Source organism: Mustela nivalis, assembly GCF_964662115.1.
Source record: "Mustela nivalis genome assembly, chromosome: 13".
NCBI classification, from domain to species: Eukaryota; Metazoa; Chordata; class Mammalia; order Carnivora; family Mustelidae; genus Mustela; species Mustela nivalis.
This window is the reverse complement of record NC_139032.1, coordinates 5,932,192-5,991,066: the sequence shown is the minus strand read 5'-3', so window position 1 is coordinate 5,991,066 and position 58,875 is coordinate 5,932,192. Positions and strand designations below refer to the sequence as shown.

Here is a 58,875-nt window from a genome sequence, read left to right as displayed (position 1 = left end):
ATCACACTGCTATCTCTCTGGTTCTCTCTTTGGAGATATTGGTGATTACACTGTCCAGATAATCCAGGATCATTTCCCTATCTTAAGGTCAGCTGATTAGCCATTTAATTCTATCTGTAATGTTAATTCCCCTTTGCGTGGAAGCTAACATATTCAAAGGTTCCAGGAATTAGGACAAGGATATCTTTGGGAGGCTATTATTCTGCCTTCCAAGGACCTCTTTAGAGAGCAATTTGTTAATGTCTATCAAAATGTTTCATTTGACTCAGCAATTCCAATGCTAGGAATGGGTGTGTGGATATACTTTCACATATACAGAAGAATACAGGCTACAGCATTATTTGTAGTTAAAAAAGATCTGGAGGCAGGGGGGTGGGGGTGCCTGGGCGGTGCCGTGGGTTAAGTGACTGACTCTTGGTTTCAGCTCAGGTAGTGATCTCAGCATCCGGCTCCCTGCCCAGAACCGAGTTTGCTCAAGACTGTCTCTCCCTCTCCCTCTGCCTCTCCCTTCCCAAATTAAATAAATCTAAAAAAAAAATAAAAAAGATACTAGGGGCACCTGACTGACTCAGTCAGTACAACATGCAACTCTTGATTTCAGGGTTGTAAGTTCAAGCCCCACGTTGCAGAGTTTACTTTAAAAAACAAACAAATAAAAACTAAAAAAAAAAAAAAAATTAATGACCTTAATGGTCATTAAGTAGGGTGATATTTAATCAATTATGTTTAAGCCTTAAGAGGGAACACTATGTAGCATGGAAAAAGAGTAAAGCAGAGCTGTACATCCTAGCAATAAATACTCTCTAAAATACAGGACTAAGGGGGGCAAAAAGCATTGAACAACAACAAAAAATGTGTTAAGTATGCTTCCATTTGGAAGAGACAGGGAATACATGTGCATACATGCTTAGAATATTCCTAAAAGGATACAATGGAAACTGTTAGTAGTAGATGCCTTGGGGAGGGGCCCTAGAATAGAGAAGAAATTTCCTTTTCGTTGAATATCCTTAGGTACTTTTTGAGTATTTCTAGCAAGTACTTCCATTATCTAGTCCAAACAGGAAAACAAATTAAAACAAGTAGAATAGGGGTGCCTGGGTGGCTCAGTGGGTTAAGCCACTGCCTTCGGCTTGGGTCATGATCTCAGGGTCCTGGGATCAAGCCCCACATGGGGCTCTCTGCTCAGCGGGGAGCCTGCTTCCTTCTCTCTCTGTCTGCCTGCCTCTCTGCCTACTTGTGATCTCTCTCTGTCAAATAAATGAATAAAATCTTCAAATAAATAAATAAAATATTCTGTTAAAAAAACAAAAAACAAAAACAAGCAGAATACATAAAACAACAAAAAGGCCCAATCTGGCTAACAAGGGAGGGCCGGGAACGGAATTCTGGAGCTTTAGGGGCGGCATCCTATATACTGCATGCCTTGAAAAAGTTTGCTTTTCTCCTTGCAGTGCAGTGGGTCTTGTCCCGTGACCCTGGGCATCTCAGGGGTCCTAAAGTCCCTGAAATAATGGGCAACATTTCCTGCATGTGTATACAGGCTTTTTTCTGGGAAGAGAGGCTGTCGTTTTCACCAGAGGCTGGAAGGGATGGAGTTAGTCAAACCAGGTTTTAGATCCACTGTCTTGTCCTCTATCCTGACATTAGTTCCTCTCTAGAGGACAAAGAAGGGCCACGTGGGTGATCTGACAACGCAGCAGGTAAAGAAAGAGGGGCTATTCTCTGCAGCCCTTAAATGCCCACTTATAAGAGCAAACTGTCTCTCCCAGGGAAGCTGTATTCAATAATAAGTGAAAAAGACCTCCAGGTCCTGTTCTGGACTCAGACTCCTTTTTAGGCCTACAATCTTCTGAGATAGTGAATTATTCATTAGCACATGTGAACAATACCAGCAGATTAAGTTTCCAAAGTGAGCTGTTCATTAACATTTGTGAGAAATGCCTGAAAAGGAAAGATTAAAAAAAAAAAAAATCCAAGTACAGGAAACAATCCGGATTATTTCAGCAACCATGCATTTTCAGCTCACTGATTTTTTTTTTTCAATTATTTATTTGAGAGAGCAAGTAAGTGAGCAGGAGCAATGGGAGGGGCAGAAGGAGAGTGAGAAGCAGACTCCCTGCTGAGCAGGGACCCCCCACCCCCCTAGTCAGGTCTCTGTCCCAGGACCCCTCTCTCATCACCTGAGCCAAAGGCAAATAAATGCCCAACCAACGGAGCTACCCAGCTCTGATTTTTTTTTTTAAGATTTTATTTATTTATTTATTTATTTATTTGACAGGCAGAGATCACAAGGAGGCAGAGAGGCAGGCAGAGAGAGAGAGAGAGAGAAGCAGGCTCCCTGCTGAGCAGAGACCCCCGATGCGGGACTCGATCCCAGGAACCTGAGATCATGACCTGAACCGAAGGCAGCAGCTTAACCCACTGAGCCACCCAGGCGCCCCCTGGTTTTTTTTTTTTTTTTAAAGCACAGACCCAGGGACCCCTGGGTGGCTCAGCTGGTTAGTTGCCTGACTCAGTTTCAGCTCAGATTGTGATCTGGGGGTTGTGGGATCAAGCCCCGCATGGAGCCCTGTGTTGGGCTCTTCGCTAGGCACAGAGTCTGCTTGTCCCTCTCTCTACTTCACCCCTCAATCACTCTCTCTTCTCTCAAATACTTTTTTTTTAAAAAAAGCACAAGCCCCCTCTCTCTCTCTGCCTGCCTCTCTGCCTACTTGTGATCTCTCTCTCTCTGTCAAATAAATAAAATCTTTTAAAAAAAAGGGGGGGGTGCCTGGGTGGCTCAGTGGGTTAAAGCCTCTGCCTTCAGCTCAGGCGATGATTCCAGGGTCTTGGGATCGAGCCCTGTGTTGGGCTCTCTGCTCTGTGGGGAGCCTGCTTCCTCCCTTCTCTCTCTCTGCCTGGCTCTCTGCCTACTTGTGATCTCTCTCTCTCTGTCAAATAAATAAAATCTTAAAATAATAATAATAAATAAATAAAATAAAATAAAAAAGCACAAGCCTAGCCTTGAGACCCAAGAAATAATTGTTTTATATCTGCCTTCTCCTAAATCTTTCTCTGAAATGTTCTTTTAACAGTTTGGTTTTCTCACAGTTTGATATACAAAAAAATTCACCTTTCTCACTCTCACTATGAAAGTATAAAAAAGCTCAGTAAACAATGCTGGACTCTTTCCTTGATTCTCATAAACTGCATAAAAATGAAGTTTAGCGGTGCCTGAGTGGCTCAGTTGGTTAAAGCCCCTGCCTTCAGCACAGGTCATGATCCCAGAGTTGTGGGATCAAGTCTCACATCGGGCTCTCTGCTCCGCAGGGAGCCTGCTTCCTCCTCTCTCTCTGCCTGACTCTCTGCCTATTTGTGATCTCTGTCAAATAAATAAATAAAATCTTTTTTAAAAAATGAAGTTTATATTTTTAAAAACTTAATGAACCCACTGATTAATCTTAACATGACTAAAGGTGGCATCCTATATCCCTATGTGATTCACAGAAAGGACCTATGAAACACTTATGCCAAAAAGGTGAGGTTGACTCTAATGAAGCCACTTGAGCTGCAATAACAAGACAGCTGCATATAGCTATTTACATTTAAAATTAACTAAGATTAGGGGCGCCTGGGTGGCTCAGTGGGTTGAGCCTCTGCCTTCGGCAGGTCATGATCTCAGAGTCCTGCGATCAAGCCCCGCATCGGGCTCTCTGCTCGGTGGGGAGCCTGCTTCCCCACCCCCTCTGCCTGCCTCTCTGCCTACTGTGATCTCTGTCAAATTATAAATAAAATCTTTAAAAAAAATTAACTAAGACTAAATAAAATTGGAAATTCAGTTCCTCACTCACACCAGTCACATTTAAAGTGTTTAATAGCCACATGTGGCTAGTGGCTACAATACTGGCTAGGCAGGTAGAGTATTTCCAACTTCACAGAATTTTCTATTGACCAGTGTTGCTCTAGGGCTAACTCCACTTAAAGGAAAGGTGGAGGAGAGAGAAACATATCCGTGACACCACAAGGAAGGAAACGGACATACTGGAATGTGGGACATTCTATAGAACAACTGATGCAGGTAGTCTGCAACAAGTCAATGTTGTTAAAGGGGGAAAAAAAAAAGAAGGGAAGGATCAGGGGAAATATTAAATAATACTTCAGAAATCGAACAACCGGATGTAATATGCAGCCATTACTGGGACCTTGATTCAAACAAACCAACTTAAAGAGAATATTTGAGATTATTGGGAAATTTGACTGTGATAAGGGAATCAGTTAATTTTGATAGGTATGATAATGTCCTTACGTTTATGCAAGGTAAATATTAACACTGTTTAAACATGTTTACGTATTAAAGTATGTAGTAGTAAAATGATCTAAGGCCTAAGATTTTGTTTTCAAATACTACAGCAAATTAATAAAAAGAATGGATAAGGCAAATGTAGCAAAATCTTCATCATTATGATCTGGGGGATGGATTTATGGTGTTTATTATAATTCTATACTTTCGTGTATAAAATAGTCATAACAATTTTAAAATGTTTAACATATACTCAACTAAGAAAACCAATCCTTTTTTTTTTTAATATAATTTTTTATTTTTTATAAACATATATTTTTATCCCCAGGGGTACAGGTCTGTGAATCACCAGGTTTACACACTTCACAGCACTCACCAAAACACATACCCTCCCCAAGAAAACCAATCCTTACATCCAAAGTATCCTTATGTGAACCTCCTCCTGTCCTACAATAGTCCAACAAGAGGACTCTTACTGGTATCACTATGAAATGCCCTTCAGTAGAATTCTTATAGACACTTTAAGAGAACACATGGTGGATCTACTTACTTCAAATGCAGATTAAGAAAATTATTGGGATACATAACACTTTCCAAGTGATTCAGAGGGAGAGCCACTTAAGGAAGAAAGAAGCGGTGTATTAGACGAGTGGCCTCTACGTGCATATCCAACACAGGAGCTGGCCAGCTGAGTATTTCTGTAAGTGTACATACTTCTCCAGAGTTTTCCCCAAGTATGAGGAAAGCATCCAAGGAAGGAATTAAATTGCAACTGAACAGCTTTTAACAATCTTGGAGTCATGTGGGATCTGGACTCACACATGGGATCTATTTCACAAACTTTATTAGAGTTTATGAGTCAGACTCATATGTTACTCTGGCTTCCACTTTGATTCACTGGCTTTTGTAGGCTCAATACCTACTTAATACTACACAGACCCTTCCACAAGGACTACCCTTGGGCATTCTGGACTACATAGTCCATATCCTTTTGTTTTAAAGTAATTTCTACTCAGAAAAAACTAATTTGCTCCTTTGAGTGTCAGCTGACTAGTCCCATGACCATGGGAGCAGTAAGATAATTATGACCCAAAGTAGTTTCCAAGGAATTATATTTATGATTCAATATAAGAAAGTGTAAGAGTCTGATTGAGTTCCAAGACTTGTAAAAAGTATCCACTGAACTCGAGTGAAGGATTTAGGCCCCAAAGTCAGCAATGGCTAAGATGATGTCATTATATCCACCCTTTATTCTCCTACCAAAATATACCTCTTTCCATTCCTTTTTCACCTTTTTCTTTTTAAGATTGTTGTCCGAGGTTTATTGAAGATATTACAGCACAGCAGAAAGATTTGAATGGCTCCACGTGGCGTTTTGAAATTCATCCCAAGTGCAGCCTGAGTGACCTGCAGGTTGGACGGGCTGCCAAAGTCCAAGAGTTTCAACATTTCCTTAGTGTCAAGATCTCCTGATCCAGGGCTGAGATCTTGGGTGTGTAATTATCCCTCCTTTCTCTCTCCTCCTCCTGCAGCTTGATGGAGATTCCTGACCCAGGGCCCCCCCCTGAATCTGCTTCATCAGGTGTGTGATAGAGCCTGTGATCCTGCTGAGCTCCTTGCACACGCTCATGCTGGTGTGGAAGTCATGGCCCAGGTGAGTGTAGTACTTCTCCGTGATGACCCGGGCTACCTTCTTCATGGTTTTGGTACAAATGCAGCCCAGGCTGGCCAGGATAGTCTTCTATCTTTACATTATTACCACACGTTTCCTTTTATCCTTGTTTCCACTCATTCATTCATTCCTTATTCATCAATTCAGTACATATTTATTGAACACCTACTGTGTGCTAGATACTGTTTTAGACAATCAAGGTACAAGGGTGAACAAAAAGACAGTCTATGCCATTGTGGGCTTTCCATCCTAGGAGGGGAAGATAATAAGTGGACATAAGATAGTTACAGTATGATAAATACTAGAGAGGAATCCAGTTTTGGGGTTGAGAAAGAAATTTATAGGTTGGAGAAGGAATAAGAACCTAATTTAGACCCAGTGGACAGAGAAGCTTAAGGGGATGACATCTGATCTACAATCTAACAAGAAAAGCATGACCACTAGCAGGACTTTTACAGTACTAGACAGATGATATCCCAGTGAAGGGAGCAACAGAATGCAGAAGGCCAGGAGTCAGGGAGGAAATTCATTTGTTTGAGAAACTGAAAGGAGGCAAGTGAACATACTAAGAGAGACCTGGGCAGGGGGTAGAAGAAGTTAAGAGATGACACTGAAGAGGTGGCTGGCATCGGACATATAGGAACTCAGAGTTAGAGCAAACAAAGTTAGTTATTGCTTATCTAATAGCCATAAGCTTTCCTTCCTTGCTACTGGAGCTCCAGTTTTGCTTGGGTGGCAATGCGTCTTACTTCAGGGAGTGAATCATAATTTATTTAAGCCAATTCTGGACAGTGAGATATAAGGGGAAATCACTGGAAGGTTCTGAGAAACATTTTTATTTCTGATAGTAGAGCCACAAGTAAATCTAGCTGTTTGCCTCCTCTCTTCTTGCTTTAGCTGTTGTCCTGTTTTGCTGTGATATCCGGAGCTATGGCAGCCATCCTGCAGCCACAACAAGCCTGAAGATGAAAGTCAACAGACTTAGGATGGTGGAAAGGATAGAAAGAACTTGAGTCCTTGACGACATCAACAAACTGCTAAACCGATCCTGAGAACACTGAACCTTTTTTGTTAACACTGATCCTGAATTTGCTAAAAATAACTTTCCTTATAGTTCAAGTTTCTATTAGCTGGGGTTCCTGTTATTTGTATTAGAAGCATTTAATTGACAGACCAGGGGTGTGGCATGATCTGATTTATATACATAGATTTTTAAGTCTCCTTGGTAACTGTGTGAAGAGTTATGAGCAAAAATGGAACAGAGACATTGAAGACTACAGTAGTAGTCCCAAGGAAGATAATGATGTCCTGGGCTAGGGAGGAAGCACTACAACTGACAAGAAATAGATTCGAGACGTTATTTGAGAGTAAAAATAACAAAATTTGGAGGTGCCTGGGTGGCTCAGATGGTTGAGTGTGTGCCATCAGCTCAGGTCATGATCCCAGGGTCCTAGGATTAGCCCCGCATCGGGCTTCCTGCTTGGTAGGGAGCCTGCTTCCTCCTCTCTCTGCTGCTGCTCCGCCTGCTTATGCTCTCTCGTTCTGTCAAATAAATAAATAAAATCTTAAAACAACAACTACAACAAAATTTGCTTGGGTTCAGACATGGGAGAGGGAGGAGGAGGATAAATTAAGACTGACCTCTTTTGGGATTGGTGGTGGGGCCATTTATTGATATGGAGAAGACAGGAAAAGTTTGGGGAAGGAGTGGAATCAAGAGGGGCTTTTTGAAATGTTAAATTTAAAATATGTATTCAAAGAGAGATGTCGGGGCGTGGACATTGGACTCCACATTGGGTGCAGAGCCTACTTTTAAAGAGAGAGAGAGGGAGAGATGTCATGTCAGCAGGTAGACAAATGAGTCTGAAGTACTTTAGGTCAAGGCTTGGATTTCAATTAGGAAGCTGTCAATACACAGATGTTATTTAAAGCCACAAGAACAGATAAGGTCCTCCCCACTGGCCAAAATTTGAGGAATTCTAAAATTAGAGGTCTGTTAGAAGGGGAGAAGCCTGCCAAAAAGAGCCTGAGGGGAAGTAGTGAGACAAGTAGGAGAAAAAACAATGAAACAATACTTAACATTTATATAGAGCTTACTTCAAGCCAGGCACTGCGCAAAGCATTTTGTGCCTTCACGGGAAAAAAAGAGGGAAAAAAGTGTTTTCCTTTTCTTCCCACCCTTTCTGTTTTAACTCGTGTGGCTTTCCCTAATCCCAAAGGTTTAGGCACAGTGCTTCTCAACTGTCATTTTAACTAATTATTAGTTATTTCACTGAAAAATATTAAAACCGTATAATGCACGAAAACTAAAAATGGAAAGCAAAGAAACTCAGAAACTCTCCTCCTCGCCCGATCTCCCATCATTACCAATTCTTGCTCTCTCTCCAGGAATTTTCTATACACATGCACGTATTTTTACACAGATTGGATCATTCACTCTGATAGCCATAGATAGATATACACACAAATATATCTAAGTTTGTAATTTTTTAAAACATTCTGGAGATTTTCTCTATCCGCACATACATAACTACTCTTTTTAAAGACTATCGTATTAATATGCCATAATTTAAGTTCCTTTACTGATGGGCAACTAGTTTCCTGTTTTTTTTTTTGGCTGCAAACTGCTGCAATAAACATCTTTGTAGGGAAGTCATTGGATATTGTTACAAGACCGTTGGATAATTTCCTGGTAGCGAAATTGCTGAATCGAAGCCCTTAAACCACGGAGACTGTCAAATCACCCCTTCAAAAAGGTGACACCAGGGGCGCCTGGGTGGCTCAGTGGGTTAAGTCTCTGCCTTCGGCTCAGGTCATGATCTCAGGGTCCTGGAATCGAGTCCTGCATCGGGGTCTCTGCTCGGCGGGGAGCCTGCTTCCCCCTTTCTCTCTGCCTGCCTCTCTGCCTACTTGTGATCTCTGTCAAATAAATAAATAAAATCTTTAAAAAAGAAAAGAAAAGAAAAGAAAAGGGGACACCAATCCAATTCCCTTTAACAGCACTTTCCTCACATCTTGTCAACACTGTGTCTTGACAAACCTGCACGTTTGTCCGTCTACGAGGCTGGGAAAATGGCGCCTCGTTTGTATTCGGGTCTCTGGGATGAGGAGCAGGCAGCAGCGTGGTACTGGGGAACACACACGGTGGGAGGTGAGCCCCCCGGGCTGATCGCACGTCTTCACCTTAAACGTGTGACCTTGGGCACGCTGGGTGTTTCTCCTCAACCAAGGGCTCAACGGAAGCGCACGCCGTCAGGACTAGGGGTGCGTGGGACGCGGGCTGCCCGGGCCTGGACCGTGACCCCCCGACCCTCGCCAGCATTCCCGAGCCGCGCTCCTCGGGTCCTTCATCTCCCGCGCCCTCCTCCCGGCCGACTCCTCCGCCAACTCCTGTAGCTTGGAACTCGAAACGGGAGAAAACTTGGCCCTGCAACGAGGACTTGCGCCTAAGTGACTCGCAGTGCCCTGAAGGGTCAACGGGCAGCGCTGAAACCCTTCAGAGAAACGCCAGCCCCAGCCCCAGCCCCTGCCGCAGCCGCAGCCGCCGGGCGCCCAGACTTGCCTCCGCGGCCCCGCCCCCCAAACCGGAAATGACGCTACCGAGCGAGTCCGTCTTCTTCCGCTGTCCGCGGCCCAGGCGAGCGCGGGGTGTGCGTCGGCGTCGCGGCCGGCAGAGGGATTCTGGGTAACGGCCCCGGCCGGCTGGGGCGGCTGGCTCCGCGCAGCAGCTTCCACTCACGCCAAGTCCGTTGGCAGTGGCGGTTCTAGGGCTGGGGGCCGCCGGACATGGAGCAGCCGTGGCCGCCGCCGGGACCTTGGAGCCTCCCTCGGGCCGAGGGTGAGGCTGAGGAAGAGAGTGACTTGGACGTGTCCCCCAGTTCTCCCCGCTGCCCGCAGCTGCCGGGCGGCGGCGCGCAGGTGAGAGGGGTCCCGCGTTGGGCGAGGGGGATGGGGAGGTGTCGCCAGGCCCCCGGAGTCCCCGTCTCTGCGACCCTGCCTGTGCCCGGCTCTGCGCTCCCATCTCACTCCCGCGTGTCCCGAGCTTGATGCCGTTCCACGGCTATTGTAGCATCTTCCGAGGGCTTCTGAGCGGGTCTGGCCACAGAGGTCTTCCCAGCCTCCACCTCCGCGCACACCTTTTCACCTTGGCTAGTGCCTTCCCATCCTTGGAAGACGGTCCTCCCCCTCCCCCGCCTTCACCCCACTCCTGACAGCCCCCAGATTCGGGGCGGCTGGCGCTATAACGTTGACCCTTTGTCCCCTTGTGCGTGTCTGTCTCCGAGCGCGTTATTCTGCTGGAGGCGTGGAGACTTGGGCACGGGTAACAGTTGCGGTGAACCGGGGGGTGCATTTCAGTCATTCACTGAGCTCCTGACTTGAGGCAGATTTAGGACCCAGTTTCACTGACTCCTGGCCCCTGAATCAATTCGGTAAGCCTCCCTTTTGGTGCTGGTGTAAATCTGTCTCTTTAACGTGACCATTTCCCCCGTCCAGGTATATTTTAAGTTTTGCTTCACATCGTTTCCCATTGACAACATACAGACACACGTTTGCCTTTTCCTTCAGACTTTCTCCTCCGATTCCTGGTGCTCCTTGTGGTTTTCAGTCCAGCCTTCTTTCCCTCTGAAACTTACTCAAACGACACGCCATTTAGGATTTTTCTGGGTCCTGTCTTAGGAAGTGCTTACATACTCTCATCACCTTGTCCTGGTGTTTCTCCTAATTTGAGTGTGTTTGGAGGTATATTTCAGGAAAACAGACTGAGCACTAACATGTTCAGTGACATGTTAGGGGTTTCTCTCTGCCTTCTAGGCTCCTTGCAGAACGGGGTCCCTAAAAGCTTAACTGAATTAACAGTTCTTCTCTAGGCTCATCTTGCTAGCTGTTAGTGAATATGGGTTATTCAAATCGTTTGCCAATAAGTGTAAGGCCATCGGTCCTATGCCCAGTTCACCGGGCTAGTTGGCTTCACGGAAAAAAATGCTGTTTCATAACCATAGACTGTACCTCGGCCAGCCAGTCTCTGGGAAAGTGCAAGACATTTTTTAGGAGGCCAGACTGAGAGTCGATAGGTCAGTAGTCACCCCCTAATTATGGATTGCAAGTGTCATCTTTATATACAAAATGTGTTGTATGAGCATATAATGAATGTGTTACAGAGGGGAAAAAATGAACAGCAGCTGCTCTTGTCAATTTTGAAGGCATACGGAGAGAATAAGAGGTCTCCGGAATTTCAGTGTGTTGTGGTTGAATCACAAAAGTAACCTGAGAGAAACTCTGAACTTAGAAAATATCTAAGCTGAATAAAACCTGGCTGGCTAAGTCAGAGGAGCATGTGATTTTTGATCTGGGGGTCGTGGGTTCGAGCCCCATGTTGGGTGTGAAGATTACTTAAAAAAAACAAACAAACGAACAACTAAAAAAAAATAAGTACTTTTTACTGCTGCACTTGGAATTGTAAGCTTATATAGCTGAAAGTGATTTTATGAGTAAACAGGCTTATCTTCATTAAAAATGATTTCTCTGAGATCTTGTTGCTAGTTAGTGGCAGAATTGAAACTAAACCATATACCAGACACTACCTTTGGTGTTAAGATTTGCAAAGTGATTACTAATCTTAAATTAGTTCATGTGTTTATAACCCACTTACTTGTCTTGCTGACTTTAGGACTTAAGTTTCTGGATTGCAATGTTTGGAAAAAATAAAATGTTTAATTAAAATTATAAATACTTTATAATTTTGTCAAAAACAGCTCTGGTTTAATTTTACCAGACATGGGAAATCTAGATCTCTTAGTGTCATATGTGATGCATAGTTCTGATACCCAGTTAAAGTAAAAGCAATTCAGAATTTAGAGATCCTGTATGAGCATTTTTAATGTAAAGTTATATTAATAAACCTAATGCCAGCAGTGTCTTTTTGAATTCACGTTCATTAAAATATTATTATGTATAATGTTCTTCTAAAACCTTGGTGTGTTCACAGGTAAAATGTGATTTTTTTTTTCCCCCTAATCATCTCAGTGTATGTTGGATAGCTTGCTCAAATGGTCAGATGTTGTCTGTGTAGTCTGTGGAGAAGAATTTAAACATGAATTATTTTTAGAATTTAGAAATAGGATTTCTTTGTTTGATTTGAGACATAAATATTTGTTCCCACATAATTTGAAAATGCAAGGTATTTTTATTTGTCCAGATTGCTTTCTTAGTGTATCTTTGTCTTACAAAACAGATTTTATAGCTTCATTATTCTCCTTTTCCTGGCCTCTTCTTAGCATAGTTGGGCTACAGTTATTCTTGATCCTAACTAAGAGAGCAAAAAATAAAAATAAATATTTTACTTGGTTGGTTAGGGCCTTGTGGTATCTGGGCTCCAGACCTGCTAAACGAGTAAGTCACCTGAATAGCAACAATATCCATGTCTGCCACAACATAAATCTAGGACTCCTCTGAAAAGTTGAGGCCTTGCATGCTACTTGCCTCAGAATTCTTTGCCACCACTTGTCTGTTCCAAGAAGTGGAGAATCATTTATGCATCTAAGATTTATGGAATCCTAGCCCCTCGAGAAGCTGCTGGTTGAGTAAACAAATAAGCACAGCATTCTGTGAATACACCATTAAGGAGTATGTAAACCTTGGGTCGAAGGGAAGGACTTGGAGGAAACTTCATGGAAGTGATGCCAGAGTCTGGAATGGAGATTGGAGTTAGGGGACGAGGGGTTGTCACATTGAAGAGTAACTAGAACTGACTCGAGAGAGAGAATGGAAACGAGATCATGGACCATGCCGTGCCACAGAATTTGTGCTTTATCCCAGGACACTAAGAGTGTGTAGAATTATCAGATTTGTTTTTTGGAGAAATTACTCAAAATCTAGTGGAGTGGAGAATGGCTTCAGATGAGAAAGACTGTATTTCCATAGCTGAGGTATGAAATTGTAAAGGCTTGAGTAGTGACGCAGATTAGGGAACAAATCAAAGTAAAATTGTTCCGAAAACTTAGTTTGAAATTGATACATTTTGGCTGAGAAGTCATAAAGAATGTGCCTTCAGCTTTTTATGGAGTTGAAGAATATAAGAAGTTAAAGACCCATCACAGTGCTGTCAGTGTAGTGGTTCAGTAAATATTAAAACTAATTACTGTTGCTTCTGAATGGAACAGAGTCAGTCATGAGGATGGTCCAGTTTTTGGTTTTGTTTTATTTTGTTTTGTTTTTTTAATAATTTTGCCTATTTTGATTAGGATTAAGTTAAAGAATGTCTGTCTGACAGAGTCAGTTGTGAACAGAAACTCCACATATAAGAACTTCTCAGATCACCAGGGATTGGGATAATAAAGAAAATAGAAACCAAGAAGTAATTACTTCCAAATAAAAGGTTCTTTGCAGTGAGGAACTTCCAGAACAAAACTCTAAAGATCTGGTTTTCAGCATGTTCAGTTTTAAGGTGATGGGCTAGATTGAAGCTTTTGTTCTCATTATTCTGCTGTTTCAGGGCTAAGAAGCTATAAATCAAATATTCCTTGAGCACCAGCTATAGGCAGAACATTGGGCTAATTATCAGGCTTTTTGCTGCTGTTAGTTGTCAGGAGAGAGGCGTAGATTAACAGAGAAGCTTTTAGCATCTAGTTGATGAAAGAAGACCTATAATATAAAAGTATAACTGCATACACAGAAGGCAGAATCCGTGTGTGCCACAAATACCGTACAGCGGTCCTTGACTAAAAGAAAACTGAGTTGTGCTGCATAAACATACCATTGCCGCCTTCATTTCTCCCAATATTGTTTTTTACCCAGATGTATAGCCATGGAATTGAACTGGCTTGTCAAAAGCAGAAAGAGTTTGTGAAGAGCTCTGTGGCATGCAAGTGGAATCTCGCCGAAGCTCAGCAAAAACTTGGTAGCTTAGCCCTGCATAACTCCGAGTCCCTGGATCAGGAACATGCCAAAGCACAAACAGCAGTGTCAGAGCTAAGGCAACGTGAAGAAGAATGGCGGCAGAAAGAGGAGGCCCTGGTGCAGAGAGAGAGGATGTGTCTGTGGAACATGGATGCCATTAGCAAGGACGTTTTTAACAAGGTACGACTTTTTATGGGATTATAATGAAAGAAGAGAAAACGGAAGTGTTTGTACAAACCAGTTGTGCATATTTGGTAACAAAGCAACAGAACCTGTGAACAGTATTCAGTTTGACAGTTTTTGGAAAGTGTTTGTTACAGAAACCTGTCTCCCCGGTAGTGCCAGTGTGGGTAGTCGTTACTATAAATCTGTGGCCGTAGCATAGCGCGCTGAATGTAAGGGTGGACTCTGGACTCACACTCAGCTTTGTCACATGCTGCTGGCTTGGTCACCCTGGGCAAGTCACTTAACATCTCTAAGCCTCACTTTCTTCAACAACATAGGGTGAGTATAAAGACTGAGCTAACTCCTTAAAAGCCCACCGGATAGGGCCAGACACGTGGTAAAGCCTAGATGTTAAACGAGCTTTCTGATGTTGCTGCCAGCTTGCTGTCCGTTCTGTGACACTGATGTGTAGGTACTGGGCTTATTAGAGTCTTACACCCTTGCTAACCAGTATGTATTTAGTAAACCTCAGGTGATAGTCCAGATTGGGCATCACCAACATTACAGCACTTTTGCCAACTTAGTAATTACTGAGAGTAGTTTCCAGTTTCTCACTGGATTATGTCGGCTTTATTCTTTGTGCTGCATCTGAAGAAGAACTGGGCAGTGAAATTCGTTTTGACTAATGTGTGAAGTAGCACTTCTTTCTATCTGTACTAAATTCTCGAAGCTGCAGGGAGAGATTGCTCCTTCGTCTAAGTCCACATTCACTTTATCTTTAACCATCATTACTCTCTAGACTTCTCGGTCCATAACATTATTTGTTTCTGTCCTAGCGTCTGCTCTCAACCCATCCTCTTAAGGGGCTTTTAATTTCCTTTCCCTGGACCAGCCCTCGTTCGGCTACAGCAACAAGGAATACACATAGGTTAAATGTACAACAGCAGTAGCACCATCAGTGCTTTATTAAATTGAGAAAAATTATGAGTACAGCTTGCTTACTGTAAAAAAAACAAGTATGTAAAATAGAATTGAAAGTCTTCCTTCACTTCCAGTTTCATTCCCAGAGATAACCACTGTTAACAGTTGTATTTTTCTAGACTTTTTAATGTGCCTGTGCCAGTTTGTATTATTTCTGCGCTGTGCACGCACACACACCAAGATCATTCTTTATCTGAATGATTCACTATCTATGTATATTGTTCCAAGGGGGCGTGTCTTCTTAGCACTTATTTCTGGTTTGCGTTTTTAGACCATAACTACTTAAAATAACTTTTTTTTTCTTCCAGAGGGAATGGTCAAAGTAGTGTTTCTTTGTTTTATGAAGTTATTGTCTCTTAACACAGTGGTCACAAAGGAAATATTTTCATTTGTCTGCTTTTAATTATTTTTATGTGTTTTATTTTTTTTAACTTAGGTTCTAACCTAGCCTACATTTATACCACAAATTAATTAGGATTATCTTTATGTTCCAGTCATTTGCTCAAAATCGTACATTGATTTTGTCTGGGAGCTTGAGACTTGAGAGGACTGGTCTAGATCTGCGCTGTCCAACTCGATAGCCACTAGTCACATGTACTATTGAGCGCTTGAAATGTGGCTAGTCCGAATTGAGATGTGCTGTAAGTGTAAAATACACACCAGATTCTGATAACTTAGTACCAAAAAAAGTAAAATATTTCATTAATAATTTTTTTGTCTTACATGTTGAAATGATCATATGTTGGATGTGTTGGGTTAAATAAATGTGTTACCGATTTCATCTGTTTCTTTTTTCTTTTTAATGTGGCTAATACAAAACTTTATATTTGTGACTTGGATTATGTTTCTATTGGACAGTGCTGGTCTAGATAGCAGGATATATAAAGGAGATGTTTCTATTTTGAAATATATAAACTTGTGTGCTTTTGAGTTATAAACTGGCAGAGAGCTAGTTTGTGATTTTTGTTTTTGGCAGTGATGATCACAAGGTTTAAATGCAATCACAGAATGTTCTGAGAAACTGTCCTGCCAGTTTTTCTGGCTACATAAAAACTTCATCTTGGTTTGCTTTATGGCTTCTTAGCTGAAAATAAGCATCTACTTAAGAGAAATCTGTACTTGATTTCAGAATCAAACTGACCTCTCCTAAGAAAAGTTTATGATAAAGGTCCATTTTAGTTTTATGTCTTAGTGAAGAAGTTATAATAAATACATTTTACACACTTTCGAATGTCTAAGTTTATTTCCAGAGAGAACTCCAGAGATTAGGCTAGAGTTGAAAATATTTAAAGGAAATGAATAATGTAAAATATGTATTATGCATGTAAAGGATCTTTATACTTTGGTAGGGAAATTCCATTTAACCAAAAGGTTAATTGGCACTTGGATTTTTTTGGTATGATTTCTAAAATAATCCTATAATTTTCACATGTACCATTTTAAAAAATAGTGAAACTAATACAAGAAAGTTTTATTTTTTTAAAAGAGTTTAACAGATGAATTTGATAATATAATATCAGTATAATACTATACCACCTTTTTATAGTGTCTGTAGGAAGCATTGCTAGGCATTCAGTATCTGAGAAAGAATATTTGGTGAATATAAAATCTGATTTTAACTGCAAGAATTTTTTTCTTAGAGTTTTATTAATCAAGATAAAAGAAAAGAAATAGAAGATGAAGATAAATCAAAATCATTTATGCAGAAATATGAACAAAAAATCAGACATTTTGGTAAGTCCATTGCTTAGTTCCCTTCTTTTATAAAGTGTTTGATATCAGAGCGCCTGGGTGGCTCATTTAGTAAGAGTCGACTATTGATTTCAGCTCATGTCATGATGTTGGGGTCGTAAGATTGAGTCATGGGTAGGGCTCCATGCTCAGCAGGGAATCTGCTTGAGATTCTCTCCCCCTCTCCCTCTGCCTTCCTGCTTGCTTGTGCTCTGTCAAATAAACAAATCTTAAAAAAAAAATAAAGTGTTTGACATCATAAATATGTGTACAAAAAGTGTATTTATAAAATGGGGGGTCAAAAAGAAGATAAGTGGCAAAACTCCAGTTTTGTGGTACTTTTGGCACAGTCGTACAGCTCTTGCTGCAGACTGGTTTTGGTCATAAATAGATTGACAGTAAACTTAATTGAGAAGAGAAGCAAAATTCAGTCTATTGTTATATAATGCCGCCATCTTAAGACACAGTCTTTGTTTACTCCATAGCCTTTTTCCATCTCCAACTAGTCTTTGCTTTTGTCATTTTCCCTCTTTGCTTCCATGGTATCTGATTATTTTATGGTTATAAGATTAGCATTCATTATTTTCAGGGTTTGGATATGTTCCTATATAATTCCTGCAGATCCTTCAACTGCAACTCAGATAAACATAGTCACAGACAGACATATACAAAGTATTGAGAAGTAGTTTTCTCTATGGGGGAAAGATGGTGGGCTAAGGGTTGATGTGGTGAAGACTTTCCATAAGAGAGAACATCTGGGGCGCCTGGATGGCTCAGTGGGTTAAAGCCTCTGCCTTTGGTTCAGGTCATGATCCCTGGGTCCTGGATCGAGCCCTGCATCAGGTGCACTGCTCAGTGGGGAACCTGCTTCCCCCCTCTCTCTGCCTGTTTGTGGTCTCTGTCAAAAATAAATAAAATTTTTAAAAAAGAGAGAGAGAGAACATCTTAGCTAGATTATGAAGAACACGTAGGAGTTCTACCTGTAGATAAGGGAACAGCAGCATCGTGTGCAAAGGCAGAGTCAGGAAACAACATGTTGTGATGAGTAAGCAGTGTGGTGCTGCTGGGGTCAAAATGCCACTGGAAAATGTTAGGGGTTAAGGCTCAAGGTGTAATTTTTTTTTAGCCCAAGTGATATGTTAATTTCATAAACATAGCTTTTATTTGTAATATGTTAGTAAGCTTATTAAGTGGCATTTTGAAATACACTTCCAATGGTGTCCCCCCCCCAAGTATTTAGAATTTCATTCATCCTTCAGTTTTAGTAAGACAGTGGATAGTACTTCAGATTTTTCCTCCTTTTTATGTAGTTTATCCATAAAGGATTTATTTTTCTCATATTTCTTGTTTTAAAAGAAGCAGGCTGTGTATTCAGGTTAATTCAAGGATAGAACCTGAAGAAATGAACAAAATTTACTTTTTTATTTTTAAAAGATTTTATTTATTTATTTGTCAGAGAGAGAGTGCGTGCGCACACAAGCAAGCAGAGTGGCAGGCAGAGGCAGAGAGAGAAGCAGGCTCCACACCAAGCAAGGCGCGTGACGTGGGATTTGATCCCAGGACCCTGGGATCATGACCTGAGCTGAAGGCAGCAGCCCAACCAACTGAGCCACCCAGGCATTCCAAAAAAAGTTTACTTTTAAAAAATCTTTAAAGAGTCTTAGTTGTGATCATGTGATCTGCCCCTCCCACCTGTAGCCCTTGCTTCCTACACCTATGTGTTCCACTGCCTCTAGGGAATAGCATCATGTAGGTTGTCATCATCAGCCGGCATTCTGTAAGCTTGTTGCTTTGGAGCCATGGGAAACCTAGCAGGTGCAAAACAGTTCCCTCATTTTTGCTGTAAACTGAATGTCTTAATAAGAAACAATTTTGTGTGGGGAAAATAACCCAATCTCAACAAGGTGTTGTAACCCACCTGGCAGTGTAACTGTATTTAAGTCTTCAATAAAACATTTAACCATTCCATAAAACCTGCTTCTGGGTAATGATGTTTATAAGACCATTGAATTTCGTGAGCCTGTTGTCTTCATGTCTTTTGCTGTAAAATGAATTTCTGGGTCAAGAACTAAATGTGGTATGGTACTGAATAATTCATTTAGTAAGACCACAGATATATTCCTTATAGAAGCATGGCAAGACCATAGGTATATTCCTTGTAGAAGCATGGCAAAACCACAGGTATATTACTTGTAGAAGCATGGCAAGACCACAGGTATATTACTTGTAGAAGCATGGCAAGACCACAGGTATATTACTTGTAGAAGCATGGCAAGACCACAGGTATATTACTTGTAGAAGCATGGCAAGACCACAGGTATATTACTTGTAGAAGCATGGTAAGCAGGGAGGGCAATACCAGACCTAGAATGGGTTTGTTCAGGTGAGGAACCACTGCTTTCTATGGGGTGACATGGGACCAAGATAATCAGTCTGTTACTTGATGGCTGACTGGTCCATCCAGCACTTAGTGCCATATTTAGTTTTCAGCACTGGTTTCTGCTACTGGCACATTAGGTATTCAAAGGCTACACTGGAATCTCTTAATGGGGAGATCCCATGCCATTGAATCTCTGCATAATCTCAAGTCTGGTACCATTACCCCTGAACTTATATTTTGCAAGCAGGCAGATGGCTGAGGAAAAGGCTGACTTGACATCCACAGGTGACTAAGAAACAGTGGTTTTGCCATTGCGTGTTGGGGCCTTCCAGAGTCTCATCTGGTAATACTAACCAGAGCCTACTGTCTTCAAAGCCAACCAGACCTGATAGCTACTCCGAGATTCACGTCGTGCCTATTTCTTAATGGAAATGTACACTGGTTTTTTACTTTGGAGGAGATAATCCTACTTGCCACAGCTTCTTGCATCCCCAGAAATTTCACTACAGTAGTAGGCTCCCAAATTTTCATGTGTATATTTTCCCCCACTTTCTGGCATGAGTGTATCTTACCAGGAAACCTGGATTCCTGCTACTTCCTGCTCACCAAGTTCATCAGTATGAAATGGGCTAGTAATCACATGGGATAATGAGATGATAAAAGTCTTTGTGGACTAAATTGTGGCACAGAAGTGATAGACCTTAGGTGAGATAGTGGAAGTTCAGTGCTGTTCTTGATGGGCGGAAGCAAATGTTTCTGGTATTATATGCTGCTCATGGTAAAGGGGAAAAAGCATTTGTCAGAATTATGACTACAATAATATACTCCGAATTAAACACATTTGGAATAGCAACTGTAATTAAAACTTCCATCTGGAGGCTTTCCAAACTTAGATTGCGTTCCAGACTCTTGGAAGACAAGGGCCTGTTACATGGGGGGCTGTAAAGGGCTCCAGGGACTCAATGCCGGTACTTCTCTGTGGTTTCAAGTGTACTTAACATTTCCATTATGGTATTTGTTGACTGTCTTATGTTACTTATGCTCTTACAATTAGGTGGACTTTACCACTTGAGGATAAATGGTATGACCATACCATGGAGTATTTTGAAGCAGTGATGTCTTGATTTTTCCCCTTATATTTGTATTTATTACTTTATTTAATTCATGTTTTATAAACGTAATATACCAATTTAGCAACAAAGTCTGTTTTCTTTTAAATTTCTTTAAGTTTTAAAATTTTTAAAAAATTTCTTAAGTTTTATTCAATGTCATATACATCTTTGACATCACTTACTTTGTGATCATGTGAGTAGGTTTTTCATGATCTAGCATAGTTTTTCATGGTACATCATCTGCTCACTTCCAGCCAAAGTTAGCTATGATTTTACATTTTTGAGTCTGTAGAGTGCTGTCACTGGAAATTTTATCAAAAGCTGTAAATGTGGGATGCCTGGCTCAGTCGGTTAGGCTGTTGCCTTCGACTCGGGTCATGATCCCAGAGTCCTGGGATCAGTCCCCCAATGGGCTCCTTGTCCAACAGGGAGTCTGCTTCTCTCTCTGCCTCTGCCTGCCATTCTGCCAGCTTGTGCTCTCTCTCTCTCTCTCTGACAAATAAGTAAATAAAATCTTTAAAAAAAAAAAAAAGCTGTAAATGTTTACATAAATATTATGATGGATCTTTCTCATTTGTATGGAAGGTGGATATTTTGTCTCCTCAGTGTAAGCACATACATACTGCTTTTCAAAAACACATTAATGTACTGTTTTTGAAAAACATTTACTATAAAGTAAGTACTCCTGAGTACAATGTGGAGTGACATGAATAGAAAATTCATATGTATGATAGGATTCTTGTTTTTAAGTCATTAAAAAATAAGCCCAGAAATAAGTACAATTTGAGTGTTAACATTAATTTTCTCTTATATGATTGCAGATGATTTTTCTGAATTTTTTCAAATTCTCCACAATGAATATACATCATTTTTATAATAGGAAGAAAATATTTTAAAGGGGTTTATCCTAAGAATTCAAGGATGGCTTAACATTGGAAAATTTACTAACGTGATTTACTTTATTAACAGTATATGATAGTATAACCACGGGACTTGGTGATCAGTTTGATGTGGGAGGCATGGAAATGTTTAGAGGAATTTCTAGAATTTTTGAGTGGGTGACATGGAGCCTAGGAAGCACCATAGATGGCAGGGAGAGAAAAATGGGCTTAGTTTCAAATAGATGAATTTTTGTGCAAGTCTGTGTAGAAATAGTTGGCTGGTGGTAGTAATTGAAAATATAGGAGCCCTAGACCTTAGGAAATACAGAAAATGAGGTCATTTATCTTTCATTAAGACATTTACAACCTGGGGCGCCTGGGTGGCTCAGTGGGTTAATAAGCCTCTGCCTTTGGCCCAGGTCATGATCTCAGGGTCCTGGGATCAAGCCCTTCTTCGGGCTCTCTGCTCATCGGGGAGTCTGTTTCTCCCTCTCCCTCTGCCTGGCTCTCTGCCTACTTGTGATCTCTTTTTCTGTGTCAAATAAATAAAATCTTAAAAGAAAAATTTATAACCTTTTGCAGATACAGACATTAAAGTGATTAGTATAATTTAAAAGATTCAAATCTATTACTCCGTAATTACAACACAAAGAAGAAAGGGAAATCAGTAACAATGTGTATTAGAGGACCATTTCAGGAATTAGGTGGAGTACTGAGAGTCCATGGATGGATTGGGATTTAGATGTTGAGGAAAATACATAGGTGAAAGCACATAATTGAAATATTTTAATTTGTCAAAGTAAGGTTTTTCAAGCATTCAGAGATTGGTTGGCTAGTTGGAATGGCTAGATTAATCTTAAAGTATTTGCTATTTAATGAAAGAATGAATTGTTCCCTTTTGTGTTGATACTACCTAATGTTTACTCTGCATCAGCCACTGACCCAAGTGCCTTATATGTATTAACTCATTTAATTCTCACAGAAACCCTGAGTGAGATACTATTTTTTGCCTTATTTTATAGAAGAGGAGAGGGAGGCATAGTGATGCCTATCTCTATGGTAAGTGGAAAGGCCAGTTTTCAGACCTAAGCCGTTGATTTCCAGAGTTAACTTGCTTAGTCACCATGCTAGATTGTGCTACCCTCTATTTGTTTATGAGTTTGTTTGCAAATTTCAAAGTAACATTAGTAATTTCAGCTATGTTCTGTTCCACTAAAACCATTCATTATATTTAAGTGTTTTGTTCATAAGATTCCACACTCTTTTCACAAAGGAGTGTGTGGACTACCTGTAATCTAACCTCAGTTTCATAATTATCGATATGCATTTTTGAAATCAAGTGATGACAGGTATTTCTCAGATAAAGAAAAGCTGTGGTCAGCCTCAAGTATTAATTTTGTCTTGGGTATCAGATGGATAGCTTAAAATTTGTAACATTTAATGATGCCCTTCCTCATGATCCCTGTAAGTGTCACTAACCATTTCATACTATCCTTCCTATAAAAGAAACCAAAATGGATAGGATTTTGGTGCCTCAGTAAGTGATGATGGAGAAGTAAAGAGAAGCAGTGTTCTCTCTGTTGGATGGTGAATAGAATTGAAAATACTGCATCTTCAGGAGTATAACAAAAGCTAATGCAAAACTGCTTCATAGGATTTATTTTATGGCTTCAGGTATAAGAAGGAAAGATATGCCTTCTTTAGATCTTAGCCCCAGAAGTTATTAGACTCTTTAAGTATACCTTGAGAAGTAGTTTTAAGTAACTTTCAAAATCATTGTTTCTCAGTATTTGAAGTGCCTTAATCGCTGTATCTAAAGTGTTGGAGAAATACTTTATAAAACTTGTAAAACTCTTTATGTGAAAATGCTAAAATGATTACTCCCTTGTTTTTTTGAATGAGGAAATCATTCACTTTCAGTTGATTCCCATCTGTTGCGCTAAATGTGGATTTCTCAGTAAGACATTTGTTCTCAGTTTTGTTCTTGTGTTCTGGGAACTTTAATATATAGGAGTTCAGTTTGTGTCTAGAGGAAAGCCAAACTGTTGAGACCACCTTGTGAAATCTCCGTAATGATTCAGTGACATACAGACTTCTTTGGATGAGTCTTTTTTTTTTTTTTAATATTTTATTTCTCTATTTGAGAGACAGAGAGCACAGGGGCAGAGACAGAGGGAGAAGCAGACTCCTCACTAAGCAGGGAGCCTGATGCAGGGCTTGATCCCAGGACCTCAGGCTCATGACTTGTGCTGGAGGCAGACACTTAACCAACTGAACCACCCTAGAGCCCCTGGATTAGTCTTAAGAATCCAAAGCTAACATAGTTTAATTGGCTCAAGTGTAAGGCTTACTGAACAAAATTTAAAGCTGAACACTTTGCTGATTCCATGATGTCATTGAACTTTCCACCAAATTTCTTACTAATTTGGATAAAGATGAAGATACACCTTAAGTAATATTTGGATTAGCTTGATATTTTGAAGCAAAATGGTATCTGCTTTTAAGTATATGTAACTGATTTCGTTTTCTATATGTTATAAATATGACTAAATGATTAACATGACTGAAATGGTTAAAGTATATTTACTATTATAATACCTGCTGGATTGGTTTTCCATGCTGTCAGTGTCTGACCATATCGCCTTAGACATTTTATTTGCTTTTATTTTTTTAAAGATTTTATTTATTTATTTGACAGAGAGAGATCACAGGTAAGCAGAGAGGCAGGCAGAGAGAGAGGGGGAAGCAGGCTCCCCGCTGAGCAGAGAGCCTGATATGGGGCTCGATCCCAGGACCCTGAGATCATGACCTGAGCCGAAGGCAGTGGCTTAACCCACTGAGCCACCCAGATGCCCCTTTCTTAGACATTTTAAATAAGTTAGAGATAATACAGTTTTTTTATTTTAGTAAGTGTTTACTAAATACAGTTTCTTGAGGTTTTGCTTTCTTTACCATCTTTCTAGTAGAAAAATTTGTATTCTGTGGATAAATAATACTGAGTTTCTTTAAATAATCTGTACTCAGTTTAGCTTAGGATGACTAGTCATCTCAGTTTGCCTGGAACATCAGGCATTTCCCAGATGGAGGGGTTTTGGCTTTAAACCTGTCACCCTACTTTAACCTGACTAATTATCTGGAATAAAACTTAATTTGTGAACTCGGGAAGCTCTTTCCAATATATTGGGTATTGCTTTAAAAGAGTTTTATCACCACCCCTGGGTGGCTCAGTTGGTTAAGCATCTGCCTTTGGCTCAGGTCATAATCCTGGAGCCCCGCATGGGGCTCCCTGCTCAGCAGGAAGTCTGCTTCTACCTCTGCCTCTCACCCTGCTCCTGTGTGAGTGCGCACGTGCGCGTGCTCTCTTTCTCTCAAATAAATAAGTAAAATCTTTAAAAATATATAAAGGAGTTTTATCGCTTTTATTTGCTCTTTTATCATTAACAAATTGCTGTGGTGATACAAATTGTCTTTAAAGAGAATCATTTAAAATACCAGTTTTGAGTATTTGACAATTGTGGTTTCATTCTTTTTTTTTATTTTTTTCTTCTTTTAGGTATGTTGAGTCGATGGGATGATAGTCAGAGATTTTTATCTGACCATCCATATCTTGTATGTGAAGAGACTGCTAAATATCTTATTTTATGGTGTTTTCATCTAGAAGCTGAACAGGTATTGTGTGAGTCTTGCGTTTCTGGAACCTTAGTGGAATTCTGATTTGCTCTTTTGGATTTTTGTTTTGTCTTTTATGTTATTTTAAATGAAAGCAGAAAGGTTATTAAATGGTAATAATAATTTTTTTGTTTTTAGATCTCCTTGAGTTTCCTGTGGGAATAATTTCAGTTGTTTTAGTTAGCATATGGAAACTTTTCTCCAGTGTACTTTCTTTGCCACCTCATTTCTCTTGTTCCCACATACTATAAACCCTTTTCTTTTTTAACCTGTTGGAAAATCATGTTTTAAAATCCAAATAGTAATCACAATATTAAATACATTGTGAGAGGTATTTCTCATAATTTTCATCTCTCTGTTTTCAGAAAGGGGCTCTAATGGAACAAATAGCACATCAGGCTGTTGTAATGCAGTTTATTATGGAAATGGCCAAAAACTGTAATGTGGATCCAAGAGGGTGTTTTCGTTTATTTTTCCAGAAAGCCAAAGTAAGTAACTATTTAAATTTTTTTTTTTTTTTTTTTTTTTTTTACTATTTAATATTTTTTTTTTTTTTTAAAGATTTATTTATTTATTTATTTATTTGACAGAGAGAAATCACAAGTAGGCAGAGAGGCAGGCAGAGAGAGAGAGAGAGGAGGAAGCAGGCTCCCTGCTGAGCAGAGAGCCCGATGCGGGACTCGATCCCAGGACCCTGAGATCATGACCTGAGCCGAAGGCAGCGGCTTAACCACTGAGCCACCCAGGCGCCCTACTATTTAATATTTTTAAATGGGAAGCTTAAGCCTTAGCTGAGACCTCTTTGGTCCATACACATCAAAGACAGCCATCTAACCAGAATGCCACAGACTGAACTCTCCATAGATACTATAGTGGGAAAAATTATATTGCTGATTTCATGCTAATTTAGAGTTAAGGGAGCTCTGTAAGAGGCTGTACTGTAGCATGCACATGAAATTGAGGCTTGTTTAAATGAATGTGTTCAGGAAAATTAGAGTGTTGCATCATTTATTCAGCTAATAAGTCTTGACTGTCCATTAATGCAAGGAATGTTTTCAAGATGCTGAGGATACAGTATTGGATGGAACAAATAGTGTATCCTCCATGTATAGAACTCACAGTTTAATGAGAAATGACTTTTATAATGAAATAATAGGAAACAACCTAAAATTTCAACAACCAGAAGAATGGTTAAAAACTACATGTGGTACAAAGAATATTAGGACAACCATTAAAATTATATTTAAGAAAAAAAATCTTTTTTTAAAGCTTTTATTTATTTATTTATTTGACAGAGAGATATCACAAGTAGGCAGAGAGCCAGGCAGAGAGAGAGGGAAGCAGGCTCCCTGCTGAGCAGAGAACCCAATGGATTCGGGGCTCGATCCCAGGACCCTGAGATCATGACCTGAGTCGAAGGCAGATGCTTAACCCACTGAGCCACTCAGATACCCCTAAGAAAAATTTTAATGATCTGAGAAAATACTTTGCTGAAAGTCGAAAGAAGTGATATATAAATAGGATGATGTTGGCCATATTAAAGAAAAATAGACACGTCTGGATTAAATACCATTTCACACTCACTAAATTAGTATTAATTAAAGAGTTATACAAGAAGTAGAGCAGTAAGATTTCATATTCACTGCTTATAGGGATATAAATTGGTACAACTACTTTGGGAAATTTCCTAGTGAAGCTGAACAAGTGTTTGCACCCAGAAATTCTCCTACGTATATGTACTAGAGAATTGATTTCTCAGCATGTGGTCCAGGGACACCCAACAGTCTTCAAGACCTGGTTTCAGGAACCCTTGAGTCAAAACTGTTTTCATAATAACAGGAAGATGTTACTTGTTACAGAAAGCAGATGTGTGAACCCAGCTGTTTTCTGTTCAGCCAGACTTGTCACTAAATATTTTTTGTTTCAGAAATAGAGTTTTTTTTTTAATAAAAATGTTACAAATGTTAGCATGTAACGAGTTTGTTGTTAGATAATATTTTTCAAATTCCTGGGTTTTAATTTCTAAAACTGTAAACATTGACAAATAATAGCCCACATAATCAGGAGCTCTTTAGTTTCCTCAGTAATTTTCAAAAGTGTGAAGGGAGTCCTGAGACCATCAAGTTTGAAAAGAACTGCTGCCTTCGAGAAGCTCTTATACACGTGCACCACATACCATAATGTTCATAGTAGAATTATTCATAGTTGCAAAAAGGCTGGGAGCAACCCAAGTGTCTGTTGACAGTGGGATGAATGGGATATTCATATGGGTAAATATTAACTAGCATTACTGTGGATGAAAAAACAGAGTGTGGGGGAAAAAACAAGTCACAGAATGATTTATCTAGTATCTTTTAAAAAATATTCTGTATTCTTGGGGCACCTGGGTGGCTTAGTGGGTTAAGTGGGTCCTGGGATCAAGCCCCGCATCGGGCTCTCTGCTTCACTGGGAGCCTGCTTCCCCCTCTCTCTGCCTGCCTCTCTGCCTGCTTGTGATCTCTCTCTCTCTCTGTCAAATAAATAAAATCTTTAAAAAAAATTCTATATTCTTTATGAAGTTGCAAAACAAGCAGAACTAAATAATATATAGTCGAAGGGTACATAAGTAAGCAGTAAAACCAAAGAGGCAAAAGAGTGACTTTTTAAGAAGAAAGTAACCTTAGAGAAGGGAGAAGAAATGCTCTTGGGAATTGATTTGTAAGACGCTAGTAATAATCCATTTCCTAATTTGTTATGGGTACATAGTGTGGTTTTGCCTTGTAAAGTACATATGTATTTTACATTTTTTTGCATATAATACATTTTGGCATACACAATTAGACGTTAGAAGGAAATTTACCAAAAGTTTAACTTTGATTATTCTTGGGTGGTATAATTACATGTGACACTCTATTTTATAAAGAGGAAAAAATGTATGAAGTTAAATGTATTTTAAATTTTAAAAAATGGGGGCACCTGGGTGGCTCAGTGGGTTAAAGCCTCCGCCTTCGGTTTAGGTCATGATCTCAGGGTCCTGGGATCAAGCCTCGCATCGGGCTCTCTGCTCAGCCACGAGCCTACTTCCCTCTCTCTCTCCGCCTACCTCTCTGCCTACTTGTAATCTCTGTCTCTCTGTGTCAAATAAATAGTAGTTCTACCTTAAATGTTGTAAATGCTTCTAAAGTGCAGCCTAAATACGAAACTTTCCCAAAACAGTAAGTTTTAATGAGTAAATTATTGACTTGGTATTTTAGTTAGGCTTCTAATGACTATTTTAAATGTTCACTTGACACACAGGCGTAATAAAAACCATACTTAGTTCTTCACCTTACATGATTGGATATGTTTGAACTAGTGCATATTAATAGGATAATGGAACATAGCCAACCTATGTCTAGGCTTTGAAATTTACTTTGTCAAAATAGAACTGAGAAGTCTTTAATCTTAGCATTGTGTTCTTAACAATTTTTTTAAAATTAAGGAATGACTAACTTTCATGGTACTTATTACTTTGTGCCAGGTACTATTCTAGGCAGTTTACATGGATTAAGTCATTAAATCCTCATATGATTTTATGAGGGTTATTATTTCTATTTTATAAGTTAGGAAATTAGCATAGAAAATAGGTTACTTAAAGCAAAAATTAGTCAGGTCTCTCTAGATGTAAATCCCCAGGCCTTCAGCCTGCAGTAAAGCTGGCAGCCGTGCCCCTTGGCTCCTCTCATAGTTTGTTGCATAACCATTTGAGAAGGATTACTTCTGGATTTGAAGGCTAATATCCTGTATGTCTATACGAGTACCATATATTGATTAAAGTGGAATGTTATAATATAATTAAGGAAACTATTGCTAAATTCATAAAAGGTAGAATGCAGCACAGAATATTGTCTGTGTGATTTGTATAGATACTGATGTTAATAACCAACTCACAGGTTTTAATTGATTACATAATCTAAACTACATTAAAGAAAAAATAGCATTCCACACAAATGGGCCCAGTGATACTATGGAATGCGATTTTGACAAAAATCTCTTCCGTCACCTGAACTTAAAGCCTGAAGTCCTATTAGTGTAGAATAAGTGTTGTGTCATTCCTTATCTGCAGAGGAAACTAAGTGGAGGCTACTGCCAGTTAGGTGTTTTACATCAAGAGTCTTGATTGTGTTCTACATCACTGGAGGGAGGTCCTCTGCTGCAACACAACACTCGTTATACCTTTTTCTCTCCGTAATGCTGAAAAGGTATTTGCTTCACTAAAACACTAAGGTACTTACAGAATGGAATCAAATGTTTATTTTATTTGGTTTTCATGGTTTTACAGATAGGGAGGATAGAGCTGGAGATTTATAGAAACAGCTAATAGTGCCCTATCATTATTCGATGGAGAGTATCCTGTGGTTGTTGCTTGACAATGTGAGAGGTTAAATGAGAACTGTTTTGGATCCTGTTAAGAATCAAGAGAAATTCAGAGAATTCCTACTTTTGTTGTATTTGTGTGTATACATATGTATTTGTGTATGTGTTTATGTATTTGTTTTATCTTACTGGAGCAGAGGGAAGTGGAGCAAACCAATAATTTTCCTCTAAAACAGGGAGTATGCACAAATCTGACGGGGATCTTGGTGCTGTCTACGGACATGTAAACTACTCATCTTCTCCTTACTTCCTCCATTTCAGATGTGATACGTTTGTTAGGATTTACTGTGCGGTCTGGAAGTCTCGAAAAACAGAGTCTTTGTCTTATGTGTTTTCCAGGCAGAGGAAGAAGGTTATTTTGAAGCATTCAAAAATGAACTTGAAGCTTTCAAGTCAAGAGTCCGACTTTATTCTCGATCACCAAGTTTTCAACCTATGACAGTTCAGAATCATGTGCCCCATTCTAATGTGGGATCTATAGGTTTGTTAGAATCCTTACCACAGGTAAGTTGGAAAAGTAAATACTTGTTTTGTTTTGTTTGTAAAGATTTATTTATTTATCTGTCAGAGAGAAAACTAGCAACATGTACAAGCAGGGGTGCAGCAGGCAGAGGGAGAAGCAGGCTCCCCACCAATCAAGGAGCCTGATGTGGGACTCAATCCCAGGACTCTGGGATCACAACCTGAGCCCAAGGCAGATGCTTACCCAACTGGGCCACCCAGGCGCCCCTATTATTTGTTCGTAAATGTGTTCACATAATTTTTGTTCTTTTATACTACTCTTTGTTCTTACATGGGATGTATATGGGATCGTTCTAAATATTCTTGCCTCAGAAGAAAACTCTCATTTCATGCCGTGTTTTGGCACTAAGTCTCTTGGCATCTCTTGGCACCAGATTCCATTCACATAATATAGAAGAGATAAGTTGTACCTAAGCACTCTCAAAGGCAGGTGTTACCTCTTGATCATCTCAATCATGAACTTTTTAAGATGGCTCCTGGGGAACATCTCTTTCTTAGCAAACTATACTGTTAAGTATTTTCTGGGTTGGGGGCGCCTGGGTGAGGCAGTCAGATGAGTGCCCAACTCTTGGTTTTGGCTTGGGTCATAATCTTGGGGTCATGGGTTGGAGCTGGACATCAGTGTGGAGTCTGCTGAAGTTTTTTTCTCTCTCTCTCTCTCTGTCCCACCCCCTAACCCACTGTACACTTGCACAGGCTCTCAGTCTTAAATAAAAAATTTTATTGGATTTTTTTTGAAAATCCAATTTTGGAATCCAAAAAATTGGAGGGAAAAAAATTTTTTCTTAGGATGAATTAGCTTCAGAGCATATATCCAAGTGGGAACCAAGGTAATTTGTTCCATGAGTTTATTTAGTATTACATTATGAAATGTTGGTGTTGCCTGCCAGAGGTAACATTTTTAATACATTAATGCACCTTCTGCTAACCTGCTCTTGCTAGTAATGTCCACCAACCATTTGAGCCTCTGCTGCGAGATCTAGATAAAGCTGTGTTTCTAGCATGACAGGGGTTTTGTCAGAAGATTTAAATTACCACTAGAAAGTTGCTGCCCATGTTGATTTTAGTAGTGTTTTAATTGAGCCCAGTCATCCCTCATTTCCAGACACCAAGATTCTGAGACTAGCTTTAGCCAGTTCAGTCTGTTGCCTACACAGTGAAAAGGGCAGACTCAGTCAGGAGACAATGTGAGGAGAACCCTGTAGTTTTAAACTCATAAAATGGTAGGATTGAGATTTTCAATATCTACAGCTTATGTCTCTATAATTTCATCATTTGCATTACATAAGTCATAGGCCAAAGCGACAATTAAGAAAAGCAATTGATAACTCAGAAAAGAAAAGAAATTGATTCAACTCAGCCAAAAATCCTAATTCTCAAGGATAGAAATAATCAAGGTCTTGATTTTTACATAATTAGTAACACTTCCCCTCATTTATATATATTAGTGGTATTCCCCCTCCATTTATCCTACAGAGTATCTCTTAATGCTCTTTAAGTATAATAATGATTTTCTTTTCCATTCTTTGAGAAATAACCCATATATAACTAGTCTTTCCAAGGGAATTTTATGACTGTGGGACAGTATCAAGTTCAATATATAAACCTATAATTAAGATATCACGGAAGGAATACAAAGGAAAAAAGAGACTTTGACAGATGTTACTGGTTCTAAACAGAAGAGGGAAAAGATACCCATTAAAATATCCCAAGCAGCCTGTATTATCAACAAATTGCTTCTGGTTTGAGAGAAGTAAGTTCTTACTGCACATATCAGATAGCTGCCGAGACTGCTGCTTGGCTTCCCTTGGCGAAATGGGGTTGGGGCTATACAGTTTTGAAACTTTAAAGTGGCGGGTATTTTCAGGATTGTTCAGACTTAATTCATGTGGTTGGAGATGTTGAGCATCCTGGTCTAGCCCTCCTGAGGGAGAGCAGGCTGGATAAAATTTCCGCTAGATGAACAGAAGGCCTAGACTGGGTGATGGGAGGCTTTGGGAGAAAAGCTTTACCATAATTATATCCCATTTTTATTGTATCACTTTATTGATTATAAAACACTTTGATAGGTTGTTTCATTTCATCTTCTCAAAAGCCCTCTGATTCATTTTCATTCATTTTTATGGGTGAATAAACTGCAGCTCAGGGAGGTGAAGCAGTTCGCCTGAATGACGAGGCTGATACCCAGGCCTGGATTTCTGTCCTCCTTGACCGCTCGTTCACCGGCACGAAGATCGCTGCTGAATCATGTGCTGGGAACGGGACAGGAGACACAATCATGCGCTCCTCCAGAGAACTAGGGGCCGGGATGAGAAATGTGTTGAGAATGCTACTAGATGAAACCATGGGGGTAATTAGTGGCATTTAAGTGTAGACTAGGTTAGGCATGTTGATTGCTTTTTGCTTTCATTGTCAGAAAAGGTCTTAGCCCTGTTTCTTTGGAGAATGGGATAATGTAATGAGAGCTTAGTAATTTTTTATAAAACTTAAATTGGCATAACACTTAAGCTTTTTTTTTTTTTTTTTTTTTCAGTTGACAACAATCTTAAGCAAATACCATCTTTCTTAGTTTGAGAGAACCAAACCAAGGCCTCTTGGACAGAGGTGTTATAACAGTTACCTTAGGCTTATCCTATAGATGAGCTTTCAATTTTATTAAATTGTGATGAGGAGGGGCACCTAGGTGGCTCATTTGTTAAGTGGGTCATGACCCTGGAGTCCTGGGATCCAGTCCCTTCCTGCTCAGCCGGAAGCCTGCTTCTCCCTCTCCCTCCGCGCCCCCCAGCCTGTGTTCCTGCTCTCTTTGTCTCTGTCATTAAAAAAAAAAATCTTGGCGCGCCTGGGTGGCTCAGTAGGTTAAGCCACTGCCTTCGACTCAGGTCATGGTCTCAGTGTCCTGGGATTGAGCCCTACATCATGTTCTCTGCTCAGCAGGGAGCCTGCTCCCCCCCCCCCGCCCCCCGCCTGCTGCTCTGCCTACTTGTGATCTCTCTCTCTCTAATAAATTAAAAATATATATATATTTAAAGAAAAAAATCTTGAGTAGTTTTCTCTGTAGGGACTGCATTACATTGGTGGTAGAGGTAGGGTTAGAACTGAGGTCCAGGGGGGCCTGGGTGGCTCAGTGGGTTAGGTCTCTGCCTTCGGCTCAAGTCATGATCTCAGGGTCCTGGGATCAAACCCTGCATCACGTTCTCTACTCAGCAGGGAGCCTGCTCTCCCTGCCTCTCTGCCTGCTTGTGATCTCTCTCTCTTTCAAATAAATAAATAGAATCTTTTTAAAAAAAAAAAAAAAAAAGTAAGAGCTGAGGTCCCGCATTGCTGTAGTATTCTGGACCTCAGTTATTGGGACCACTGCCTTCATCACCACTTGATGGGAAATAATCTGGCTTCTCATTAGCTTCTGGACTTTTACAAATAATGGAATTACAACATATTGTACTTGATTAAAAGAGAATCTTTTGAAAACCATGCCTCCCTTTGGGATGGGAAAGTTTAAAACATCTATCCCGTTTGGACTCTTTTCCTCATTGGTGTTCATTAAATACAATAAACAAATGAAACCAGGTGATAATGGTGGTAAAACTGAGTAGCTAACAGATACTCGGAACAACTGAATGGATAAAATTGAAGGACCTCGGTCTTAAGGGCTTATGTCCCTGGTCATGGTGCTTTAGTAAATAATAGTTTTATTCCTAGCTTTAGAAATACAGATAAGATATTTATGAGTTTAAAAAATAAAGAAAATCCAAATTAAAATGTTCTTTTATTCTCAAGTTTTAAAATATGGATCTAAGTACCTCTCAAAAGATTGATTTCTCACTTGAGTTTGTTTTTAACCTTTGAAAAACCAAAATAGACTCTGAAGGTAGCTGTAATTTTTATTTGGTAAGTGCATTTTTTCCCTTTTTAAGTATTTTGCATTTTTTAATATTTACTGTGGTTAGATAGTAATTTTCAAAATGCATTGCCACCTTAAAGCCATACTTATCTTTTAAATTGTCAGTTGCTTTGTACATACAATTATGTGGAAGATGTACCCCTATATGATTAAATAATTTAAATTGCGAGCTTTGTTAAAAGGAAGAAAAGGTGTTTATCCCAGTTTCATTTTTTACATATATCTTTCTGTTTTTGTCACACCCTCTTTGATCAAGTGGTCCAGTCTGTTTTCTTTGTACTTGGGTTTCAACCCGTTTGTCTTCGGGGTCCATATTCTTTACTGCTACTTTACTTTTGCCGTACTGCTGAGACAGAGACTGTGGGAAACTGAGTATGTAATTGTGTACTGTGGCATAAAACTAATATCCATTGTTTCTTCCTTATATTCTTGTTTTTTTCTTTCCAGAATCCAGATTATCTTCAGTATTCTGTCAATACAGCTCTCTGCAGTTTAAACTCAGTGGTATATAAAGAAGATGATGAATCCAAAATGATGGACACTGTATGATTTGGTTAAGACTGCTGAGGCCAAGTGCTATTTTGTTACAAGAAAGGAAGAACTTGGCTATTTTCTTGACACTTTCATGGGTGCTGCACTTTATTTTTGTTCGGTTTTGATGGGAGGGGAAATAAGAGTACTGAAACGTTTTGTAAAATTTTTTTATGTGCTGCTAGGTTTTTTGTTTGTTTGTTTGTTTGGGAAGAGAGGAGTGGTCCCGTATGTTGCAGGAAGTCAAACTGGACTCTTTTTTTTTTTTTTTTTTTTTTGGCTACTAAATTTGCCTTTAATCTTATTGTTCTCAGTTTTGGAATCAAAGTATGAAAATCTGCACAAATGCAATGTTTACAAGAACTGGTTGATTCTAGGAGGCATCTGCTACAGTCTCTTTTTATGTGGATATGTACATGTCCTACTCTACAAAAATGATTAAAGATAAAAATGTACTTGTATCCTACTGCAAATTTCGCTGTCAGGTCTGGTGTTGCATCATAGTAAAAGCAATAAATCAGTAGTTGATAATCTACTTTACTAAATAAGCTGGGTGGTAAAAATTAAAACGAAGTCTTTTCCCTTTAAAATAATACTACATTTGTATTTTCGACACCTTCAGTTAAATCCTTGACTATAATACCATTTTTATATGGATACTGACTTTATCCCCTGTGTATTCTCAAAACTGTATTACTTAGAAGTTAATTTTACTCTGTTGACTTTTTAATATTAAGGGTTATAGTAATATAAAAAGTGATAAACCTAATACAGATTTTTTTTAGTAAGACCAAGTTCGAGCTCACTCTTAATTTCTTTACTTGACATAGTCTGGGATCTCTCAGGGAACAAGTTTTAAAAAGAATACTAATGGCCTGTAAGAACAAATAGGAGCATAATCTGATTTTTAAAATCGTGGTTGTTTCATTCTGATGTAGCCCAAGGACTTTTTTAAAAGGCAGGAGAAATCTTGAAGACCCAACTGCCTCAAACTGCCAACTCCTTACTTCTAAGAATCTGGTGATCGTTGTCAGTAACGATGGCTTTTACTACATTTGTCATTTCTGTCATTAGATCAGTTACCATAGAATGCTTCTGAGCTTTACTACTTCCCATAGAATTCATTTCAGATGTGCCAGGGTGTTTGAGGTTTCATTTGGAGTTAGATGACTGTGCTAATTATGCTATTACCCTTATTACTGAGGGTTCATCTTCTGACTTAGGGGAACATGGGCTTTGGTATGTAGTGAGTATAGTCTTTGACTCAGTCCCATTGAGAGTAGCAGCACACATTTGGAAGACAGCTCACTGGGATTGGGAGTTCGTGTCTCAATGAGAAACCAAATAATGCTAAAGGACCCATACGGTGATCAGACCCGTGACCGTGGCCTCATTTGCACCTTGTGTTCACTGAGGTGATACGGCACGTGATACCCATAGGAATGGACTGGAATTACTGAATCATACTTCTGTAACATCACAATCTTCCTGGTTTTCAGAATAAAACTTTTTGTGCTTTTGATAAAAATATATACTCTATAATAAAATGTTTGACTAATTTATATGGTAGCATTCATCAGCCTGTACTTTTTTTTAACTAATGACCCAGTTATAGAAGGCTTGTTTTTGTTTTGTTTTCCTGTTCTGGAGTAAGCTCTCGTTTTTCCCTTCCTGTCAAATAGAGATTGGACAAAGGAATGAAATCCCCGATTTCACAGAAATGTTACTGGAGACATTACTTTCCATTCCTCAACTTCACCTTTCCCCAGGATCTTCCTGGAAGCAGCCAAATTGTTTTGAATCTCTTTTGCCTTCTCTAGGTTAGAGGTATGACCAAGTATGGGGAGGAAAGAACCGACCAACAAACTGAGTAAATTACTCCTGAAGGGTTTTTTGGTTGTGTTCTCTGAAACAGGAATTACTGAAGAGCTGTTTAAGAAGTCGTTAATGTTTTTTTACTTTCAAAGGGAAGCGTTCTGTGTTGTGTATGTACGTGCAATTGCACTGACTCTGGGAGTTCCGGACTAATGCCGTGATTTGCACTTAGAGACTCTGATGTATTTAGCAGTACTTTAGCACTGAGAACAGTAAATTGACATCCTTTTTATTTGTGTTTATTTTTCTTTGGTACTAAACTATCCCTTTTAGAAAAATATCCTCTTTTCTGTTGTTTTTTTTTTTTAAAGATTTGATAGACATTTGATAGAGATCACAAGTAGGCAGAGAGGCAGGCAGAGAGAGAGAGAGAGGGGAGGAAGCAGCCTCCCTGCTGAGCAGAGGGCCCAATGCAGGGCTTGATTCCAGGGCCCTGGGATCATGACCCGAGCCAAAGCCAGAGGCTTTAACCCACTGAGCCACCCAGGTGCCCCGTCTCTTTTCTTTTTCTTAACAAACAATAAGAATCTTACACTAAGCAAAGGGATAATTCATATTTCAGATTGAATTTTGCTGGGCTGTCCAGACAGATGAAATGTCTCAACAGATGAATGAAACATCCTTGACATCAGAGTAGCCATCAAAGATTCCCATTTCTTTTGATAAAATTAATCTTCTAATAAAAGATTTTTTTTAAGTAGCTACCACTTCATCTATTGCCTGTTAACTCGGTGTCATTTTATCTGTGAGAGGGGAGACAATTCTGATCTAAAAATCAGGGCGTCTGGTGGCTCAGTCGTTGGGTGTCTGCCTTCAATTCATGTCATGATCCTGGGGTCCTGGGAGCGAGCCCCGCAAAGGGCTCCCTGCTCAGCGGAAAGCCTGCTTCTCCCTCTCCCACTCCCCCTGCTTGTGTTCCCTCTCTCTGTGTGTCTCCCTGTGTCAAATAAATAAAATCTTAAAATACTGATCTAAAATTAGTCTCTAGAAGTTAGATGGGCAACATTCTCATCCAGTTACACCATTAATGGGCTCTTACCAGTTCTGCATAAGCTCATAATGTCCTGTAACTTCTCTATAGGAAAATTGGGTGTTCTTTTAGATTAACATTCCTGTTCCCATTTTAAAAGTGAATTAATAGGCTGTCCAAAGAACATGAGTCTGGTTTAATAAGTGGATTTACTTGCAGGATGAAAAAATTGTTTGTGGGTTTAGGCAGAGCGATCCTGAATTTAACCTTGGGCCATTTTCAGAGAAAAAGAAGATGTCAATATACTGTTCTCAAGATCCGTCATGTATTTCAGTTCTTAAATTGATGTGGGGCAGAGATGTATTTGTCAGATTTAAGGTCAGACTGTTCATTTCAGCTTTATCACTGTATCATATACATTTTAAAAATTCCTAAAATCCTTTGCATCCATTTCCTGTCTCTAATAGATACTGTGTACCATTTCACAGGTCTCCAAGAAGCGGACTCATGGAATAAGTATTTGCTTGCTTACTCCATAAGGTGATGGGGGCATGGTGACAAAAATGAATAAATGTTGATTATGAATTGCTTAGCATCTAATAATGAAGTCAAAACCATTCTCATAAGCCTTGAAGAATTAGACTTGAAGTTTTTTCTGAGTATGAAAATGATAACATATTTAGAGGGATAAATATGCATCTTTCCCCTGGTTTCTTAAAACACCATGATTATTTTCAAATAATTTACAAAGAGTCCTTTGGTAAAATACGAAACATCATCAAGTTGATTTACTTTGGTAAATCAATTTGTTAATCAATTTGATTCTGCCAAAGTGCAATTTGGCGTTAACAGTTTAACTTTACTCAGTGCTAGATCTATGGAAAAACTGTTGGTCATTAGTAAGTTAAAAAACCAAACCAAACACCAAACAGTGGGGTATGCACTCTACAAAGCATATTGGCTTTTAACTGTGTATTAAAATTTTTAAACTAATAACTTCCAAAATCAAAATCTTGAGTCACAAAACTAAGAAAGCTATTTCTTTTGTTGATGAGAAGACACATCTTACATGTTTTTGTTTTGTTTTGAAAGATTTTATTTATTTATTTGACAGCACAAGTAGAGCAACAGGCATAAGGAGAGGGAGAAGCAGGCTTTCTGCTGAGCCTCATGTGGGGTTCGATCCCAGGACCCTGGGATCATGACCTGAGCCGAAGGCAGCTGCTCAACCAACTGAGCCATCCAGGTGCCCTACAACTTTTAAACATGTTTTAAAATACAAATTTATTCTTGCTGTTGGTTGCAGGTATTACAGCAATTTAACCTTCGGTCTATAATTACCATGATTTGTTGTTAACAGGTAAGTTTTGTCACAAACTTGGAGGGTCCAAAATAGTTTGCTGGGCATGCCATTGTAAGTACCTGGGGGAGAAGTAGCTGTGGGCTGTGGCTCAGAAACTTGAAAATCTATTTCAAACGAAATTAAGAAAATTTGTGGATGGTACTGCTAGTTTTCCATTTCCCACAGCACCTTCTGTTTATGGAAAGTGTACCAAAGTAACTGTGGTGTTCTGGAAAGTAGGAAAGGGTTAAGGAACTGTCCTTAGCCTTCCAGGATGGTGGCTCCACCGAGCCATGGCACTCAGCTCTAGCAGATTTCCAAGTGGCACCTAAATCATCACGATGGCGTTGAGCCGGATGAGCCCCCAGCAATGACAGCCTTCATCAGAATGGTCTGAGAACAACTCAGTCAAGCATAAAATAAGTTTTCATTTGCTTCACTAAAGGAAAAAATAGTGCAGGCATTACCCAAAATAATAGGTGTATGTGCATAACTTTGGGTGACGTGTTTTGGGGGTAGGGAGGGAACGGTCACAGGGAAGAAGTCTTTAATTTTCAAAGCCATGTTCTTCTACCCCTCTTGTTGATTTTCAGATCTGCGTGTGTTAAGGCCAGTGTGCTGGCAATCTTCTAACAGGAGATACAGCTTTGAAGGAAACCAGCCTGTGTGCTGCTGTACAGCAGTTAGTAGAGAGCAGTCACCAGTTCAGAAGTCAGGGAGACATTGGGGCATTAGAACAGAGGCTGGGAAGGAATGGGCCCTGTGGAATGCTGGGAACAGAGTAACACCCACAATTCTCAAGGGTAGTTTTATTGTAGTATATTAATATTCATGTATGCCTGGTAACCCAGGGGTAATTCATGAGCTTACTAGTTTTACAACAGTTTTAGAAAGCACATTAACATTCAAGTAAGCATTACAGAAAGTTTTGTAAAGAATTAAAGGTGTCCTATAATCCTTTTTTAAAGCCTTGGTCCTTTCTGAAAGATCAACATTAAATTTTTAAAAATCAAAAGAAAAGTTTTCCCCCCACAAAATACATAACCACTTGCTGGTATTTCATTTTAAGTGCTCGGGATAACGTGCGCCAGACGTTCAAAGGCAGCTATTAACAGCTTGAACGAGGACTCGTTGCACTGGTTTTAGCACCAAGGAAGAGTAAATAGGCCAGTGAAGATGCAGTTGGGTTTCTCCTCCACCTCTCCTCGCCCCACTCTTCTTACCAGGCCACAGGACAGAAGCTGGCATCCTTGTCGCCCCACGAAGAGAGCAAATCATCTTCACTTTTAAATGGCTACCTGACATACCACACAGGCAGCGGTCTCTCCCTGCCGGAAGTTGAGGTGGTGGGGACACAAGCAGGTGTCCACTGCTTTGATTAGCAATGGGATTAGTAAATCCTTTTAACTGCTACTAATTTGATTAGTTCACTAATTCTGATTGTTTACTAATTAGTTATGTGTCAAGGGAATTCTCCCCAGGCGTGCCTGATTCTACTTCTGAGGACCAAGAGTGCTTGCTTTACTTAGGACCGTGGGTTTTCTTTTCTTTTCGTACTTGGTTACTCATCACTCATGAGATCTTCACAGTGATCACAAAGAGAAATGGGCAAGTAGATCCTAAAGCACATATTTCTTAACCTGAGAATTCTCCTATATGCTGATGTAATATAATTTTATAGCAGACTGAAAATTCTGAGTAAACTGAAGGTTTAACAACACAATAAATACAGTATATATGGCCAAGCTTACAAGTTTCTTAGTGTAAAGGCAGCAGTGAATTTGGATCCTGAAGCTAATCTGCATATCTAGTTGTTTTCTAGAATTTGATAGACATAGTGTCTCACAAAACCATGTACCACAGTGCTAACAATGCTGGGTTTTTTGGCATCAATCTACACACATTTCTCTAATAAGATGCTTTACCAAGTGATGTGAAATTTTTTTTTAGCTTTTCCAGAAAAATAAGAAAAATTTTATCAACCACTTTTTTGAACAAAAGTTACACTACTACTGATTGCTCTTTTAATTATCTTCTAGAAGATTTTTCCAAAGTTAAGACATCTGATGCTTTTTTAATTGCACACCAATAGAAGGTATCTGGGTAAAACACACTAGACAAAAAAAAGTATCTTAGTTATCAGACTCATTTGGCACATCCTTAGTTTCCAGAATAAAATCAGTGGAAGTGAAACTAGTATAATTGTCAAAGAATCCATACATGCCAGTCTCAGAACAAGGAGCTTCTAAATGCACAGGCGAGGAATCCCTGCTCGTTTTACTGGTCATGTGAACTTTTCCTCATGGAGTAACTGATGCTTTCTGGTTCATCTGTGGAACTTTTGTTTGTAGGAAAGCATAGACATAAGGCCAGATCTTGTCAGTTTCTGTTCCAGAGAAGGTTTCCAACACACCCTTTTTCCTAAAGATGACAAAACAACAAAACAAAACAACAACAAAAACAAACAAAAAAAAACAGGTCTGACTTTGTCTGATGAGCTCTTTCAAAGTGATTTCCCCCGAACCCCCAGAGAAACTACTCAAATCTTGGGTCGTATTAGAATCCTTCCAAAATCAAACAGAGTATTAGTCAAATGTTTAACTTGACCGACAAGGCAAAAATGTCAGAAACAAAAAATTTGAAGGTGTTACTGCTAACAAAGCCATGCCCCTAAGCAGCATTGTATTACATACTTGTCATAAACCCATACTTTTCTATTTTAATTTTTTTAAAGAGTGCTAATTTTTATTTTTTATTTTTAAAGATCTTATTTATTTGACACAGAGAGAGAGCACAAGTAAGCAGAGCATCAGGCAGAGGGAGAGGGAGAAGCAGGCTCTGCGGAGCAGGGAGCCCGATGCAGAGCTCCGTCCCAGGACCCTGGGATCATGACCTGAGCCAAAACCGAGTCAAACGCTTAACTGACTGAGTCACCCAGACACCCCAACAGTGGGAGTTAATTAAAATTAAGTCTTAATTAATTAATTAATCTCTTAATTAATCTCTCCAATTTTTATAAGGTATCATAGAGGAATGCTTTTGTCCTCCGGGAAGCCTCTGAAAATCAAGTGAAAGGTTGCAGAGCAAAGACTGATTCTGTTTGTGGGAAAAAACCAGAGTTCCTTGGGTGCTCTCGGGCACACTTAAAGACACTGTGTGTGAGCTGGGGGAGGACGGCAAGCAGGAGGAGGAATGCCAGAACCTCTGGAGGGAGAGTGTGTTCTGAAAAGCAGCCCTGGGATTCTGATTCTGCTCACCACCGTACCCCCAGGGGTAGAGACATTTGCAGCTGGTGTGGCAGCAGCCCGGACCCGTCTGCCTTGGGGAAAAATGAAGAAACACAATAGGAGACACCATAAAAACAGTTTGTATTGCCATTTCCCTCAAAATCAGAAAGAGGAAAAAAATAAAGCTAAGCAAAAAGCAGGAAGCATAATCAAGTATTAGGAAGTGGTCTTGCAAGTGGGTAAGCAGACAAAGCCTAGGGCCCCGTGTTTGGAAGCCGACTACCAGTTTGGAGATCCGGGCTGTTACTTTACTTTCAAACATACAGTGTTATCAATGAAATAAGGAACCTGAGCTTTAGAAAGGATTATGTGAGCTATTATATTTAAAACACTGAGCACACACTCCGTAAGCGGTCCTATTTTGCAACTGACCATTTCCGTAAGCCAAAGGACACAAGTGAAACTAAAATCTAGCTTTGCCATTGCAAGCCAATGCCTTTCTCTACTGATCACAGACTGTGCTTACTAGACCCCTAAATCCACATTATCATTTTTTTAAAAAACTCTCCTCCCCCACCTGATGGGTGGGGTTTGAACTCAGAACCCTGAGATCAGGAGTGGTGGATGCTCCACCCACTGCGCCAGCGAGGCCCCCCTCACATCATCATCTTCTGTTAAGAGTCACTTAACCGTGATCCTCCAGCCATGAGGAAGTCGTCATGTGGAATGTTCCGAGGGCCAGCAGAGCTTGCCCATAGGTCACCACTGCATCTATGTGAAGTGAATCTATATAAAGAAGAATTTATAGAGTATAAAAAGAGATGCCATTTCATCACTGACTTTGTTCTCTGAAGAACAATCCCGAGCTGGAAAGAAGCACCATAATGCTTTACGAGATCACGTCTCAGCTCAAACCGAGAAAATCTACACCCTGATAGGATTTACTGTTGGATCCAGATGTGTTGTGTGGTCAAGTCTAAGAAACACATGGTCTAAGTGTGAGACTCTGGAAATGCCTGCAGGAGGCACAAGGGTTTTGGACCTTTCAAATGGCATGGAGGAGACCGTGAACCCTGAGAACGTCTGGAAGGGCACACCCAAATTGAGTAAGAGTCCGTTTGAGGCTATATTCCAAACGGGGGCTAAGATCTTTACTTCATGTCATCGGATGGCACTACCACTGAAGGAAAGGGTCTGCAGGTGATACTGATTTAACACGGACCCACAGATGGCGCCAGTGAGCCAGGAGCGGCTCTTAAACAAGTGGCGTCTCACCCAGACTGACAGAGCCTTTGAGCAAGTTGAGAGCATGGAATCACAAGAAGCTGCCATTTTTGAGAACTTTGATATGCACTGAAAACAAAATAGATCGCAAGGTGACTATGCGATGTATTTACAGGGCTGCTGCTGTATAGGTGGACCTGGGATCTTTCTTCTCCCTCTAAATATGTTCCTTATCAGGAGGATTTATTTTGCTAAACAATTTGCTAACGTATTACTCAAATTACAAAACAAACAAAAAACAAAAAACAAACCCAAACCCAAAAAACCCAAACCCTATTTTTGTTTCTTTTGAATATAGTGTTTAAAATAGAAGTGCAAAGTCACAGGGGAGTACACTACTGAGGGCACAAGTGCAGGAACCTATCCAATCTGAAAGCTGTCCCTGGATGGACATCTGCCATTCTCATTTCTCTGTAATAAAACCAGTCTCACCTACAGGTCCCTATAAGAGTAACAACCTCGTGCTGTTTGTTAGCACAGACCTAATCACTCTGTCTCACTGCTGAAATGCTAAATGTCTTAAAATGTTTTAAACTAACAATGCTGACTACCACCGAAATTGTTGCAAATACCACTTTTCAGTTTTTGGGTAAGCCCAGCCTTAGCTCTACATGCCGGAGTTTAGAAGGAAAACTTCAATTCATGGCAAGAGGGAGCAAAAGCTGAAAGCCTGGAAAGACTAGGGTTTCTCCTGGGGTGCCTGGGTGGCTGAGTCGGTTAAGCGTCTGCCTTCAGTTCAGGTCATGATCCCAGAGTCCTGGGATCGAGTCCTGCATTCAGGCTCCCTGCTCACGGGGGAGTCTGCTTCTCCCTCTGACCTTCCCTCGCCCTGCTCGTGCTCTCTTTCTCAAATAAAATCTTAAAAAACAAACAAAAAATCTAGGGTATCTCCTAAGATAGGGACCTGGATCATAACGCTTCCTCTCGGCAGCCTTCCCAACGCTCCTCCCCACTCCTGGAGAGCAACAACCCCCATTTCAGCTGGTGTGAGCTGGTTTCCTCTACGAATAGCCTTGCACTGTTCGGATCGGCCCAGCAACAACGCACTCTCCCTTCTGATTCCTTTCGAGTAGGTAACAAAACCGTGTTTGAGAAACAACACCTTCACCAAAATCGACCTGTGAGATCGTGCGGAACTTCCCCACTCCCCGGCTTCCAAGATGGACGTGATCAGAGGGATGGGTGCCGACTCCAGACTCTTCCTGGCAAACAGGCCCTCTTTTCTGCTCAGTAGCTGAAGTGGTAAGAGACAAGCTGGGATGCTGGGGGCTCACACAGGGACAGCCACCGAGATGGAAGCCAGCACGGAAAAGGAGCTGACCGTGACCAAGGCCGGAGGACGCCCTCTGAACACTTGGATCCAGAGTCTACCTTTGGACTTTGTAGTTAGAATTAATTCCCCTTTGCTGAGGTTAGTGTGAATGAGGCTCCTGACTGATAGAAGCACAGAGCCCATGGCGTGGAAACTACGATTTACCCAGCTCTCTGCCTCACCCTGGGGCGTGAGGTGCAATTTCCTGGGGCCTGGCCTTGACCCGTGTGGACCCGTGTCCGCAGAGTAGATAGAACAGCAGCCACCACCGAGTGACTTACTGGTACTGGGGCTGCGGTAAGCCTTTACGTGGATTCTCTCCATCCCCTTTACAGCCCTATACAGGAGGAACTGTTTAATTCTGCTCACATGACGAAACTGTGGCACAAAGGTTGAATGAAGACCGTGCCCAGGGCCACACACACAGCTGGTCACCTGCAGAGCCAAGCTCGTTACAGAAACCACAGATGCATAGTAGCAGCCACTGGAGAACGTGAACTGCCAACTTCCTTATAATTTCACTGTCTAGAAAGTACTACTCTAGAGCAGTCTGGAGGCGATGGCTGCAGAGGTCACGGCATGTGTACCCATCACACCAGCACCGGTAGCAGCTAACGACACAGCGTTCACTCCACATCAGACCAGTTCCAGGAGCCACTCCTAAGAACACACTCTTCCGACCCTCTAGCCTTACCCCCAGTTAAGCAAGAGGTTAAGACCGAGTTGACCAACAATGAACTGGGACGTGACCTTGGGCAGTCAGGATCCAAGACCTGCTCCAGCCACAGCACTGGGCTGTCTTGACACAGAATCACTGTTGAGTTAGTGAATGTTCTGAAGGGAAAGGGCATGCAGTCCCTCCTCCGTGAACAGAGGTCAAGACGGAGCAGGCAGACTGCACTGAGCCAAAGAATGATTCACCATCATTCCCGTATTTGTTGTGGGAAATAAGCAGACAAAATGGGGTTCAAATACAAGTTCTAAAGACTATTAGTCAAATAAAGGATGTGAGGCTGGGCTGCCACTTGAGGCTTCTGTGCCTCCAACGTCAAGGGTGGCGGGCACTAGCCGACTTGCCTCCCCACCATCCACAGCAGCCCTCCCTCTACCCAACAGCAGACTCTGGGGGGACTTCCCACTCCAGAGGGTGACCCACCAGCCTATTCCCTCCCAACCAGGAGCTGGTTCCAGAACGGACAGTAACCTAGGCCTACAACAGTCAGTACAAGGTATTCCCTGCCCACAGGGGCTGGTTTGAGTCGACGTGTGGGGCTTTGTTCACTTGGTGGAATGCTGACCCCTCAGACCCCCCATGAAAAACAGCCCCAGCCTGTTCCTGGCAGCTCTGTGCAACCCGGCAGGGAGTCTAAGGACACAGCCAATGCAAAGCTCAAAGTATGGCCAAACTCTGACCAAACCTAGTGGTGACTGAAGCCCCATCAACCTTCTGGAATTCTCTGTTACATAAGCTAATAGGCTTCCCATACTGTTTAAACCAATTTGAATTGGATCTTCTGATGTTTCGCATTTCAGCTTTAAAGCACGGATAATCGAAACCTAACTTAGTGCTTCATCATGCAAGAGAAGCTCTGAAAAGGACAAACTCACTGGTAATATTCCAGGACCGGCTGAGTTTGGACTTCATAAGCCTTCAGTCTCTTGACAACTGTCTCTGGCTTGTCATCGTCACGCTGAATGAGAGGCTCCCCAGTCAGGTCATCGATGCCCTAAACAGGAGTTACAAGAGGCTGGGATCAAACATCTCATCTGCAAAGCGTGTTTTTAGACATCCCTCTGCAGGCACCAAGCACACAAGCGTGCTTCTAAGTAAACAGAACCAAACCCAAACACAGACCATCATGACGCAGAGTCCTGAGAGCCTAGTTGTTTGCCAGTATCGGTCCTCAGAGTTAAAAAGCTTCCTAAAAGCAGCCTCTCGGTAATCTCAGATGTATACAAGATGACTCAGCGAAAGCCTGGGAATCCCAACTGGAACCCCTACATGAGCCACAGCCATCACTAATCCTTCTCACCCCCACTCCTAGCACACTTCCCGGCATGGAGTAGGAAGTCCGTAAATGCTTCCGAATGAGTAACAAACCCCCATTGTTCCCGCGGGTTCCTGGATCAGCAAGCTGAGCGCCCCGGACTGGTCCACCGCACCCGGGACCTGAGAACATTCCCCCGGAGCAGATGTCCTAACACCTCCACGAGGGCAAGAGGAGTCGGAGGCCGTCTGTGCCAATGCAGTGACTCACCACAGCTTTGGGAGGGTTGAATTCGATGTTGTAGACGCGGCCGCTGGCTGGATGGATCCAGCGCGCAGTGAGACGCTGCTTAATGACCTCAAAGGGCACGTTCAGATTAATCACTGTGTCTATCTGATAAGCTCTGTCCAGGGCTTCTGCCTGTGGAAGTGTCCTTGGAAAACCTTTACAAATTAAAGAAAAAAAGAAGGAGAAGAAGAAGAAGAGGAAAGGAAGGTTGGGAGTGGGGAGAGGAAGAGGATTAATGAATGATGAACAATCTGAAAAAAAGCAGGAATACGGGGCAGGCGGATCAGAGCTGTAGGGCAGCTATGATGGTGGTTAATTTTATGCATCGACTTGACTGGACCCGTGGGATGCCTGGATACTGGTCAGACATTATTTGGGGTCTGTCCGTGAGGCTGTTTTTAGGTGAGAGTGACATTTAAATCAGGAGATGGAGTAAAGCAGATTGTTCTCCCTGATGTGGGTGGGCCTCCCCTAAGCCGGGGAAGGCCTGGACAGACCAGAAGGGGCGACCCTCCCCCCGTAAGGGCGGAGTTCCTCTGTCTGACTGCTCTGAGCTGAGATACTCAAAAGTCTGAGGCTTTTCCCACTTCAGACTCAAACGGAAGCCAGCTCCACCTGGGTCTCAAGCCCGCCGGTCTTCAGACTGGAGCCTGACTGACCACCCAGCGGTTTTCTGGGCCTCCGGCTTGCACACTCGTCCTAAAGATCTCGGGATCTGTCAGCCTCCTCCATCCTGTGAGCCAATTCCTTTAAACTAATACTTCTCTCTCCAAAAACTAAAAATCAACCTCTTCTCAAGGATCCCAGCACAGCTCTGGCTGGGGAAAGTTGACAGCAGACTGCTAATTACTTGCCACCCTTCCTTCTCCCTCCTCATAAAACATTCTCCGAGGAGGGGGAAAGATCAAATCACAGCTGGAGGGAGTGTAGGAATGCTGCGGTCCACGGCTGCCTTTTGCTTCAGAGGAAGAAGCAGGCCCAGAGAAGGCGACTGGCCCGAGGCCTCAGGGTGGTGAATGGTGGCACTCGGGCCCCCCCAGCCACCAGATGGGTGTCTGTCGCCACGAGATGCCCTTGCTCTGCCCACACGCGTCATCCCGCCGGCTGAAATGCTCTGACACCACTTACCGTCCAACAGCCAGCTGTGCTGCGTGAGTCTCTTCAGCTCATGAAGGGCCAGCCGAGTCATGACGTCATCTGGGATGAGCTTCCCTTGGTCAATGAACGTCTTGGCTAACACACCAATTTCTACAGCAGAAGAGGGAGGGAAGCACTATCAGCAAGTGTCCTCGTCTCAGCCTACTCCGGGCCGGGAGAGGACCTCCGGACGCCACCATCACACAGAAACGTGCATTGTCAACTTTTATGATAAAAACAGAAGTTACGAAACGATCTATACCTATTTCAAATTCCCAATTTATAAAAAGATGTAAATGCAAATGGAGAGACAGAAAAAATTATAGAAAGCTACTGACACCGGGTTAACAGCCGTCACCTCTGTGTGACAGAAGTGATTTTTTTAATCTATCTGCACTATTTTTGTATTTTGGTAAATTTTCTAATCAGAAAAAATGTACAGGATACTAGAAATTATTTTCTTTTTAAGTAAGGACCTGAATTAGTCATGATTTATAAGTGGCTCAGTGTAAGTGCTGGCTATCATGTTACTGTAGAGATTCTTCTAATCCTCTAAAACAGACGCAGCTGTCACATAATTTAGTTTTGAGCCAGATTAGCACAGTCTTCATAGGACGTTTTACTGAACGCCCTGGAAAAGATTTAAAGGACAGTCTAAAAGTATTACCCACAATCTGATGTCATTCTTACCCAACAATATTTTGATTTGTTCATCAGTTTTCACCAAACTATTTAAACTGTATTCATTAGGAATTGTGATACTATTGTAATCTATGTATACATAGGGTTGTTGTTGTTTTGTTGTTTTAAGTAAGCTCCACACCCAATGTGGGGCTTGAACTCTCAACCCCAAGGTCAAAAGTTGCACATCTACCAACTGAGCCAGCCTGGCGCTCCTGGTGTATGTACAGGTTTTTTTTGTTTTTTTTTTTATTTTTTTTTTTTAAGATTTTATTTATTTATTTGAGAGAGAGACAGTGAGAGAGAACATGAGCGAGGAGACGGTCAGAGAGAGAAGCAGACTCCCCATGGAGCTGGGAGCCCCATGCGGGACTCGATCCCGGGACTCCAGGATCATGACCTGAGCCAAAGGCAGTCGTCCAACCAACTGAGCCACCCAGGCGTCCCAATGTATGTACAGTTTTATGTCCTTTTCTTCATTTAGCATTATTTTGTAAATATTTTTCAGTGATTTTATATAGTCATTTTTGGTCAACTATATAACACTCCATCAACATATACCCAAGTTTGATATATAAAACATTATCACAGCGGGACTGTTGGACATTTAAATTATCTAAATTGGGGGCGCCTGGGTGGCTCAGTGGGTTAAGCCGATGCCTTTGGCTCGGGTCATGATCTCGGGGTCCTAGGACGGAGCCCCGCATTGGGCTCTCTGCTCAGCGGGGAGCCTGCTTCCCCCTCTCTCTGCCTGCCTCTCTGCCTACTTGTGATCTCTCTCTCTCTCTCTCTCTCTGTAAAATAAATAAATAAAATCTTTAAAATAAATAAATAAATAATCTAAATTGGTCTTGCTTTTGCCCTACTACTGCTACTTTTGAAGATCTTAACACCCTTTCTTCTTTTTTCTGTTTTTTAAAATTTTTTTTAAAAATTTTATTTATTTATTTGATAGAAAGAGGTTTTAAGTAGGGGGAGAGGCAGGCAGAGAGAGAGAGAGAGAGGAGGAAGCAGGCTCCCTGCTAAGCAGAGAGCCACATGCGGGGCTTAATCCCAAGACCCTGAGAGATCATGACCTGAACCGAAGTTCAGCAAAGTTGTAGGACACAAAATCAATAGACAAAAAATTTAGCTTTGAACAGTCTGAAAAATAAAATTAAGAAAACAATTCCATTTACAACTACATCAGAATATAAAAATAAAAATCTTAGCAACATATTTTTTTTTAAAGATTTTTTATTTATTTATTTGACAGAGAGAAATCACAAGTAGATGGAGAGGCAGGCAGAGAGAGAGAGGGAAGCAGGCTCCCTGCTGAGCAGAGAGCCCGATGCGGGACTTGATCCCAGGACCCTGAGATCATGATCTGAGCCGAAGGCAGCGGCTTAACCCACTGAGCCACCCAGGCGCCCCTTAGCAACATATTTTTAAAAAGAAGTGTAAAATGGGCCATCTGAAAACTCCAACATTGTTGAAAGAAATTAAAGACCTAACTACATGGAGAAACATCTCATATTCATGTATTAGAAAAATTAATATTAAGATGGAAGTAGTCAGGGTGCCTGGGTGGCTCAGTGGGTTAAAGCCTCTGCCTTCAGCTCAGGTCATGATCTTGGAGTCCTGGAATCTCTGCTCATTAGGGAGTCTGCTTCCCCCACTCTCTCTGCCTGCCTCTCTGCTCACTTGTGATATCTGTCAAATAAATAAATCTAAAAAAAAAAAAAAAAAAAGATGGAAGTAGTTTTGGGACATCTGGGTAGCTCAGTCAGTTAAGCACCTGCATTCAGCTCAGGTCCTGATTGATCCCAGGGTCCTGGAATCCAGTCCCTGCGTTGGGCTCCTTGCTCAGTGGGCAGTGTGCTTCTCCCTCTGCCTCTGCCTGCTGCTCCCCCTGCTTGTACGCTCTCCCTCTCTCTCAGACAAATAAATAAATAAAATAGTTAAATAAATAATAAGATGGAAATAGTCTCCAAAAATTACTAACAGATTTAAAGCAAACCTATCAAAATCCCAGCTGGTGTCTTTGCAGAAACTGAGAAACTGCTCCTAAAAGTCATATGACAAAGTAAGGGACCCAGAACAGCTGAAACAATCTTGAAAAAGAACAAAGTTGGAGGACACATGCTTTGGATTTCAAAACATCAGTCAAGAATGCGCAGTGCTGGGGTAACAGTAGATGCACAGATTAATGAAGAGAATTGAAACTCCAGAACCAACCCCTTACATTTACCATCGACTGGTTTTCAGCGAGGATACCGAGACAATTCAGTAGGGGAAAGAACACTCTTTTCAACAAGTAGTGCTGGGACAGCTGGGTATCCAGACAAGAGAGGAAAAAAGCTGGACCTCAACCTCACTCTGTATGTAAAAATTAGTATCAATCACAGATCTTAGGGTAAGAGCTAAAACTACAAAACTCTTAAAAGAGAACATAGGCATAACTCCTCATGACTGTTCATCAGGCAATGGTTTCTTAGACACGAGGCCAAAAGCACAATCAACCAAAGAAAAAATAGATGAACTGCATTCATTATAATTAAAAACCACAAAGAACATGTGCTACGGTGAGTGTTAGGAAATGTGTAAGCCTGACAATTCACAGACCTGTAACCCAGGGGCAAATAATACATTATATGTTAATAAAAATAATTTAAAAAAAAAACACACACACAAAGAACACCACAAAAGTGAAAAGACAATCCACGGAATGGAAGAAAATGTTTGTAAATTCTTTATCTGATAAGGAACTTGTATTTAGAGTATCTAAAGAATTCTTACAACAATAAAAGACATAACCCTTACATAATAAAAACCCATTTTTAAGAGCAGGCAAAGGATCTGAATGCAAAAAGCAGATATACCAAAGGCCAATAAGCCCACGGAAAGATGCTCAACCTGACTAGTCATTAAGGAAATACAAATGGAAATCACAATGAGATCCCATTTCACACTCACCAGGATGACTATAATCAAAGAGACAGATAATAACAAGAATAGGCAAGAATGTTAAGAAATGGAAACTCCTCTCTGTTGCTGGTAGAGTTTTCAATGATGTAGCCAAATTGGAAAAATACTGTGGCAGTTTTCAAAAATGTTAAAAAGAGGTACCACCTTACCTAGCAACTGCATGTTATGCCAAGGGTATACATGTACAGACACACACACACACACACACACACACACATCCAAGACAAATTAAAAGACATGTACACAAAAACTTGTACACAAGAGCCGAAAAGTGGAAACTCAAATGTCTGCCAAGTGAGGAATATATAAATAAAATGTGAAATATCTAGACAAAATTATACCACTCAGCCATACAAAGAAATGAAGTACTGATATATGTTACAAAGAGTATGAACTTGAAAACAAGTCCACCAACTTATGAATGGATAAATAAAATCTGCTACATCTATTTGATGAAATACTACTCAGCAATAAAATGGACGGAGAACCAACACACACTACAACACGGGTGAACCTTGAAAATGTCAAGCTAAGTGAAAAGAACCAGACACAAGAGACCGACCACATACTGCACGAGTCCATTCATCTGAAATGTTCAGAAGAAGCAAATCAATAGAAGCAGAAAGTAGACTGGGGCTGCCAGGGGCTCAGATTGGGAGTGCAGGGGAGACAGGAGTGACTACAAATGGATATGAGGTTTCTTTAGGGGGTAAGGAAAATGTTCTAAAATTGACCGTTGTAATGGTTCTACAACTCTGGGCATATATTAAAGTCCAATAAATTGTAAACTTCAAATGGGCAAAATAGATGGTATATGAATTAGATCTCAATGAACCTATTAAAAATGAGGCAATCCTTACAAAAAGCACTATTATGAAAGGAACAATACAGTATGACAGTTTGCTGTCATTTATGTAAGAGAAAAACAGGAAAGAACAGGTTAGCATTTGGTTGTATACACATGAAATAGCTCTAGAAGGATTTTTCACTAAATGCTCTTTTAAATTTTTGGAATTCCAAACCATGTAAATATACTGCTTCTTATAAATTAGGCTTTGGGGGTTTTTTGCCTTTATGAAAATAATTGGCCCTACTGTCAAAACCATTAGGGGGGCCTATGCTGCACAGGTGTATATAATACAAGTTTTATTAGGGAATCCTGGGAGCTGACAGAGACTTTGACTATCATCTACTGAGTTCACCTTCCCCAACGTACAGATGAGCAGAGGACATTTGAAAGGATCAGCTATCTAGTGCAGGGTTCCGTCTCTGAGAAGCGCTAAACCACAGGCAGTTTCTCAAACTTTGGGCAATCCCACAGCAACCTCACGATTTCTGCCACAGCCAGACCATTACCAGTCCAAAAGCAACTGAGCTTTTCAAACTCACAAATTCTGATGTTCATAAAATGAAGGCTTGGTGCGTTCACTGCTTTTCAAATAGCCTTTGAAATAAAGAGATTAAACAACTGTGCCCACCAAAAATGATCTCCCGACCGTCAACACTGCATCAGCAAAGTGTCTAACTGGTGCTCGAGGGGACCCAGGTGTTCACCCCTATCTTGGGGTAACTGCTGTTTACAAATGAGCGAGTTCTTCAACCCCTCCTGCACTCAGATGCTCACCTTTAAACCAGCAGGCTGGCCTAATGTCTTAAGAGTCAGGCTCCAGCCTCTTGACTCCGGGTTCGTGCCTGTCACCATGACTCCATGTCTGGTCCTGCCAACAGATGGCCTCCTATGTCCAGTGTCTTTGTCACATCCTCTGGGTTGATTTTTAAACTTTAGCTCTAAAATACAGCTCTAGGTTATAAAACATAGCACCGTCATGAAACAGAGGCTGGAGAGTAAGCTAGTGCCTCCTTCACCAACCCTATTTGACAGGACCACGTTTACAGAAATGCCACACTCAGGATTTCATATTGGAAGGAAGTAAGCAGGGATGCTGCCAAGTGTTGATGAATAAAGACGGTCATAACAGTATTTATTATAGCAAAGAATGGTTAACAACATAAATGTCCAATGAGGGGAAAACGTTAAAATTAAGTATCATTTTGGGGGCACCTGGGCGACTCAGTCAGTGAAGCTTCTGCCTTGGGGTAAGGTTGCGATCCCAGGGTTCTGAGATCGAGCCCCGCATCAGGCTCCCTGCTCAGCGGGAAATCCGCTTCTCCATCTCCCTCTGCCTGTGCCTTACACCCGCTTGTGCCAATGCTTACTCTCTCTGTCAAATAAATAAATAAATAAAATCTTTAAAAAATATACAAATAAAAAAATTAAATATCATTTTTATGACTGCCTCATGACGTGTGGCCATGCTCACAATAAGTGACAAAAAAGGTACACAAACAATCATTCAGAATGCAGCAATTTTGCAAATACATACAAATGCAACAGAGAGAAGCAAAGAAAAAAGCATCTAAGGGACTAAAGGGTTAACTGTTACCGTCTCCCAGTGGTGGAATTATGAGGATTTTAATTCTCACGACATGTTTTTCTACCTTTATAATAAATATACTTTACTTTTACTATCAAAAAACATGAGGGGCGCCTGGGTGGCTCAGTGGATTAAGCCGCTGCCTTCGGCTCAGGTCATGATCTCGGGGTCCTGGGATCGAGTCCCGCATCGGGCTCTCTGCTCAGCGGGGAGCCTGCTTCCCTCTATCTCTCTCTCTGCCTGCTTCTCTGTCTGCTTGTGATCTCTCTCCGTCAAATAAATAAATAAAATCTTTAAAAAAAAAAAAAAACATGAAAGAGTATTTTTTAATAAAAGACTACAATGCTTTTTCGGCTCTGATCCTGTGGGAAATATCCAATTCCACTAAAAAACAAAACAAAACAAAAGAACAAAAGAACAACAACAACAACAAAAAAAAAAAAAAAACAAGAGAAAAATGTTAGAAGAGAAAAATATTTATTGAGAATATATTCTTAGTCCTGAGATACAGAACATCTGTAATAACAATCTTCTGATATCTCCCCAAGCTCTACTTTGTTTTCTTTGTTAAAGAACTGCTGTTTTTAAAGACCTTTTAGAGAAGGAGCAGGCGCCTGAGGCTGAGGCGAGCTCGACTTCTTGCCAAGGGATGCTGCCCTCCGACCCTCTAGTCTTCGCTTCTCCACCTGGAGTCAGAAAGAGAACAGTGGGCCTGTCTGGGGATATTAAGGATAAACAGGGCATTGTTTCTTAATTTTGAAAGAAGTTCACGTCATGGGCTTTTAATTTAATTTTTAAAAATGCTTGGGTGAGCCTGGTGGTGGGTATTAAGGAGGGCAGGTATCGCCTGGGTCGCGGGGAGCACTGGGTGTGGTGCATAAACAATGAATCTTGGAACACTGAAAAAATAAAACTAAGAAAAAAAATGCTTTATGTTTTCACAAATCAATGGAACCTGAACTTCCTGCTAAAAGTGTTCCTTAGGGGCGCCTGGGTGGCTCAGTGGGTTAAGCCTCTGGCTCAGGCGCAGGTCCTGATCTCAGGGTCCTGGAATCAAGTCCCATATCAGGCTCTCTGCTCAGCAGGGAGCCTGCTTCCCCGCCCCCCTGCCTGCCTCTCTGCCTACTTATGATCTCTCTCGGTCAAATAAATAAAATCTTAAAAAAAAAAAAAAAGTGTTCTTTAACCACACAGTGATACCTCACTGCTCAGTTATTTTTCAGAGACTCTCTTAGGCATTCTTTAAGTCTTCCTACTTTGGATAAACTTACCCCCACCAGGTGCCAGGCTGGAGGCTGTTTACTGTTACCAAACTACTTAAGAATGTTGCATCAAGAACATTTAGCAAGCAGGCCAAACAATTTAACCTTCTGAAGAAGTGTTAACTGACCACAGAAGACAGTGTATACTGTGTATACACTATGTATAAACATACAGTGTATACTGTATGTTTCTTAAAAGATCAATGTTAGAAGAGAAAAATAAAAGCACTCATTTGCTAGACTCCGTGCCCTGCGCCGTGCTGTGCCGTGCGGATTGAAAGAACTCCAAGAGACAAATTAAAACCACTGAGGTGGTTCTTTTTCTCCCTTGTATTTTAAAACAGACAAAAACCCCACCTAGAAATGATCTAGATTCAGCAAACAGATGCCTATACAACCATGAACAGGATGCAAAGGATTTTTAAGTTCTGAGGTGGAAAAATATCCTAGATACAAAGTGAAAATATGCTGGTGCAGAAAACATACATAGTATGACTGCATACTGCATAAAATAAGGGCGAGATACGTGTGTGTGTGTACACAAATGGCTCAGACAGTAAGTGTGAAACTCTTGATCTCAGATCTCCCTGTTGTGAGTTCAAGCCCCACGCTGGGTGTAAGAATTACTTTAAAAACATATTTTAGGGACGCCTGGGTGGCTCAGTTGGTTGGACGACTGCCTTCGGCTCGGGTCATGATCCTGGAGTCCCAGGATCGAGTCCCGCATGGGACTCCCAGCTCCATGGGGAGTCTGCTTCTCCCTCTGACCTTCTCCTCGTTCATGCTCTCTCTCACTGTCTCTCTCTCAAGTAAATAAATAAAATCTTTAAAAAAAAAAAATAAAAAATAAAAACATATTTAAAAATCATTATTAGAAAATTAAAAAAAAAATAAAACCAGCTTTCTTAACATATAATTTGCTTAACATAAAATTCATCCATTGTAAAGTACAGAGTTCGTTGACTGGATTTGGTGCTGAGTTTTAAGAATTTATTTGGCATGAGAAAGGAAACAGTCGGGGGCCTGGCTGGCTCCACTGGTTGAGCGGCTGCCTTTAGCTCAGGTCATGATCCTGGAGTCCTGAGATCGAGTCCCGCATGGGGCTCCCTGCTCGTGTCCCCTCTCATGCTCGCTCTCTCTCAAGTAAATAAATAAAATCTTAAAAAGAAAAAAAGAAAAAAAAAAGAAATAAAACAGTCTTTCAGAGAACTATGCACAAGAATAGTTTTCCTAAGAAATCTCTGGGGTATCAAAGTTCTAGGCCAATTTTGTGATTGCAGCGAGCACAAATAGCCGGCCTTCAGATTATGGAAGAATGGGTGGATCCAGAAAACCCCAGCGTTTAAACAAAGCTAAAGGAAGCGCAACCCTTCGGGTCAAACTTCAGCTCTCCAGGTGAAAGGGCACGTGGAGCACAGGCTACAGATCCTCAGGGAGCAGAGCGACTGGACCGGGACGCGCCTCTCAAACGCAGCCCAGCAGTTGACTCTGAACTCTGAACTTCGAACGCGTCCTAACTCTCTGTCTTTTCCCCCAGTGACGCGCCCAAAGCTGCCCCGGAGCCTGGAGCTTTCGGGGCGCAATGGCTCGGCTGCCTAAGATCTCTCCCCTGGGCGGCCGGAGGGGGATCCCGCCTCCGCATCCCTGGACCCGCCTCCGGGAACGCGCACCCCGGACCCCGCATCCCCGGACCGCATCCCGGGGCCCCACTTTCCCCAGACCCGCAAACCCCGGCCCGGGCGACGGCGCCCCGCCACCCCTCCGGCCCCGGCTCCCACCTGTGCCCCGGAGCATGTTGTCCCGGAGCAGGTCCCCGCTGGAGAGGTGCTTCAGCGCGAAGTGTTTGGTGATGCGCGACGACACGGTGCCCTTGCCCGAGCCCGGCGCCCCCATGATCACCGCGCGCAGGAGCCGCGCGGACGCCCCCATGGCGGGAGGGAGCGGCCCGGGCCGCGCGCGCGGGGGACTCCGGCCTGGCTGCGCGCTCGCCGGGCTGCGAGGTGCGGCTGCGGGCGCGGGGCCGGCCGGCGGGCTGCGCAGCGCGCGGGAGGCGGGCGCGGCGCCCCGGCGCTCCCGGAAGTGAGGCCACGGCCCCCGCGGCCGCCCCGCCCGCCCCGGCCGGCCCCGCGCCCCCCGCCCGCGCCCCGCCCGCGCCCCGCCCGCGCCCGCCGCGCCTGCGCCTCTCCGCGCCTCCTCCGGCGCCTCCTCCCGCGCCCCTCCGCGTGCGCTCGCGCGTCTTGGCCGCGGGCCCCGGAGGCCTCCTTCGTTCCCTTCCCCCGCCCTCCCTCGGGTCGGACCTGCCCAGGCGCTCCCGCGTGCCGCTCGCAAGCCCTGCGTCCCCCTCGGCGCCGGTCCCGGGTCCCCAGGCCGCGCCCTCCTCCCCCCGGGCTGCGGGGCGACCTCCCGTCCTCGCTCGCTCGCGGGCTTGTGAGGGACGTTGGAATCCGTGTCGAGCCGCCGTGAGCGGCCGCGGGCGTTGCCTGTCACAGGAGGGCACCGCGGCTGCAGCCGGGGTCGCGCTCGCCGACTCCCAAGGGGCTGCCGCCGTCTCTCTCGGCGGAGTCGGCCGGGGCGGGCTCCTGCGCCCGCGGCGCGGTCTGCGCTCGGCCACCGCGCGGATCCCACCGGGCGACTCCTGCCGGCGCGCCGCGGACCGTTCGGACGTGGAGGCAGATCCTCGCGAGGAAACAAAACAGATGAACAGGATCGTTTGGGGCAGTGCTCTGGGCAAAATAGAGCAACGTGTGCAAGGCTGGAGGGAGGCAGTTTCCGATCAGGCGGTCAGTGCTTGACTCAGCTCTCCGTGGAAGAACTGGGATTTGCTCTGAGTATTGAAACCGGAGATAGAGGAGAGGGGCACAGGCTGGGGGATCCCTTCCAACGGAATGTTCAGATGTCCCCGGAATAGTACTAACACAACACAGACATTTTTTAAAAAAATTAATTAATATCATTATTATTATTATTATTTAGTAATCTCTACACACAGCATGGGGCTTGAACTCACGACCCTGAGATCAAGAATCACGTGCTCTTTTGACCGAGCCAGGCAGGCGCAACAAGACAGACATCTGAGTGCGTATTTCATCTGTAAAGTGGGCATGGAAGATTAGGCTGGGATGTAAGAACACTGTGTGTAGAGTACAGTGCCAGCTACAGGGTAAGTGTATCTGAACTCAGTGACCAGATGGGGGGGATTTAATGGGTAGAAGTCGCCCTACTTAGAAATGTAATGGATTTGGGGCACCTGGGTGGCTCAGTCAGGTGAGCGTCTGTCTGCTTCGGGCTCAGGTCATGATCTCAGTGTCCTGGGATCAAGTCCAGAGTTGGGATCAACAGGGATTCTGCTTCCTGCCCCCTCATGCTCACTGGTGTGCTCTATCTTGCTCTCTTGCAAATAAATAAATATCTACATAAAAAAAGAAATGTTATAGCTTGTAACATTCGTGATTAAGAGAGAATGCAAACAAATAAATTAAACATTCAATTCATGGAGTTAGAAAAAGGACATGAAAAATAACCCAAGGAAATCAGAGGAAGGGATTATGTAAAGAAGAAGGACAGACATGAAAGGATTGGAAAATTGACGAAACAGGACTAACAAAAGACAGAAGTCTGGGCAGGTACAAATTGTGAAATACTAGGAAACCTGAAAGTGTAGAGAAAGGGCGACTAATCCCCAAAGCTGGGGACCTGTAACTGTTTAGCTGCAAAAGAGCCCTGAATGAAAATCCTGGGATAATTTGTCTTAGGAAAAAAAAAAGCAGTTAGACAAAAGAGCTGAAGAATCATCCTATCCGGGAAGGAAAAGCTGAGTGTTGTGGTCACATCAGCAGGCCCTGCAAAGCTGTCAGCTAACTGCAGCTTTGCTAAAGTTCGCCGATTATGAATGAGTAAGTAAGTGGCACAGTGTGGGCAGTCTCCTGGCTGCTGGGCCTCCCGTAGTCCTTTCGCCATACATAGGCATTCCTGGGACTGGTTCCCTTGCTCCA

General features: G+C 41.7%; 2 protein-coding genes, 1 long non-coding RNA gene and 1 pseudogene across 6 annotated transcripts; 1 reads left to right on the top strand and 3 right to left on the bottom strand.

Moving 5' to 3' along the window:
* Positions 1–5,489: 5,489 nt before the first annotated feature.
* Positions 5,490–6,017, bottom strand: LOC309847254 (small ribosomal subunit protein eS17 pseudogene; annotated as a pseudogene). Its single transcript has one exon. The product of its transcript is annotated as a small ribosomal subunit protein eS17 pseudogene (transcript).
* A 74-nt stretch (positions 6,018–6,091) lies between these two features.
* On the bottom strand, positions 6,092–9,476 carry LOC309845904. Of its 2 annotated transcripts, none has more exons than XR_014301585.1 (3): positions 9,135–9,476; positions 6,829–6,910; positions 6,092–6,200 (listed from the first exon to the last, which is right to left on the bottom strand). It is a non-coding gene; the product is annotated as an uncharacterized lncRNA (long non-coding RNA). The 2 variants fall into 2 exon arrangements; XR_014301586.1 differs by having other exon boundaries at positions 8,992–9,182.
* An 80-nt stretch (positions 9,477–9,556) lies between these two features.
* CDC37L1 (cell division cycle 37 like 1, HSP90 cochaperone) lies at positions 9,557–35,677 on the top strand. Its single transcript, XM_082694349.1, has 7 exons — positions 9,557–9,869; positions 13,746–14,027; positions 16,634–16,727; positions 24,651–24,766; positions 25,132–25,254; positions 29,501–29,665; positions 34,032–35,677. The coding sequence occupies exons 1-7, from the start codon at positions 9,738–9,740 to the stop codon at positions 34,131–34,133; spliced, it is 1,014 nt and encodes a 337-aa protein (XP_082550475.1). The 5' UTR covers positions 9,557–9,737; the 3' UTR covers positions 34,134–35,677.
* Positions 35,678–38,032: 2,355 nt separating this feature from the next.
* AK3 (adenylate kinase 3) lies at positions 38,033–56,974 on the bottom strand. Of its 2 annotated transcripts, XR_014301584.1 has the most exons (6): positions 56,662–56,958; positions 47,530–47,649; positions 46,384–46,556; positions 45,734–45,852; positions 39,601–40,723; positions 38,033–39,543 (listed from the first exon to the last, which is right to left on the bottom strand). XR_014301584.1 is itself a non-coding variant. In XM_082694350.1 (5 exons), exons 1-5 carry the CDS (start codon positions 56,810–56,812, stop codon positions 40,603–40,605), a joined length of 684 nt encoding a protein of 227 aa, XP_082550476.1. In that variant the 5' UTR covers positions 56,813–56,974; the 3' UTR covers positions 38,033–40,602. The 2 variants fall into 2 exon arrangements, 1 of the variants encoding a protein (XP_082550476.1); XM_082694350.1 differs by having other exon boundaries at positions 38,033–40,723; positions 56,662–56,974.
* Positions 56,975–58,875: the final 1,901 nt, after the last annotated feature.

Excerpts from the sequence above, each read along its gene's own strand:
- AK3 (XM_082694350.1), bottom strand. The coding sequence starts at position 56,812 with ATGGGGGCGTCCGCGCGGCTCCTGCGCGCGGTGATCATGGGGGCGCCG. Across the intron at positions 46,557-47,529 it reads GCACAGCTGGCTGTTGGACG|GTTTTCCAAGGACACTTCCA; the intron begins GTAAGTGGTGTC and ends TAATTTGTAAAG. Across the intron at positions 40,724-45,733 it reads CCGGTCCTGGAATATTACCA|GAAAAAGGGTGTGTTGGAAA; the intron begins GTGAGTTTGTCC and ends TGTCATCTTTAG.
- CDC37L1 (XM_082694349.1), top strand. The coding sequence starts at position 9,738 with ATGGAGCAGCCGTGGCCGCCGCCGGGACCTTGGAGCCTCCCTCGGGCC. Across the intron at positions 9,870-13,745 it reads TGCCGGGCGGCGGCGCGCAG|ATGTATAGCCATGGAATTGA; the intron begins GTGAGAGGGGTC and ends TTTTTTACCCAG. Across the intron at positions 29,666-34,031 it reads TGTTAGAATCCTTACCACAG|AATCCAGATTATCTTCAGTA; the intron begins GTAAGTTGGAAA and ends TTTTCTTTCCAG.